The following is a 72,089-nucleotide window of genomic DNA, read 5'->3' on the forward strand; positions in this document are numbered from 1 at the left end:
AGGATCTGGCTGTGTAGAAATGGAATACAAGCAATTATGTATGTCCGTATGGCCTTTAATAAATTCTGGTTTCCCACCTGGGCAATAAATCTGCCAGCAGAAGAGTAGTACAAATTTTGGTGTCACTTACTGAACAACTAAATATTTTAATATAAATTTTGAAAGGTATCAGTAGGCCATAATGGTAGTTGCTCTGAAAGTATCAATAGCACAATTTAGAGCCAGAGGTGGATGATAGTGTGTGTGGATGTGGATAAGTGTGTAGAATCTCTGGATGTGCAGCAAACTATGCATGTACTTTTAAACCACTTAATAAAAGATCAGCTCTAGCTGGTTGCATAATCTAAAATTCTGGAACATTTTTGCTATCCTACGTCTGCAAAAGTTTTTCATTTAGGAACACACACGTTTCTTGTCAATGTTATTTCTACAATCACTTAGTTAGAGCATATTGTTCTCCCAATCTCTTGTTAAAATGTTTCATGTAATTAAACTTTTACAACCAGTTCTGCTCTACGTCTGATACCTGCTATAAATTATAAAGAAAAGCCCCTCTGGCATTTATGAGAATTCAGATGATGAAGACTATAGAGAAAAAGAAAAGAAAAGAAGCAGTGTCACTGAGCCCCAGATAGTTGCTGATTTCCTGTTATCTCCCACACAATTTGATTTAATGAAATAGAATATTTCCTATTATATAAAATAGACTGAAAAAGACTGAAAAGAATCCAAAATAGAACTACTAATATTACAAATTATTATATTGCAAACATTTCATAAGTTGCACACAATTTGAATAACTGTGGTTTTGTCTATATTTCTGAAATTTACTACATGGGAAACAAGGCTAAAATTTGCTAGACCCTGAAAGAAAACAGCAACAACAACCACCAAACAACAGGGGAAAGGAATGGAAATTAAAGTGACACCTGGTTGTATGCGCTTGTGGGATGTACACACACAGATATAAACATCCCCTTCCTGTGTCAAGATATTGCCCGAGTTTCAAAGGGGTGCTTGAGAATACCTCTCTGGTGTGGGGATTTAAAAAACGGATAAGTTTCAGTAAGATCAACTTTGAGAGCAATGTTCTGCTTCCAGGCCCTCCCCAGACCAACTGTGGGATGACTGCAAGATGGCACATCCATTACAGGACTGAGAGCTTTAATCCAATTGGCAGCAATGCTGCAATGAGACTTGGAAATCTCCTCTAACCTCTAACCACAGTTTAGTGTGCAAACTATTGTGTTTGCTCCTGGGAAGTTTCAATCTTGCCAATAAGAGACAGTATTTATACCATTTGGCATATTTATTTTTCAGTTGACCCATTCCTTTTAAATAAATCCTTTTTTAGCATTTATAATCCTTCCAAGAACAAGGGATGATGGACAGACATAAGTAGACATGAGTGGGAAAACAAAAGAAAACAAAACTTTAAATCTCTCCTCTCCCATAACTATTATAATTTTTTCTATTTTCCTTTGTTTCACAGGGCTGTTTGTCATAATGAAGGGCAGCAACAGTCAGTCAGTGTCTGAGAAATCTGGTTGTGCTTAAACATTTGTGAAATTCAGGGAAATGAGTTGTGTAATCTGACATCCAATAAAGATGACCCATAGGCTTCAGTTTCCTTGTGAATGAAGGTGAAAGGGCTCTTCAGCCAACGTCTTTTTTAGGGGAATGCTCAGTAGAACATGTAAACAGGGATTTTTATACCTTTGGTTTCCCTGGGCAGGGCATCATATGCAGATTAGTTCTTTTCAGAACCAAAACTTATTTTATAGTTCACAGGAGACTATTCTATGGCTTATTCTGAGAATTTTTTGCTGTAATTGTGATGGCTGAAAGCTCTTAAGAGAAAATGGATTTACCTTACTTTCTAAGATAAACCCAATTGCTCACAGCTAGATAGGTGTGTATAATGCCATGCTTGTGAGATTCTGATTTCAGGGTTAAAGTAGCTTATCTGATAAGAATCGTTACTGGTGAAGTTACTCAGGTAATACCATTATCTATCAACAGGGATATCAGAGTCTTGCTGCTCCATTGCTACATGTATGTACTCCATCGTACCAGAGAATGAAAACAGATTCTCTGTTTTCCCATTGTGAACAAGCAAGAAACATATTACAGAGTGAACTGATTGCATCCAAACACACATGTGCAGAAACTTTCTAGTATTGTTTGTCAAAAAGTTTATTCTCAAAGAGGCAACATTATTTCAGCCTGGCAGGTCAACATATTTTCCACTTAAAAACAGTCTTATTTTGTGAGAGTTCTTCAACATGCTTTAAATTCACTTTTAAACTGAGAATTCCTTTCAATGGTCTAGGTTTCAGCCTAGGAGGGGGAAACTTTTTGACCCATCATACACAGTGATGTCTGTGAAACTTTGACACTTGACTAAACTCAAAATAAGCAAAACATAGACAATTTAAAGTGAAACCAGAAATATCATGGGAAAACAGGTGAGAAAACCCTGTATTTCTGAAATATAAATTAGCCAGTAGAAAGAAAACTCATAAAATACTTAGCATAGTTGTCTGAAAAATGACACAGATGTAAATTATTTTTTATTAAGAAAACCTTTGTATTATTATCCTTAATTTTCCAGGAGTCATATTTCTACATAAGTTCATACTTCTATGTTGATTTTCAATTTTTGATGCTGTTTTCAGAATTTATAATTTTTTAAATTTATGTTTTTATACATGCTACTTTCCTTACTTATCTATTAAGGTATTTCTATGCTGGGAATTAGATGTGTTTTCAAGTCTTCCTTCAACTGGCTTCTGAATGTGACCTTTATCTTAAAACCTGTTTATTCTATGTATTCCATACTTTTTGTGACTATTTACAATATGCATTGTACATTATTAACTTGACCCAACATACTGTGAAATCAAAGAAAACACTTCCCATTGACCTTGAAACTTGTTGGATTAAGCCTTATGCTCCAAGTAAAGGTAGTTGTAATGAATGACACAAAAATGTAATAAAGAACTCATTTATTGGCTTATTAAGCTTATTAAAATAACCTAGTGTAGATTACTAAGTTTTCATTTACAAATTCAGATTCAAACATATCTACCTGAAGCTCCAGTATACTGATTGCTGTTATATTTAAATATATTTTGGTTGAAACTTGTTAATTCTCTCAGGTGCTCATGTGCTGCTGAATATTTTCCATATTCTCCTGAGGATTCACTTGTTCAGTGTCAAGTTGAAATGTTGCACTTCTTTCCATTTCCTGGAGCCTTTCTCAATGCCTTGCTGAATCAGTATGTGTGTCATTTCCACTTTATTCCTGAGTGCCTGTCTGCTTTTTTGGGGCATTTGGTGAATGGACTGCCAGTCACATGGGCACTTGTATACTAAGCTCTCCTTGACGAACAGCTACATACGGCTTTATGCTCTCAGCTGTTATTTGCTCAAGCCGGCGAAGAAGCTCTGAGATGTACTGCAGGAAAGCAGAGTAATTTTCTATAGTTAGATCAATTACCCTTTTGGCTTCACTGATTAGCTTTTCTTGGGTCTGACTAAGCTGCCCATAGATCTCCCGGAGTTTTTCTTTGAGTTGCTTGTTATGTTCATCGATTTTCCTCTTAGCAGCTGCAGACCAATATCGGATTTTTTCCTGAGCAGCAGATGAGAGTTCCATGATCTTCTGTTTTCCTTTTCCTTCAAAATCAGTTATAAGGCTATAATATTCCTGACTGTAGATTTCCACCAATTCTCTTATTTGGTCTGTCAGGCGGGTAGCAACGCCAGCAAGATCTCCAACATACTGGTTGTGCCAATCCACAAGAAGATCTATGATATTCTTCAGCCATTCCAATACCTTGTCTTCCACCTCATAGTATTTCACTGACAATCCAAGTGTAGTTGGATCAAAGTATTCCTCCCGCAATGACTTTACATAGAGGAGCAGCTGGTGCAGCTTTTCTGAAAGATCCTGGATTGTCTTCTGGCTAAAGTCTTTGAACTGAGAAATGTATTTTTTAATATCTTTTGTCAAGGATCTCAGCTTCTGGGCAAAATCTGAAGCCAATGCGTCTTTGTACAGCTGCTGTGTTTGGACTTTGATGTCTTCAAAAGTTTTGGACTGCAAGCTTCTAATCATTTCTTCTACCTTCTGAAAAACTTGTTGCACTGCTTGTTTCAGTTGCTTCAGTCTTCCTGCAAAGTCAGCTTCCTGAAGAGTAGCAAATGTCTGCCTGATTTTGCCCTGCAAATCTTTCAGCATTTCTTTAATTTGATCAAGTACATTACGGCCTCTAAGAATTGTTTCAGAAGCAGGAAGTCTGACTTCCAGCTCATTGATAGCTGCAATCAAGGCATCAAAGTACTCCTGAAGTTTTGAAAGGCATACATCAGCAGCTTTTGCTACCTTCTCTGTTGTCATGAGGTATATTTCTGCACCACTGTACTTTTCAGACAGCCCAGGGACCTGAAATTTTGTGGTTTTCAGGAATTCAGTGGCTGAGTCAATTACGTGTTTTATTTTCTGGTGGTATTCTTCTATTATGTCAATTAAAACATCCAAAAGTTTTGCTTTTATTCTTTGATAGTCAAACTGTTCAGCCTGATCTGCTGCTCTTCGATAAATCCGTTTAGCTGTGAACTTCAGCTCCTGGTATTTGTCAGAGGCCTCATTGGCGGCTGTGCGAAGCTGAGTGTCTATTTCATCTATTTTATTTGCAGCAAAACTGTATGCTTTCTCAGCATTATTCTGCATTATATTCTTCATCTTTAAGGTGGCAGCACTAATTTCCAGTCCCATATGCTCCTTATGGTACCGATTAACATACCTGTAGACTGCATTTGTCATTTTAGGCACTCTTTCTTTCAGACCCAACAGCAAGTCTTTGGCAGCATCCTCATTCCAGTTGAATTTCATTTGAATCCGGTCAGGTTCCTTGAGGGATATCTCACCTTTTAGTATGTCAATGTCATTCTGGGGAGCAGACTGAAAATACAAAACAGGGTAAGAAAACTCCAAGATTATTTCTGAGTGTTTTTCAACATTCTTATTTTTGCATCTTTAATTTTATCATTTATTAAGGCAAGCACTCTCCAATTTTTTGTCCACTGTCTGTTTGCTGTCTGTTTTCTCTCATCTTGAAAGGTTATTTTGGAAGAAATTATCTTGTACCAAGCTACTTTGAGCTTCTTCAAAGAGCTAGACTAGAACATAACTTAGTCTGGTCTTTAATATTTGGCTGCAAATAAGATTTTTTTCCTTCCTTTGTATTAAATGCCTATCATGTCTCATAAGGCAAGTGAATTACTTGAGAAAATGAGCCTTCTACTCATTTCTGAAATCAATTAAAGTGAATTCAAAAGCATCTTTTTCATATGAAAGTATTAGAGGATTTAATTTTGTAATAATTTAAATAAATGAGACAATTTAGACAATTACTCAGAGTAGTTATAAATCCTCAAATGAACATATATTTACATGTATAGTTTTTCCATTCTTAGAATAAATAGTGAATTATGAGTTGCTTGTGATCCCTAAATTAGTGTATAATTTTGTAAGATAAGATTTTAATTCTGAAATTATTGTAGTATGCCGATAATAAGAGCATGTATTGTAATATATTAATGGATTAAAAAAGACACTTCACAGATGGTCTGACCTCTTCTAGTCACCTCATTCCTATAATGGCCACTTATATAGTCATTCTAAGTAGCCTGATGGCTATCTATTAAACCTGATGAGTAGCTTATCTAAAACTGACTTTGTACATTCTTCACTTTCAGTGGGTGTGCCTTCTTGACCATTGGAGATGGAAAAATAACAGTGTGAAGGATTTGAAAATACCTCTTTACACAGATATTATTTTTAGTACTGGAAAAGCCAGTGTAGGAAATAAAACCTTTAATTACTGATAATATAGATTTTATTTGGTGGTTAATTTATATCTCAACATAAACACACACAAAATTTTAAAGGGAACTTTTCCTCTGACCACACCAGGCATTTTTGCTTTTTATTGCTCACATCAAGCTTACCTGAGTTTGGTAGTAAACTCTGGCAAGGAAAATTTCATCATCCGTTTCCATGACATAAGCAAGGGTCCCGGCTGAGGGTGAGGATATTGAGCCGGATGATTTCCTTTCATTCTCTTGGTAACGCACATGAACATCTGTGAAAGTTGGGCTGATGATGTCTAGTGATAAAGTGTCCTCCAGGGCTCTGCAACCACAGTAAATACACAGTTACGAAGCACTTCAGAGAGCACAAGCATTAAAAGAAAATGTAGGGTTTACTATCCACAATTTTAAGAATTTAGCCTGATACATTCAAAACTTCATGTCACTCAAATTTTCCTGTTTTAGATAAAACAATATGGAGCTCTGGTGTGAATTTTCATTAAATTGGGGCAGTAAAACAAAACCTATAGCTGTACCATTGTCAACTTTCTACAGATTTCTACAAACTAACTGCAATTTTTCCAGCTATACAATATAGGCACTACTGCTTATCTGCATTTGTACTTGCCTTCATTGATTCTGTCCCTTAGATGTATCAACACAACACTTGCAGATCAAAACAGGAAGAGAGCTAAGCTATGCCTGGTGTGGGCATTTGTGAATAAAAATTACTCTGTAGTGGCTTGTGGTGTCAGAGGGATCCACTGGGAAGAAACCCAGCTATGTTGATGGTTAGAGCAGATCTAGAACTGCTCTGATTATAAAATACTGTGTTTATGATTCAGTGGTTTTCTGACATGGGGCTGGTGAGGAAAGCTCTTCTAGAAACCCTGAGAGGGAGCAGCTTTCAAGTTACCTTGAGAGGGAAAAGGCCACAGCAAGTAATGGCAGCATGGATACACAGGTTCTTATTAATTACTGCAGCGCACCCTGGGGCATTAGAGATCAAAGCAACAACACATCATTTGCAATTATTTCTATTATAGACTATATTATTAGAGAAAATCTTTACCCAAATCCTGAAATAGTCAGATTTTCCTTGTAGTTTGCACTCATGTCACGATGTGAAAAGCTGCCGGTTGTCTTCACAATAAACACACCTTCTTTATATTCGTAGTTTGAAACAACTGTGAAAAAGATTCCAAATGTGTGCGTTATCAACAAAAAATACAAAAGACATCCAGTTGTATGTTAGATAACTAACAGATGAATACCCCTCTGTGGGGTATTTCACTGGTATGTCAAATTATGCTTCAAGAAACTGAATGCCCATAATAAAACTTTTAATTACTAATAATATAGTTTTTATTTGGTGGTTAATTTATGTCTAAACATAAACACACATATGTCAAATTATGCTTCAAGAAACTGAATGCCCATAATGTCCCAAATAAAAATACGTGAAAACATTTTTTTGACTGGAGCATTTTAAAATTTGCATTATATCTCAACATGGATATGACACACATATATATAGTCATTAGCCTTCAGGGCAACTGAAGGCTAATGAATTACTCTGACTGTAATTTATGAAAAAATGCCACTGCTGATAAAAGAACTGTTCTCTAATGTCAATGTTAAATAGACAGGAACACCTTCCTATGCAAAGCCCTGGGGATAAAAAAGATCCAAGTAAGCCTAGTCTACAATAATTTTTTCCATCAAAATCATGGCATACAGAATTTTAATGTCTTACCATTCAGGTCATATTCCAGAAATTGCAATGTTGAGCTGCAGGTAGAGTCAATGGAATGTTCAAAAGAGTTCTTCTTATTTGTCAAGTCTGTTCTCCAGGTGACATTGTACAAAGGGGAAACAACTTTGAAAGATCCAGTCAAGGCACCAAATGATGGGATGTAAATTCCAGCAGGCAAGGATATTTTCAGAGGGGCGATCTCAATTTTCTGTTCAGGAATGGTAATTGTAGGCATTTCAAAATCTGCAATTTTACTAGCTACTTCATCTAGATCTACAGAGAAACTGCCAAGTGAAACACTCTTTGGTAAAGTGAATTGAGACATAGTTATTTGGTATTCAGGTATTGTCACCTCAAAAAATGGCATTTTATATTCCTCTAATGTAATATAATTTGCTCCTACATCTACTTTGGGGAATCTTAGCTTTGGAAGTGCAGGTAAATGGACATCAAATGGCATTGTGCTTAGTGTCTGTGGAATTTTTATGTTGCGCAAGTCAATGGTGTATGCTGGGACCTGGAGAGTGGTGAAAGGAAGTTTGAACTCTGGAGTGCTGAGGACAGGGCTTGGAGCCTTTAGGTGTAACTCAGGAATAACGACAGTGAAGCCATCGGTCAGCTTATTCACAGGAATGGGGAAGAAGTAACCATCCTCACTCTTTGTGTACACGAGGGATGCGGAGCCATTCAAGTACTGCTTCCTGTCAGCACTGGTAGTGACATCCAGCTTCAAAATATCCCATAAACTCTTCTCAGAAATGGGACACTTGATGACTTTGAGGAAGTCCATGTATCCTTCCACAGATCCAGAAATAACAAATTTTGCCTCTGATTTTTCATTTGATAACTGCATATCGTGACTGAGAGATAATGAGTGAATTTGGCCTTCACCCTTCCAGCCAGCTTTCTGGTTTGCAGGACTGATTTTCACTACAGCAACCTCATTAACTGATGCCATGCCCAGGTAGGGATTTGGCTGAATGGCTTGAATCTGAAGATCTGCTGATATATCCCAAGGAGCCAGCTCTAAGGTTGCTTTGCACCTCTGAGTTCCCGTTGTTGTGAAGCGAGATGTACATTGTACATAGTTCTTTCCATTGTGCTCCCAGACTGCGTAAATGCGACGGGTAGATGCTTCAGCTGCAAGTAGTTCTTTGATTTCAATGATCCAGAGTCCATCTGCTTTAGAGTGGGCCTCAAACTTGAGGGATGATCGAGCTCCATTAGCATTCAAATATGCATTTGCCTCATGGTCTAAACTTCCAGAAAATGCATTTCCAGTGTAAAATACTCCATCAATATCCCCAGTGGTAGAAGATTCTACTGATATGTAATATGTAAGGCTCTCTAAAGCAAATTTGTGAGCAATTTCTCCTGTAGCACTGGTACCATATTTGGGAATATTAAAACCATACTTTAATTTTATCCCTGAGGAAAGAGTGGGTTTAGATTTCGTATTTCCAGAAAGTTCTTGGCTGAAATTAATTTTTAAAACTGGTGTATCAACTTCTATATTTGTTGTCACGGAAGCTTCCATGATCCTCTTTAAGAGAGTGATAGTGCTATCATGGTTTCCTCCTAGATATTTGTTATTACTCAGGGACAATGCTGTGGCCAGCTTCAACCCCCTTTTTCTTGTCAAACTTGTTGAACCATCCAGCTTAAACTGCAGAGCCTCAATGACAGAAGAGGATGAGACACTGAGATGTCCAACAATATCTGACTGATTGAACAGCCCAGCATTTGCAGTTAAAGTGATTACACTGGATTTAAATGAGAAGTCATAAGTAATGTTACCCATGGCAGGAACTAAGATGTTGTTTCCTGAGCTGTTGATTCTGAACCTAGGAAGCTTTAGAGTGCGTAGATCCTGAGGGATATGAAGGACTGGAAGCTCAAAGGAAGGTACAACTAGTGTGTAAGATGGAACTGAAAAGCCAATTACTGGGACTGTGAATCCTCTTGTGCTTATTTCTTTTGGAAGTGTGAAGCCAAAGGCTGGCATCTCAGCAGTGAAAGGAGAAACTTCAATATTCACAATTGGAATGGTGTATCCTGGAATCTTGAGGGTCCGTGGAATTTTGTTCAGTGATGTTTGTATTTTGTATTTGTCCAGTTTTGTTTTGGCTTCATTATACGACTTTGTCAGAAAATCTAAAGCTGCATTTCTCCCCTTCTCAAAATGCTTGTTGAATAAAAGGATGTTTTTATTAAGTACTTCATGCACTTTCGCTAAAGGAAGCGGGATTGCGTGCATGTCTTTGTTTTTCTCATACTGAACATTCACATTTAAATCAAAGGATTGTCTTGTTGTCTTCAATAATTCCTTCAGGCCTACCTGCTCCCACAGTGAATAATCTTTCAGCTGAGGAGTTTTGATTCCAGTGTAGGGAATCTGAATCTGAGGAATGCTCAGAGGAATGTTTAGGAAGTCCAGGTTGGCATCTCCATTCATTTCGATATGGGCTTCAATTCTGTCATCATTGTTGCCAGCAGACATATTATGGGAATATCTGTACTGATTGAATCTGCCAGTAGCCTGCCAGTTGACCTGCTGAACAGAAGAACTGAGGGCAAACCCATAGTTATTCAGGAAGTCAATTTTGCCAGTCAGTTTCATTGGGAAGCTGATTTTCACATTTCCATCATTGTTTGTTGAAAGACGAATTTCAGAAGGGTTTGCCAAGAAGGAAAGCTCATTGTTTACAACTCCAGTAATCCGTCCATGGAGCCGAGCATTGTGAGAGCCTGTTAATTCTACTTTCATTCCTAGAAGCTCTCCTGTGCCTTTCACATTCAGGAGGCTACGTCCCACACGCTGTGACTCAATTTCAGACTGAATCTGAAGTGCTGCAGACATTAAGGAATGACATTCATATCTCATAGCTTGGTTGACTTTCAGGTACTTATCATTTATCCTGTTGTTGGCAGAAAATGTAATAGTGGGGCCCTCAATCTTGAAAGTGGCATGAGAATCATGAGTGCCTTCATCAGAGAAATTAGGTGAAGCCCATTTCCAGTTTCCTTTACCAGCAGAGGTAAATGATATGTATCCTGCTTCTACCTCTGTTGTCATGTTATTGACCAGATCAGCCTGGCTGGAGAAATCAGCTTGTGGAATATTCAGTCTGTGAGAATAAGCCACTCCACTCTGCATCCAAATTTTTCTTTGCAGTTTGACCATTAAATTATTCTGTAATTCTACAGAATTTTTCTTCGTATGTAAGTTTGCTCTAGTTTCAGCTGCACCTTCTACTGAGGTCCCTAAAAATACCACTTCATTGGTGTGATCAACTTTAAGGAACCTATGGTTGACTTTCATGGCATTTTTAAGGTTCAGCTGCTTCATGTCAGGGGCTAGGAGACGTGAATCTGCAATAACACTAAAAACTAGGAAGTCTAATTTGGATGTTGTCTGAGCTGAAATGGAAGTAACAAATTCTGGACTGTTTGCAGATGTTGTGGTATTACGAAGCTCAGCTTGTGTAGACAGTGTGAAGAATGGAGAGGTGACTCTGAAAGCACCAGACAATTTGCCAAATGTAGGGACAGTCACAGTATGTGGGATATGTGGGAGCTGGAACTCTGGTATCTTCACGTTAGGAATTTGGAGCTCATTTAGATTTAGCTTTGGAATCAATAATTCTGGCATTTGAAACTGAGGCATTTGTATTTCTGGGAAAGAAATGGCAGAAAAGGGCATATCTTTCATCTTCAGATCTTTCAAGTAGACATCAATTGATGGTAACTGAAATTCTGCAGACATGAATTTGTCTATTGTTCTCACAATCAGAAGCTTAATTTCAATTAAGTCAATTGTGATGGAAGGAATTTGAAAGGCATTTAGAATTTTAAATTCTGGGGTAGTAAATTTCATTGGGATTTTCATGTCCTTTAGTGTCTTAATATTAATCTCATAGGAGGGGATACGGAGATCAGTCAGTGGGACAATGAATTCCGGTGTTCGAAATGTTGCTTCCCGAAGGCTTCGGAGACTAACCTCAAAGGCAGGTATAGTGACTATAACTGTCCTGATTTCAGGGACTTTAAATCCAGTTTCAACAAACTGTTTTAAATTTTCAGCCCAATTTTTTAGATCATACTCTTCAGCCAGCACAGTGATTTTTTTGAAAGCTGTGTTCCATTGGTCAGAAATGTATATGACAACAGAACTGTAGATTTGGCTTATCTTCTGCAGACACCACTGGAATTCCTGGGAAATATCCATTTCAGAAATCCTCTCCCGCAGGTCCTCCAGATGTTCATTTACCTTGGCTTTGAGATTAGCAAATGTTGTTGAGTCTATGAGCTCCCTGAGCCAGTTAATTATTGCAGCAAGCTTCGTGTCCTTTAGTTGTTCCATGTATTTTGAAATCACAGATCTAAAATCTCTTATATACTGTTTCAGTGCTTCTGCTTTCTGTGGAAGTTCTAGATTTTTGAGTTCCTCATTTATTTTCTGGGTCACTTCTCGAATTTTTTTATTTGTGTCATCTACAAATTGGTTATAGTCAAAAGCCTTGAGCTTTTTAATAACCATGTCAAGGAACTTGTTGACTTGCTTTATCATCTTTTCATAATCAAAGGTTTGCACTTTCTTGACAGCATCATCAACAAAAGCAACAACTTTATCAAAGCATGACTTCACATCAGTATTTTGCAGGTAGATGGTCAGTTTCTGGACAGTTTCTTTTATTCTGTACGTTTTAAGCAGTTCTATCATTCTGTCAATTAAAAAATATATCTGCTTATCAATTTCATATTTTACAATTAATTTGTGCACATGACCACGGAAAGCGCTGATCTTCTCAGATAATTCATATTCCTCTATCCAATTTAGAATAAAGTCTTTGATTTGTTCAAGAATTTCATTGATTTTTTTGATTGGCAAAGATCGCTTTAATTTTTCTAAACATTCTTTAGCATCAAACGCTTTAATCTCTTGTTTCAAATTTTCCACAATGCTTCTGACATCAATATTCTGAATTTGAATCTTGAGTAGCTCTAGGTTTTCTTGTATTTTAGCTGTAATCTTGTACTCATCATCAAAATTTTTAATCCAAGCCAAAGTGCTGCTTCCGATTTTGTTAAGATCATATTGCTGGAAAAAAACCCGCAATTTTTCAATGATGTTGATTACAGTTGTTCTTACCTGATATTTGTCATTTAGAGCTGTCATTGTTTCAGCTATTTGATCAAGAAGCTGTGCAATAAGTGCTTTAATGTCATACTGCTCATAACAGTCTTTGATGTATTGCTCAACTTTTATCAGGTAGATCTGCAGCTGAGACAGTATTTCTTGAAGATTGTCCATGGCTTTTTCCAGCATAACTTGGAGATCATCAGATGTTATTTTATAGTCCTTTATGAAAGCAACAAAATTATTTTTCATGCTGCTAACTTTGCCTTTGATATCTAATTTGTCCACATAATCGTTGATGTCCTGTGGCAGTTTGTCCAAAGTTGCCTTGTACTTTTTCATGTGTTTTTCTATGTCTATGCTCTTCAGGTAACTTTGAATGGACTGCAGTGTGGATAGAACGGTGCCTCTGAGTTTTTCAAAGTAAACTGGCAAATTTTCCAGGAAGGGTATGTTAATAACATGCATATCTTTATTTTTGTCATACTTCAGAAAGGCAGAGATGCTGAATTCTTGAGGCTCCGATACACTGTCCCTGAGACCCAATGCATCAATTAAATTAACTTCTTCAGATGTTAATGGTAGTATGACTGATGTGTCCATTACAGAGAGATCTGCTAAAGCTCTTCCATTAAGTTCCACGCCAATCTTATCTGCATTATTGTAAGCACTGAAATCTTGTGAATATACATTATTGTTTAGCTGACTTTTCAATTTCCAGGCACTTGATTGCTCTGATGGAGTAAAAAGCATGTGAACTTTGTTGTCAAGCAGCGTAGTGTACCTTCCTCTAGACTTCAGGCTATGGCTGGTAGAGCCTCTGTAATCATGGGAGAAAGTGAAAGCAAGAGGCTCTGCTTTAAACAGGAATTTGCTGTACAAGTCTCCTGTGTGTTCACCCACAGCAACCAGCTTTCCATTAGCATTGGTGTGGACGTCAGCAGTGATGACAAATGGGGCCGCAGTGGAACGCACAACATTGCTGAAACGGAGAGGTCTGGAATCACAGTTTGTGTTCATGGTAACTGAGGAAGAGAGTCCTGCCACATCCAGATGAACTCTGTGACTCACTGCTGCACCTTGAACATTTGCCACAGTGTCTGTTTTCAAGTCTGCAGTTAGACCAGCACATGTAAGGGTGTAGGTATGCCTTATTTCATCAGCTCCATGGGCTCCTCTGACATTGCCACCCAAGTTCATATTCAGAGGCTTGAGAAGGAGTTCTGCCTTGTTGGAAACTTCTGTTTTAGTGTATTTAAGATTATTGCTCAGTTTAGCTGTTAGTGAGCTAGGCTCCAGTTGAAGGTCAAAAACATGTTTGTGGAACTTGTCAAAGCTGAAGCTGTTGTCTAATTTTGAAACAAATGTCAAGGATAAGCCTGGAATATTCAAATCATTTGTGTACTCCAACTTAATCTCTTTGAATGATCCCTGCAAATTATTTGAAAACTTGAGTCCTTCTTTATTAACTCTGAAATTTAAAACATGTTTGTTGTCCATACCCAGAACTGTACTCTGATATTCGCTTCCCAGTGTTATTTCTGTTAGGCTCACTCTTCCACCTACATTGAGTTTTGCATTGTTTTTCCCATAGCGCCCAGAGGAGGACAGTGACATGGAGCCTCCAGCAGTGTCAAGCTTGGCATTCATTTCACTCTGCATTGCCAAGGGACTAAACTGCATGTTGGTGGTTGCACTGCTGGCTAGACCATACCGATTGACATTGAGTGATGACTTAAGTGCAGCTCGATTCTTCTGATCAGTCAGGGAGATATCAGTGTTGAAAACAAGATCCTGCGAATTGAGAGAACCTGCAAACAAGGCAAAATACTGGATTTGCTTGTAAGTGGCTTGGCATTCAGATCGAAGTGCTGCCATCTTCTTTGACAAAATTATTTCAAGTTTATTGACACCTGCAGTATGTCGATACCTCCCGTTGGTTTCAGATGACAATTTCAGCTGGCTGTTTTCACACTTCAGTGAAGCTGTGTTCTTTAAAAGCCCGTTTTGTACATCAGAAACTGAAGAAATGGAAAACGAACCATCACTGTATCTGCCAGACATCTGATTGGTAGCCTGAAGGTAAGAAGAATCCAACTTCAGATTTGATTTTCCTTCTAAAACCCGTCTCTTTTCATTGTATGTGGTAGACAGAGTGTAAATACTCTTTGCAAACACCGAAGCCACTTCCAGCTGTCCTTCCATTTTGACGTTATTTGTATTCATGTTATTTATTTTTTCAGAAACAATGTCACTGGAAAATGAAAGCTGAGGACCCAGAGTACTTGATGCTGTAAGTGATAAGGTGTAGTTTGCAACTGGAACAGGTTCATAACTCTTTCTGCCAGACAGCTTAAAAACTGATGTTAAGACTCTGTGCTTCAGGTGATTTTCATATGCACAGATGAATCCATTTCTGTTATATGATGCTTCTCCAGAACCTGAAAAAGGAAAAAAGAGGCAAAAAGTAAGTGTGTCTATACCTTTTCATCTTTGAGAACTTGTCTGATGCCACCGAACTTCTATGCTACTGATTGAATTGCAATTACTATTATACTATTTTGTTTTAAAGGCCTAGTTCTTTGGTAAATACTGAATATTTCTGTAAAAATAGCTACTATTCTGATATTCAAAGCTAAAGTTTTGAACTACAAATAAATTAAGTTTCTACTCTACTAAATGTAATAATGTGAAATGACATAAAATTATGTCATTATTTAAACTTAAGAATATGGACTCAAGAATAGCCCATATCTAACATTCCTGGATTTTAGTGTTTTCTTTGTCATGCCTCAGTTATGCTGAGGAGTTTAGGAGAAAAGGAAGGCTGTCCTTTTGCAGTTTGAGATCCCAAACTGCAATTTCAGGGGAACTAACTTAAAAATATTAAATTATGGCAATATATAGACATAAAAAAAGAGACAATTTTATATACACATATACACATATTAATGGATTGAGAAATAAATTGTGGGCATACCTACAGATACACTTGCACACCTGATTTTGAAAACAGTTAACTTATCAGCTGCACAAGTGTTTGTAGGATCATGCCTTCAGTTTTAAAGGACAGTTCCTTCAGTAAGGAATATCCAGGAAAATATGGACTCTAAAAGTCTTTACTGCATTAAACTGACTTCATCTTCAGTGCCTGAATAAAAAGACACACATAATATCTTTAAAATCAAAGGGAAAGTGATTCGAGATCACACATCTATCTTTAAATAAGTGCAGGCAAACTAATGTATTGTACCTGATGAAAGGGATATAAAATAACTGAAGTAGGTTTGCAAACATTGCAGTCTTAGCAAACATTCTTACCTTTCACACTGTAGGAAAGCAGCTCAAAGACAGAATCAGCATTTGTGTTATAGGTAGCTTTTACACTGTTCCCTCTCTCTGTGGTGCTGTTAGTCACGGTGTACGCGGCTGTCCAGTTGTAATAGTTGCTGTACACATTAGCAGAGACCTCTAACTTGCCCAGCAAAGGCACACGGAAAGGATAGGATTCTGGAACAGTAAAGGTTGGGATTCTGTATTCCTGAGATGGCACACTTATTCCTATGGATTCCATCAACAGAGGAGGTGTTTTAACAGTCTTTGGCATCCATATCTCATCCGATGATCTTCCCGCAAATGGCAGTGGAATATCAATTACAAAACTGTTTTTATTTAGATTGTATCTGACCCGGCCTTCACTAGAAAATAAAGATAACTCTGTTAGAAACTAAGTTCATAAAGCATATATAGGAGTTTTCATGATTTCCTCCCCTGCCCATGATACTGAGCTTACTTTCATGCTTATATCCATGTCGTGACTTTAGTTTTAGAGAGAAATGTAATGATCAAACATTAATATCAACATTTTCAAGCACTCATTCATCAGAATTTATCAAAAGTACTTTTGGTATCAGGGAATTGTTTCAATGATTTTCCTCTCATTTCATAAACAAAGGGACTTGTATGTAAATTTTTAAAAATCCTCCAAAATCACTGGCACACCTGTGGGATGCTCAGTATCAGAAAAAGGAAATTATTTTTTCTTAAAAAAGTGATATATTCTTATAGAAATGCATGAAATTATATTAGTGTTAGACATGGTAAGAATCTAAAATTGAGAATTTGTATATCTTTCTCATTATAAGCATTTCAAAGGTTTCACCCAAATACTCAGCATTTTTTTTCTTCTAAATAAAAGGAAATAAAAATTTAAGCATGTGACCAGGAACTAGGACTAGAAAATGGATCGCTGGCTTAAAAAGTGTATTTAGGAAAATGCAAAACAGAAGAAAACGTGGCCTTAATTTCTGACTGAACAATAAGCTGGCAAAGATAATTTTCCTGTTTCTCTAACTGATCTTTCAATATTGCAAAATCTTGGATTTTTACACTTAGAGCTACATTCTAGGATGAAAATTAAGCAAACACTTCTGAAATATGTTCCTTTACATCTAAAGATTTAAAAAGCTACCTAAAAGAGCAGTTAAAAACCCAATTATGATTATTAGCATAGATGACAACAACCTAGGAGAAAACCCAGTTTTTTCCTTGCCTGTACTTAGTTTGATGGCAGCAATAGAAATGTATGTCATTAACACACTATCATGTTCGCACAATGAAAGATAATTCATGGAAAAACATCTAAGAGATACAAAATTAAGACACTTCTTTGTTTGTCTTTTGTTGTTTTTTGGAATCCAATCGTAAGCTAGCCTCTGTTGTCCTTTACATTCATTTCAGCATTTCATTTCTATGAAATTTGACAGAAGGGTAATGACATTCATACAAGTCCTGTGAAGCTCTGTTAGGTAGAAGAGATGGGACCAAACTAGTGCAAGCATCCCTATGTGTACAACCTCCCTCTGAGCACATCAGGCGTGGGAGGAGGTCAGGCTGCTCTACTGGTGGAGGTTAACTGGTATGTGATGGGTAATGGGAAGAACTTTCCAACAGGTCTGCACAGGAAAATGTAGTGCTGTGAGGGTTATGGCCAACGTGTCTGCAGGGATGTAGGATACAAATCTATGAGAAACATGGCTTCAGTAGCTCTGTGGTTTAAAGTCTGTTGAATGTTGTATTTTTATTCAGTATACCTTATAATATAATACAATACTTTGGGATCTATTCACATAGTACATGAAGTCAAATCTGTATTAAATATATGCACCAATTCCTCTCTATAATTTAATTTCTTTGACCTTAAAGTTCTTTGTTTATGATTCCAAATTTATGCTAATGTTTACAGCAATTCCATGCTGTTTTATAAAACCAAAGTAAAATAAAATAACACTAAAATGGGAACAAATATCTATTCTCAGTTTCCTGCATCACTATCCCAATTTCATTCCCTACCTTTTCAGGAAAAGTTCTTCAGGAATGGTGATAACAGGCAGGCTAAGTTTCTGAATGTTCAGCTCCTGCAGTGCACTTAGTTTGTCTTGCAGAGTCTGGGCATAAGGGACATCTTTTGATGTCTTTTGCAGCCAGGTATTGGTTGCCTGCAATGAGCAGAATAGTTTATCGAAGTAAATAAAATGTTTTAGGACTTCCCAGTGAAGTTATCTGAAAGTTATTTGAACTACTCAAATACTGGGGTCTAGGTAACTGCTAAAGAGAATTTGTTCTATCAAAGTTGGAAATACACAGCTTATTCAATCTGATGAGTGATTTTATAAGTAGTTCTTATTTTGGCTTTCATGGGGGAGACAAGAATTTCTAAGGGCTATGTACTGTTGCTGTAATATCTACTGCATGTTGAAAACCATACCAGGATAAACTGTGACATGATATGTCGCAGAGTCATATCTGTATGAGCCACTTTCCGATCCAGAAGTTCATTGGCACTCTTCTCTAGGGTTTTTGGGTAGTCTGAAAAGTCAACTGGGAAGGCAGAAGACAGTTTTTTCACAGCAGCACTGGCACCTAAATTCCACTCTATCTCAATTTTCTCAGCATCTAAAAATCATGAATTTAAAAGAAAAGGGTAAAATTAGTAATATTCTTATTTTGAGAGATACTATGAACTAATGTAAAAAGATGCTTAAATTTACATGTTGTGGATCATGCTTTTTCCCCTACCATATCTGAGAAGAACTCTTTTTGAAATTGAGTTTCCATGAATTGTTGCAGCTGAGCTTATCTGAAGATATGCTTTCTTTGGTGAATAGTTAACCAATGCTTCACTTCTAAGTTCGGTTTGCAGGCGAGGAAAAGAAATGGTGCCTCTTAACATTGCCTCTTCCACTCCAGCATATCTGTGAAAGAAAAAATATATGTGACTAAAAATATTTAATTGTATTTTTTCAGGAACAACTTCATCATTTAAATCTACAGCAAAGGCATAATAGGTGTTATAAAAAACTTAGATTGAATCAAACTTGCAAACACTATTCTAATTCAATGAATATTTTCAGCTTCTGCTGCTAATTATTTTGGAAAATCTGGAGTAGACTATTATAATGCTACTGTGCAGTAGTGAGTCTCATTACTCACAGTAATGATTCTGTGTTAATTTCATAGGAATGAAAAGGATGGAAATATGTACCTGTCCTGGTAAAGTTGTAACTGAACCTAATTCTAAATGCCTTACTCAATCTGAGTTCTCTACTCAGGACACAGACTGTGGCCATGAATCACAAAAAAACAAAACACTTGGCAAAATATATTATGCCAGTGGGCTTAATTTTGCTTTATTCATATTTATTTTATAGCTCTGTAACTTTGTTGACTTGAGCAAACTTCTAATGTTATGTTAGTGCAAATGAAAGGGAATTGAGGTCCCTGACATCTGTCCAAAGCTCCCACTGATATCAGAGGCAATTCTACATGAGCAGCAAAGACAAAGACTCCCTGGGGCACCATCAAGATCACAGAATTCCATGGAAGATTGAGGTTTATTAAAGAATGTGATCAGCCCATTTCACTATGGGCTTGTGAGGCAGACAATTTTAGAAACCCTGGCAGGCTGAACATTTTTGTTAGATCCCCTGTAGATGTTCCCGGAAATACTCTCATCGAGAAGCGTGGGAATTTTTACAGGAAGCTCTCAGTTATTTTTGGTTTTGTTTCTTACTGAGTGCCATTAGATTTCTTCATGGGGAGATGTAATAACTTTTTCTGGAGTCAAGTATACCCAGTAAAAGATAATACCTCTCTGAACAAACCTTGCCTTGTTTATATCCTTGGATTATCACACCTGCAATAACAGTAGTACAATGCATTCTTGTAATCATGTGTGTGCAAACATGGAAGAACTACCTCAAGGAACTTGTAATACAAATTATATATACACATATAGTAGGAAAGGTCAATCAATGTATTATATATATGCATTTGATGTATTACAAATAAAATACTTTAAAGTTTTTAAAATGGGGTTTCAATGGCAAGTTTATCTGTCTCTCTATTTAAAAAAATTCTCCAAAACGAGATAAAATTTCCCCACATTCTTCCCCACGATAAAACCTTTTAAAAGGTAGTTGTTAAATTCTAAATGTTTTTCTGAGTTACCTTATCTGGCCAGTAAGAGTAGCTTCTGTAATCTTCTTGTTGTTGACGTCTAAGACAAAAGTGTATGCTTTCTTCCCAGAAATTGATTCATCAGTAATTCTTAGGTTTGTACCAAAGTCAACATCAACATCTGGAATCTGGACATCACTGGTCAAAATCTTTTTGCCTCTGTTGTACCTGAAGGTCAATGTGGCATCATGCTGGTTTGCACCTAGAAAATATAATGTACTTTGGTTATTCACAACTATACAATCTGTTTGGACTTAGAAGCAGAACAAAAAAACATCAGATGAAAATTATATCCCAGTAAAGATCTAACACAGCTTTTGATGAGTCTGGTTAGAAACTGGGTCATCTCTTTTCTTCTCATTTTCTAAACACACCATGGCTGACCCACCAACTCATCAATACTTCTGTTATTTAAATGATCCCACAGATGTTTTTTATGCCTTCATTCCATATTTCATAAAAAACATATTTTTCTCTCGCTTATATAGACCCCCTGAACATGTCTTCCTTGCATCCATTCACCAACATCACACATTAAAATCATTCAAAATAAAAAATCAGCCTCTCATCATGAAAATCTTGCACTGGGATTGCATACATGAAAGGAAATTTGGTTAAATTGTTGGCTTATTTGGCTGTGAAAACGGTATTCTATCTTACACTGTTAAGAATACTATTAAGATTTATTAATAAAAATGTATTTTCTGGTAAATGACAGTTCAAAGCCGAGAAAAACCACACAGGTTTTTGTTTTTTTTTTGACTCTTACCTTCTGCCTGGACAGCAAACTTTACAGTGTCTATCTGGTCATTTCCCTCTCTCTGCAGTTCGTAGTTTGCACTTGCAGAGTATTCTTTTACTTCACCTGTGGACACTAATTCAACCTCAAATCTACAGAAGGAGTAAACAAATGCCTTGTAAATAACTTTTTTTGTCCATGACCACAAACAGAAGAAATCATACAGTTCTTAAGAGCTCTCTTTCAGAGCTGCTGCTGCCAGTAAGTTTGGAAAGACTTTTAAAGGTAAGCTTGATGTGAGAGACTACTGGAGATTAAGAGGAAGGTAGTCAGCACAAAATAAACATGGTTTAAGTTGACATGACTTACCTGGATTCTCCAGTCAAGGGAAAATATGGAACTGCCTCTGTGTCAGTGGAATTAGAGTACAATACTTTGGTGCAGAAATTTAGACCAGGAATGAAAGGCTTGCAAGAAGTTGAAATTACTTGGTTCTCTGTCAGAGCTGGAATCTCTTCAGTTTTGGCTGGAGACACCAAATGCAGTGTATTGCTGGAACAGAAAAGTCAGTCATTTATTCCCAGGACAGCTGCTCAGACATCCTATGAACACAGTTAATTCTGAATAAAACTCTCTTATTAATGTAGGGGCTAACTGAAATAACATCTGGCTTCAAATGATGTAGGTATTATTACTGATAATTATAATTTAGTGTATTGAGACATTTTTTCTCTCTAAAATTAATGTAAGTAGTTAATTTAAATTTAAATATATATTGCTATTATAATAATTTTATGTGAAAGAAAACAAAATAATGGAAATTTTAGGGGTCTTGTATAAAATTTCAAAAATAATCTGTAAGCCATGACTGAAAGTTCTCAGTTATCTGGCATATTTACTTGTCTTACGAAAGAATTACAATGCCTGGGATTTTTCAGAACTGAGTATTTCTCCATACCTGCCCTAGCCTTCCAATTCCACCACAATGAAAACCAAGGAGAGAAGGAAGAACACAGCCTTGAAAGCTCTCATTCAGTTCTCATTACCTGATACTGAGGAGTTTTACTGGAATCTTCGGAGCAGGAATGCTGAATTTCAATTGTCCAGCTTTTATACTAACATGTGCTTCAATTCCAGATTCATGGAATATATTAGAATTCATCTCCACACCACTTCCAGCAAATTCAGGCATGTTTATTCCCAGGTGTGTCACAAACTCAACTGCTACTGAAGGTTTAGCAATGAGATCTGCTTGCATCTATTTAATAAAAACAAAATGGGGTATTTATTTGCCCAATACACTTCTTTCTGGTTATACAAAAAAAACCCATACTTCTCCTGATAATACAGAGGTAAGTTTTATAGAATTGATTTTGCTATTCAAAAAATCTTATTCCTAAATCACATAATCAAATGGCCCATATAAGTGGTAACTGCAATATAGAAAAAACACAGCAAGATGACAATGCCAAGGACCCCCACCTACTTTAAAGTAAAAACACTCATGCTTCAGAAAGATTTTATACATGGAGCTACTTGCATTATTTTTAAATCTGAAGACAAGAGCCAGTTTTCCATCATAAGGAAAAAAAAATGGCAGTTTTCAAAGACAAAGAGCAAACAGGCAAAAAAAATGGATCCAATATTTGAATTTCTCTAAACACAAACCAGCTTATTGTCAAGCTTTTGCATTGGCCATAAAGGAAGAAAGGACAGAATGCAAAATTCTGGAAAAGATTCCAAAGCTAACTAAAGAGCAACAAGTACTAAATTTGAGGATTTATTTTTTATTTTTATTTATATTTTTTAAATGGTAGAAAATTAAAAGTTTAGATGAACTGAAACTACTAAGAAATTCTTACAAAATATTGGCTAGGCTAGAGCAAGGTAGTTAGAACTGTAAAAAGGAATAGAAACATTTCTAATTTTTTAAATTTTAAGTGGATAATTAATTTTGTGTCATCTACATTTTCCTTGCTACAATTTTAAGATGTTTCCTCTCAGGTGAAAAAATATTTTACTTGACTCAATTTTCAATATTTCTTTTAACTGCTAATCAAATTTTTTCACTTTGAATTGGTCACAACAAAATGTTTTGTTAACTTTTTTGGCTTGAACATCAAATTAATATACTGTAGCTTTTGTACCATTGTAATTTGAGTGCAGGGAGAGAGAAAGAAACAGATTCAAATGTTGTATTTTTGAAAGAGTGATTGCAATACTTTTCATTCATAAATTTTGTTATGTCTCATTCACAATTTTTAATATGCATTATTTCTTAATCTAATTTAAATGTCATCAAATCTAAATTAACCAAGACCTCTAATGAGTAAGGGTTTTTTAATACCGAGAACATTTTGCAATCTTTAAAATGCTTCTGGTGTTACAGTTTTATCCATAAATGAAAATGTAGGTTATTAGGAGGAGAAAAAATATAGACAACTATTGTGACTTACGCTTTTTTGTTGAAGCTTTGCAGCTACTCTTGCCCCAGGTGTTGCTATTCCAGACAAGGCAAACTTCAGTTGCAAACCTGCTCCAGTTGGAAGCTCAAACTCATTGTCCATGAATATGTAGTGGACAAATAGATCCCTGTCAACACCTTTTGAGATGGCTTGTGCAATCTGTGAATCAAACAAGGAAATGAACACTAACAAATCCACACTCTGGAATCAGGGAATGCTGTAATTCTATAATTCAAAAGTTAATTTCATATGGAGTAGAGAATCTAATTTCCACAGATTCATTGTTTCAAAAAATATACTAAAGACTGTCAGCAAAATCTGAACTTCAAATGAATACCAGATTTTTTACCATCATTGATACACATGGGATATCTACCTTTACATACACATACAAAGGTGAATCAGTTTACATACCATGTAACATTCTGGTTTCCCCAAAGTAAATGACAAAGCATTATTTTACTTCAATGAAAGAAGGATATTAACAAATAAACCTAAAATGTACTACATCTTTTTTTTTAAATGACAAGGATGAAATTTTTAGTATTAACACATATTTACATAATTAAAAATTTAGTCATCTAACTTAATAGCCAGTACTAAAGTTTTGGGAATTGTTCCAGTACATATCTGGATAATACAATATGATCTGAACTTCCCCTTTTACTTTCCCTTCACCAATCCTCCAGGAGGATTCTTCTTGGTTATTGAGAGTCTTCATAGATTTCTCAGTGTCCTTCAACATAAGCCTGGATATTTTATTTTAAATGATTTAATTTCATGCTGGTATCAAATATTTTTACATAATAATTAAATATAATCTAAATATTAAAAAAAATATGGCTAAAAAAAAAGTTTATGATGCACATTGCTGCATCAGAAACATACCATTTCAGGAACAGTCTGAAGAGTTTTAACAGTCTTTAAAATCAAGCTTCCCAGCAGTTTAAAATCATTGAGTTTGATGTACCCAAGTTCTTCTCCCAGGATCCTTAGAAATGCTCTTCCTTCTGGAGCTTCTTTGCTGCCCAATTCTTTTATGAGTTTTTCAAGGTTAAGTATTATTCCTTTCATGATATCCTGAAAATTCAGTCAGAAAGCAATAAACCAGTTTTATAAGAAGTATGTATGGCCATATAGCTACAACAGGTACTTAGTGAAAGTCAGTTATTCTGCACATGCACTTACAGATTTCTCTCCAGACAAAGACCCCTCCAAATACAACTAAGAAAACATGTTGTTAAAAAAAATTAAGGATTTCTTTTTATCTCATCAGTGAAGAGAAGGAAAATACAGAGTAAAGCAGTAAGTGCTCTAATTACTGTGTACAAATAGGAATGCTGTGCTGCACAGAGAAGGTTTTCAAGCTGTACCTGATCCTGCTTTCCATCCTGTGAGTAACCAAAATAGTCAAAAAGTGCCTTGGAAACCTGTTCTGGCACTTTGCCATCAACCCAGTACAAGGCCTTGGTTGCAGTGTCTGGGAAAAATCCCTTCTCTCCAAACAATGCTTCCAGTGTTGGTTCAAATCCCTTTCCATCCAAGCCAAGCTGAAATGAACAGAAAAGACAATGCATAACTGAGACAGTTGCCCCCTTTTCTTTGGAACTTTATAACAAGCACACTTTCTGGAGAGCAAAAAAATGCATTTAAAGTGTTATTAAAGTGTAATTTTAGTTAAAATTTAAAGTGTATCATAAAGCCCGTGACACTTAAGGGAAGATATGGATCACTGTGCCTTATAATTAATTTTATCTCTGTGGGGAGGTTCAAGAAAAACCTGTGCATAGGTTGTATCTCACTTAAAATCTCCTATGAGTACTTCAGTGTGCCAGTAATGATTCATTAGCACAAAGTCAATTTGTTACAGATGGGTTCATTTTACCCTGAGCCCTTTAATAACTTCAAAAGGGTCGTCCATCCAGTCAGTGGCAAGTGACATCACATAATGGGTGGCTTGCTCTAAAGCCCATTGAGATCAAATCAAAGTCCCCTTACAGTCACAGTGATCTTTAGATTTCCCCCAAGGCTTGTAAAAAAATACATTATGCACAGAAAGTTGTTATAAGAAAACAGAAATGAGAAAGAAAGGTACTAGCAAATGTTTCTGATAATTGTTGTACCTCAAAGACATCACTTGGGTCAAATGCATAGGCATGCAGGGTGGTTTTCAGCATGGTCTCTTTAGGAATATAGCTGTTTGGATCAAATATCACATTTCCTTCTACTTTGGCAGAGATGGGGTCAATTCCAGGTACAGAAACTCTTTTTGAAATCTGATAATTCTGTGAGAATTTTCTGAAATCTTTGGCTGTTGGGAGCTCATTTCCTTTCAGAGCTTCTTCAACTCGGCTTTTTAGACTAGGGAAGAGAATAGCAATTAAAATATGAATAGTATATTTTCCAAAAACTCATTTAGTCTTAGTTAAAGGAATTTTTATGCTGTTTGCAGACATTTATCCAGCTGTGCTGATTGCTAATGGATAACTCTCTGCACCCATTTAACAGTAAACATAAGATTTAAGGGAAAGACTATTATCTAGCACTGTTCTGACAAAGCCAGTTTACTCAGCTGATGTGCTTGTTCAAATAAACAGATAAAACAATCAGAAACTCCACTGCTAAATAACTACTACTGCAACTATGGTCAAAAACCTTTTTCTTCCAATGAGACCAATAATACTCCTAAATTTCACTTACTCTTCGATGCCCAGTTCTTCAGAGTCCAGAATGTTGGCAATGTGAGAGGCAACAAAGCTTTTCACTTGCTCGCTGTTCTCCTTTGTGAGAACTCTCAAAATCTTTGCAAGATCACTTGGGGAAGGATTTTTCATCACTAGGAGATAGGACGCTAGACGCTTGTCTGTGGGTGCATCCAATTCTAGGAATGCCTTGAGAAGTGCTGAACGGTCCTATATAAATAAAGAAAGGTTTACATTGATGAACTGTCACATGGATGATATTGCTAAACCCGTTTGGGAATATATAAGGTGAAATAATCACAGAATATTCTTAATTGGAAGGGACCCATTGAGTCCAAGTCTTTAAGTGACTGCATACCTATTTTTGTACATTATTTCTACAGCCTATCACAACAGTTTCTTTGAAATTATTTTGCTAAACTTTCTTTTGCTAGAAAACATCATAGAAATTATGGCTTTATTAAAACTGATTTTCATAGAATCAGAGGATCACAGAACCATTTGTGTTGGAAGGGATCTTAAAGACCATCTAGTCCCAATTCCTCTGCCATGGGCAGGGACACCTTCCACTGGACCAGGCTGCTCAAAGCCCCCTCTAACCTGGCCTTACACACTTCCAGAGATGGGGCATCCAGAGCTTCTCTGGGCAACCTGTGCTAGGGCCTCACCATCCTCACAGTAAAGAGTTTCTTTCTAATGTCTAATCTAAACCTACTCTCTTTTAATTTGAACCCATTCCCCCTTGTACTGTCACTAAATGATCTTAGAAATATTCTCCATTATACTTCATTTTGTTATACTTTTAATTTTTTCCCTTCTTTTTTTCCCCTTATCTTTTTTTGGTTGGCCTTTTTTTATCTTTTATTTTTTTTTATCTTATACATACAAGTTACATTTTTACTTAAGGATTCTGATTTTTGATTGTTGGGAATTATATGTGCAGACAAACTGTCAACATTTTGAAAAAAAGATCATTCAAATTGGGAAAAGAAAGTGATCAAAATCTCCTGCTGCAGGAAATTTAAAAACATAGTTTAAAACTAAGCAATAATTAAAAAATTTAAATGTATTAAACTGAATCTGGGAACATGAGTTTTAGATTTTTTAAGCCTTGTCTGGAAACAAGAGCATATCTTTAGGAGAAGAAATTTTTTAAGACTGAAACCATCTCACCATACTCAGCAGAAATTCTCTGTATGCTTATTAAACACAATGCAAAAAAAAAATCTACCCAGTATTGTTAACAATGACAACAAATAGCAGTATAAAATAGGGACATGATTTTTTTCTAAGTTAAATACATTTAAGTCTGGGGTAATTCATTAGTTAACAGCTCATTTAAATAAGCAGAATTCCATTTAAGACACTTAAAGGAACGGATCTGAACTTCCCATTTAAACTGAGATTATCAATACAAAGAAACTGCATCTCAAAAGAGCAACATCATCTAAGTCAGGAGATTTCCCAGATATGTGTATGGAAACTTACTAAAGGGGTTCTGAAAACTGGAGACAGCTAAAAGGGAGATAGCAGAGTTGAAACAGTGGGAATAGTTTCGCATATTCAGTAACTCTTGTGAGCAGTCAAGGTGAACTGAGAACAGTTTATCCTGGTTCTTTCGACCAATTTACCTCTTCAGTAATTGTCATTTTCCTGAATGCCTGGATGGCTGCTTTCTGAACTGAAAGTGATGCAGCTTCATTTCTGACACATGTCTTCAGAGAAGATTTCACACTGGGTTTAGCTTTCTCAATTACTGCACCCATGTTTCCAATAGCCTGGCAGTGATGAAAGATGATAAAAGTTTCCTCTCCACCAAGAGAAGTACAGTAATATATGTGATAATATGCGATAATATGCGATAATATGCGATAATATACAATAATATAATATAATATAATATAATATAATATAATATAATATAATATAATATAATATAATATAATATAATATAATATAATATAAATAATACAATGATATAATATAATGAATATAATATATTAAATATAATATTAGCATTATAATAATAGCCTGCATATGGAAAGAAGAAAGAAAAATACCCGCAGTGTCAGGTATGTGAGTTCATCTTCCCCAGAACAATCAGTGCCAAGCAGTGATACCATGAAGTCTGCAACATCTGCTATTTCCTCTGTCACAATCTTCTTCTCATTGTAGAACCTAAAGAAATGGATAAACACATCAGAAACAAAGAGGAAATTGGGAAATGTCTATATTTTATTCCTAAAGAGTAAATAAATGGAAATAAAAATATTCTCCAAAAGTGAACACTCTCAGGGTTTACTCTAAGCACTGTAATTTTGCACAATTGCATGCTATCATTACTTACTTAGTAACAGAATGACTCAAGCCATAAAATGAAGCTCTGCTTGGCTGATACTGGGCCATGTTAAGAATTTCCCGTATTCTTTGTGGAGTTGGAGAAGGCAACAGTCCCAGGGTGTATGTGACCAGGTCTGCCACGAGTGGATTCACGTTTCCAGTTCGCAGGATTTGAAGGATTGCACTGAAGCACTCTGGAGTCCCACACTGGGCCAGGGCCTGGACGGTGATGGAGCTGAAAGGAGAAGAGATGACTTTTATAAATTAATTCCCTGTTTGCAGTTATCACTGCATGTTGACTGTTTGAAACAAACATATGGCAGATTTATTAAGGTGTTTTAATAGAAATGATGTAAGTTTATGTGTGACTGGAAGCAAATTATGCAATTTCTTACCAAAAAGAAGCTTCTTGGTTTTACAAGTTATAACCCAATTAAATTAGAACAAGTAAGTATTAATGATATGATCATTACATGGACATATCCTTTTTTTTCCCTTCACAACAGACTTTTCCACAACTTTAAGTATTATCATCTAATATATTGACCCAGACTGAGGCTCTATTTGCTTTACAGATGGAAGACATAAAGTATATGTGAACTGGCTCAAGCCCAGCTGGGACAAAAGACTAAGGATGTGGAGTGGAGGGCAGGGTCAGACCAAACAATAGCACTCTTCCATGTCTGCTGAAGTCTCATACTCAAAACTGTGTTTGTTGCTCTAAGTCACAGAATTACAGCCATTGTCCTTGAGCAAAGCTGCCTGAAAGATATTTGGCTATAAAAACACATCCAAAGGATTGTCAGGCACACACAGCTGGCTTGATAGTCCCTTCCTTATTTCCCTCATAACACTTATCTTTCTGAAAGCCACTCTTTACTTCTAATACACCTCCAATTTAAAACCACTTGCAGCAAATCATCGACAATAGCATGGTTTTGCCATGGCATTAATGTGTAGTGTTCTTGCACTGTGAACTGCTGAAACCTACCTTGAGGTTTCCATCATCTTTGGAACAAGAGAGCCAAGAGTGCTGTTATGTAAACTTCTCAGCCCAGAAACAAATCTGTAAAAGAGTCTTGCTCTCTGCTGGTTCTCCTGGGAGGCTGTAATTTTCTGCATTTCCTGCAGGGTTTTCAGAACAGCATCACCCTGCCTGGACAGTTTGGTGTCTGTACTTTCCAGTGCAAGTCCCTTCTCTTCCAGTGCACCTAGAAATTGGAAAAAAATGCATTCTTTATGTCTCTACCAGGGAGATATGTTAATTTTTATCTTGTGATACATTCAGTATAAATAAAAAAGTTTGTACATTATTTTATATGATAACTATTGAAGCTTAACAGCTGAATGGCTTACAGAAAGAATGGCACAGAATTTAATATAGTTGTCCCAAAAGTTGAATATTTGCATTCATTCTTTTATATTTTCATGAAGATTATTCTTTAACACCTCTCATATTAGCACAGTTTGCTTTTCCAACTTTTAATAAATATATGTTATAAGAAATATTTTATGACTGGGATTAACAACTGCAGGTCAGAAAAGTAGGCTTCAGAACAAAATATATAGTAATAATGGATGGTTTACATTTGGCACTGAAGCCAAAAGATGCATAAGAAATTACAGGTAACTGAAAAGGGTTCATTAAACTAATGTCCAATAAGATTAAAACTACTTTTCAAGCAAATTAAACATTTTTAATTATGAAGACTAATTTTAAAATTAAAATGAAAACACAAAGATTATTTAAAATTAATAGTGCTTATAAACTTATCAGCTTTTCCTATTGCATACTCAAACTTTTCCTTACTAAGTTGATAAAATTTCATTTAAAATGATGAATTTATTTGGTCTCCTCATTTTTAATTAGTTCACTATAAAAAATTCACAAAAAGAAATTCCTATTTTGTCTGTGTATTTTTAATATTGAGAACTGCAGCTATACCTCCATCAAAGTTTTTGCTAGTGATCTTTGGGGTATCTTCAAGCTTCAGAGTCTGGTTCACCTCTGTCATGACACCATAGCGATTTCTAGGAAAGAAAGAAAAATTCAGTGCTTTAGTTGAGCCCAAATGCCTTTACAAGGTTTTGACAGGCCTCCTGTCTTGTTAAAAACAAAATGTCTATTTAGGGATGAAGTCAGGGCAGATTGTGATACATCACCATTTAAAATGGATGTTTGTAAATAAAGGGTAATGACAAATAGTGAGCAACCCACTTGTATGAGGAAGGCAGAAACAGATGTTTTTCACTGCAGACAGCATCTCTTATGTGCCTTTTCTTTGCATCAATATTGTAATGACAAAACTGAGTGCTCTTCAGAAGGGTAGATAACGGGCTGTTCTGTAAAATAAATAGTTTGGCAGTCAGCTTACTGAGTAGAATAGGAAACAATCATAGTTTTAAAGGCTGACAGTTTCATTGCAAGATTAACAGTTACAATTGGAAATGAAGGTGCATAACTGGAATCGTTCTTAGACAAAGACAAAATTGTGCCAGTAACAATCTTTGGACTTAAGTCTCTTCTCAGGCAAAAATCCCACTGAAATGTTCCCACAGGCCTTATTGAGGTGTTTGGGTTAGTAGTTACTTCATGATTGATCCCCTGCTGCCTATAACAAAGGCTCCTTCATAAAACCAATTTGTAATTTTTGGAATAGCTCAGTCCCCTTGCAACAACTGTGATGTTCTCTTTACATTACTCCTCTTTAATTTCAGTCTCGTGACAAGAATTCTACAAAAAGCTATAGAAGTGGCAGAAATTATAAAATGCATTTTCAGCATTATAGGAAAGTTTTTTGGTTTTTTTTTTTTAGTTAAAACACCAAAAGCACAGATGCCATCATATCAGAAAGAAATCTGACACTATCCGTGCAAGCAAGTGCATCTGGTCATTGTGGATTAACAGGTAGACTGAACATTTTGTCAAATCATTTATTTCAGGGCATCTAGAGCTCTTTCCTCTTGGACCTCACATACACTTTAGAGTTTTGGAGGACTGCATGTTTTAGATAAAACTGGAATTTTGAAAATCTTGACCCACAAAACTAAAAATTTGGCTATGCTCTGATAGGTTATTGAATAACCAATAGTACTAACTCCATATATGAAAAGCTGTCCTTTAAAATAGAGAAGAACATGAAAGAAGGTTAATTACACTCTTGCTCTTCTGTTTTTCTTTATTGACAGGCAACAATACTGCAATCTGATCTAAGGGAAGGGTGCAGGAAAATCACATTTTTAAAAAATAAATATAAAACGTAGTCATGGCAGTAGTTGTTTATAATTTTAAGTGTTGTTGTGAAAAATGTTACATTATATAATTTTTAATGGCATACTTACTAGTCCTTTTACAATGGCAATAGGGCTGACATGATCTCTGATGGGACTGAAGTTGTCGCAGCCTTTCAGGTACCTGGTAATTGAAATATCCTCTGCAACATTCCCTTTTCTGGATTTGAATTCAACTTCACTGTCACACTTTCCATACACAGTATCCTGAAAAGAAGTAAGAAGTCAGTGCCTTTGCTCATGCTGTCAGACACTTTCTGATCTAATTGAAAGGCACCCTTTCTGATCTGAATGTCCAGGCCTTTTGAAAATGATATTCAGGAATAACTCTGTCTAGGTGAGTTTTTTCCATTGGTTAGCACAATGAAGTGAATTCTTTCAAAATACCTACCATTGGAATTGTTTTTATGTTTTCCACTGTTTCTGTTGGCACAAGGAGAGCTGAGATGATACCTCTCTTGAGATTCAGTACATTCAGAGACTCATCCTTCTCTGGATACAGCTTGACTTTTGTTCCATCCTGAATGCTGAATTTTAGCTCATTCCTGCCCCCCAGAAAAACAACATTAGTATGAAATCATATTAAAGCCACACAGAACATGTTATCAATAACCTAAAGCATCATGTTTATCTTGGTCTAGCATTATTTACTACTCACTGCTGTTACTAACAGAAAGTTTTACTATGAAAACAGCAAAATTCTAACCAAGGACATTTTGATTTCACCAGATTACGTCATCTAAGGGCAAGCAAATACCAAGAGCAATGTCTGAAAGTTGGAATTGCATAATTTCCGAGAGGAGATAAATAAATTTTTAGAATGAGGTAATTATTAACTATTGCAATAGGCTACAAAATGATGGGAAGGATTCTCTACTAGTCAGAGTCTTTAAATAAAACTTTAATTGTTTTCTGTTAAACATATTTTAACTGTCTCAAGTTGGTTTGAGATCTCTAGCTTGTGAGACAAGATGACTACTGAGGCACTGAAAGAAACGTGAAGGAGCATGAATAAAATATGCACTGACAAGCACTAGAGACTAGCTGGGTGGAGGGAGTAGAAGAAATTAGTTACAAATCAGATAAGTAAGGAAAAGATTAGCTACACAGGCTGTCAGAGATTGGGATTGGAAATCTGGACTTCAGTCTCAAATACCTTTCTATTGCACAGTCTGTTAGCAAAGGAAAATTATCTCAAACCAGCTGAGTGCAGCCATTTGAGAATGTGCTTACAAGAAGGAATGATAATTACACTAGCAAGAATCTTTTGGGGCACTACCCTGATGTAGACGACAGAAATTAAGAAACCGTTCCAGGTGAAAATCTTGTATGTAAAATTCCCTTCCCTACTGGTAATTGAGATCTATGTTAATCCTAAAGTGTATCAGGGAGAGTTTTCCTGTGGAACCAGCTTATAAATCTACCATGTTATCATGAAATGTGTTCCATGCCTGGAAAAACATAATCAGGGTGGCCTGTTTACAGTGCAGCCTGTCCCGTGTTAAGGTCCCAAGTACTGAAGATAATTGATATTGCTTACTTGGACATGGCACTTGCAAAGTCCTCAGAGTTCTTGGACTTTTTCAGAATAGTCCTTCCCTCAGTGTCAACGCCAAATGTCTCCCTCAGGGAGCAATGCATTGTCCTCAGGATGAAGCGGCACAGCTGGGGTACCTCCAGTTCAACCTGAAAACACAAATATTATATGTTATTCTTTTTAGCATTATCACATTTCCAGGATCACCCTGATACTGCTTTGAAAATTCCTTGGGTCTTGTAAAGTGTCAGGATTACCCTGCCACCAGCAGTTGGGAAAGACTCCAGTGCTCTAAATAGCTTAAGGTAACTCCACAGAGGAGATAAGAGGGAAATTGCTTGGTGAATGGCATGGATCATACTAAATGAGCAACTTAGATTCTGAGAATTTTGAGTATTAGAACTGTATGAAAACTTGAGTCATTACACTGATCAATGTACTTAGACTCTATCAGAACAGTATGTGCTAAATAAAAAATATTTTTCCAGTTATTCCATTTCAGGAAAAACCATCAAATCATGATGAGAAAGTTTTGGGCAAGATAAGGTGCCGCTGCGTAGTTAAATGGCCTATGGGACCTTTTACTCCTACAAGTCTGGTATTGTCTTGAGTTACCATCAGCAGGCTCTCATGTGATCTTCATGGAATCAGTGAGTTATTTTATTTCAACTTCAGAATGTTTGATGGACATTGGTAGACTGAGCCTGGGAGCTAAGGAGAACTGAAGCACCAGGTCATGCCCCTTTCTCATGTAAAAGTACAGTCAGGCTGGGATTGAAATGCAGGGGCACAGAGGTATGAAAGACTTCTGCCATCCTCAGTGCCCTCTGTCTAGAACAGGGAAGGCTTAGTCTTCATGATTCCCAGTATGTGCCCTTCAAAAGGGTGATCTTGTTTGGAAAATCATTGAAGGATGCTCCCCAGCTGCCAGCTCCCATGTTGTTAATTACAAAGTCCCCAACTGGGTGTATTTATTCCTCTTTGCCTACCTTGCACGTGATCTTTGAGCCGCTTCGAGAATCTGCTGTTCCTGTGATCCCACTTGATGACTCTGCTTCATACGAGTAAACATATTTTCTGAGGGGTTTAAATCTGGTTGCATCCTCTGCAATTGGGAAAATTAGAGTGTTTATGACCTGGGTAGGATATACAAATGTAATCCTTACAGTGCACGCTTAGTGTTGTGTCACTAAAATGAATGCCAGAAAAAGGAAGCCTGAAGTCCCACACCCCTGTAAAAACTTCTTTTACAGGAATATCTTTCAGACAGAGAAGTGATGCCTTCATGTCAGTTGGGTACTTTCTGAAGTATAGGACAAAACTTGTGGGAGCAGCATAAGTTTTGGGGTCCACTGCTCAGATGGGATCTGACAGTGTGACCCCACCTGTCCTTCAAATCACACCCAAAAAGCAAATGAGAAAAACAGGAGAAAACTTGAAGTGTGAAATTGTTTTAAAAACTACCCTATGGCTTCTAAATTGAGCCAATCAAATTGCAATTTTCAAATTGGTAATAAAAAGATTCCTTTCAGCTCAGATTTTTCCATCATAATGCAAATGCAAAGAGCTGCTTTACTAGTCACATGACTGAGACTGAAAGAAAAAAACCCACAGAAATAGACAGAACACCAAAACTACCATTCCTTAATACAATTTCACCCAAATTTATGGAGGATCTTTCTGCCACAGACTCTCTGAAATACGATTTACTCTAATTCACTTATTAGATCAGAAAATGTTACTAGGGTAGATTATTTTTAATGGATATAAGCTTTAGTTACATGAAGAACATCCAGAACAGGGGAAAAGCACTAAATTATGACTAAGACTAGTGCAGGAGGGAGCATTTCCAGAGGTGTTTCTCTTTCTATCAAAGGAAGCTACAAAACCTAATAGGCTTCCTCAAAATAATTATTTTCACCTGTATTTAACCTGTCCCTGTTGCCCTCAGACCCAATCATCCAAAATTTTAAACCCTGCAAGCAGAAATGAACGTGATCATTCCTCTATCTATCTATCTATCTATCTATCTATCTATCTATCTATCTATCTATCTATCTAAAGAAAAAAAATAAGACTCCATGTCAAATACAGGTATATAAGATATGCCTTTGGTGTCTGGAATGAGTAACATAAGCCAAACAATATCCTCAATCACAATTTGCTTCCACTAAAACTACAGGCATTGTTTTAAACTGAAGATGATGATCAGGCACTTGAAGTGTCTGTGTTGGGGCACTAGTGATCAATCTGAAGCAGAAATTACTGTTCCTTTGGTTTAGACTGAGCAACTCACTGGAACTGATTCTGTTGTGATCCTGAATGAAAGGCAATTTCCTAAATTGCTCCTCTGTGGTTATTTGTGACTGCCTGACCATATACAGTCCTGATCTACTTTTATAGAAAAACCAAAGATAGGTAATCCCAGTGTAAACCCAAATTCCCACCATCAAATCTGTATGACTTTGCCTGCCCATCCCTGCAGGAATGTTGCTTATTCTTCTTTTATCAAATCTTTGTCATGTCAGAAGCCAATGGCAATTTTAATATTGCCCTTTATGTCACACCATTTCATACACAGGGACGACAACAAATTAGTACTATAAATCTCTTATTTCCTCACTGCACTATCACTTTTATAAGCTTTACATACTTTAATAATGTTTTATCTGAGATTATATTCATGTAATTGCTGAACAGAATTATTGCAATAATAGCTAACTGTCATACAGTAATCAGCACCTTTAAAAAAATTTGAAAACTTAATTAAATTATCTATTTAACCCTAAAATTAGCTGCTATTAAAAGATTCATCACTAACCCTGTCACTTTTGGTTATCCTGGTCTATAACTGTATTCATAAAAAACTTGAAACACCAGTATCTACATTGCTAAAGTAAAAAATATTGCTTCATATTCTGCTTTTAAACAGAAATTGATGAAAAAGGAATAGAGAAATTATAAGCTTAAAAATACAAATAACAAATAGTAATTGTATCAAAAAATAAACAAGAAATTGGCAATGAAGCCCAGCAGCCTCTGAGGTGGTTCAAGCATCTGAAGTAAACAAAACTTCCTGGAGATGGTGCTAAAGCACCCAAGAAAGGAAAAAAACCCAGACCCTGAAGACTAAGAACAAACCAACCCGTTCAGTACTTTGACCCTGTGGTGGAACATTATGTATCTAACCGAGCAGTCAGGGCCAGCCAGAGTTCATTACAAAGATAGCACCTAAAGTCAGCATTTCCTGACTCTTGGCTTGTTTAGAGAAATTGCTGTCCTTGCTGACAGAGTTGATGATTTATTCCACAGGTATTTAGTTAGATACCTAAGTGCAATTCTGTGGGCTTAGCAGCAGCTGTGAAGGGTAAATAAAATGTGAGATTCAGCCCACGCTGAAGTTTAGTGTATGTAACCTCACTGTTAAAGCTTCACATTTGGTGAAGGGATTTGGATCAGGGATTTCTAGATTAAGGAATTTGCATCTGACAATTAAGAAATAAATAAAAAACCCCAACTAAACAACAAACCCACAAACCCAATGGAAAGTAGTTTCTTAATGAGAACTTTAAGAAAGTTCAGAAACTCAACCTCAGCTTGTCCAATCTTAGGAAAGTTTTAAAATTATTTGAACCCAGCCAAATGGATAATTGAATACCTACAATAAATGGCAAGCAGGACTTAAGAATATTACCATGACTTTCATTTAAGTTCAGAATAAAAGATTAGGATAACTCAAACTTTGAAAGATGCGTTCAGTTAAAATAGTGACATAAGATAACAAAAGGAAATGCAAGTAATCACTTACTTGAACATCCTGGATTTCCATTTTCAGGTGATTCTTCTTCTGTAAAAAACCACAAACATCATTAAAAGTTGGAAAAGCTGTTTACAAAAAAAGTTTGTAAAACAAGAGAGATGAAATACACCATATAACATTTTGCTTTTAAATTTTTGTCTATTTGACCAAACAAAAATGCTGCAAAATGGATGAATGGCTATACTCTAGTTTTTGTATGTTTAAGGACAACTTTGAAGATTAATACTAAAATTCTCTGCCAATAAATCTTTTCTGAATATTTAGAGTTCATTCCTTGAAGGAAAAGAGCTCTGGTTGGAAGCCTATTCAAGAAGAATAATTTGCTCCAATCAGTCTTAGATATGTTTCATATGACTCTATTTAAATTAAATAAAATAAAATTAAAATAAATTAAATTAAACATAATCTACTATTTATTTTTTTTGCCTTTATTGGATGCTATGTCTTTCTTTGGGATATCACACATGAATATTTACGCATAGCACTTTTCACCATGTTCTCTGCACACTTTTCAAGTTTTCATTCTAGAAATTCTAGGTAGACAACTGTACAGAAATAGACTGTCACAGCAACAATAGCAACAGAAATACTACTATTTCTATTAAAATAAAATTAATAATATTATTAATAACAATTAGAAAAAAGGTTTATGTTATAGCAACACATTTTTGCAATGTCAGTCAGGAACAGAATATTAGTTCAACAAAGATGATGAATTAGTCCTTCATATAAAACCGGACCTCTAGACTCACTTTTCTCCTTAAGCTTCCTGAAACCTTAGATAAGGCTACCGAGATGTATTCTAAAAAGACACTTTTTGGGAAGCAAGAATAGCTCACAATGCATAGCATCATATTGATTTCAGTTGTCATTTCTGATCTTAGGAAAAAAACCCACTACTTCTTTTACTGATGACTGTGCCCCTTTAAAATTGCATTTAAATTGCATGCCAAATACAATTTCCTTTACTGCTCTCTCTTCATGTTTGCTGCAAAATAGGTTGGTAACAGCTGGGCCAAGTGTGCATTGTATCTCCAAGCTACAGTAGCTCCATGAGGGTTTAGAAAGATAATACTACAGAAAAACAGTGAATGCCTTACAAGTTGCAAAATACATTAAATCTGTTCAAAATCCATCAGGCAATATTCATGACTTTTCTGCATTGGGATCCTCCTATGACTGCCCATTCCTATGAAGGGAAGAAATTTATCTTTGCCACACTGAACCTTTCTAATTCTATAAACCATGGTCCTTTTGATTTATTTTTTTTTAATATTGTTGTTTTAATGGGCTCGTAAATAAAGCAGTAAAGATCATGGACATAAAAGAGAGTACTTACGTGTGAGAACACCACTGCTGAGCAGCAGGGAGAGCAGCAAGAGCTGCACAGGGCCCATGGTGAGCCCTAGTCCCTCTTGCCGCCCTTTCTTTTCCTCTTTTTTCTTCTGTCTTCAAGTCTTCCCTGCTGCCTCAGAGGGAGAGTGAGCCTTCTGACTTGGACCTCCATTTATATAGTCTGTAGCAAGCAGCTGAGTCAAACAGTTTAGAAAGCTCAGAGCAAATTGCCAAAGGTCCAAAGGTGAGAGTCCCAGATCCTCACTGCGCTCCACACCATGCCCTGCTTTGGTTACTGATAGTCACAGAAATCTTTAGGTTGGAAAATACCTCTAAGATCATTGAGCTAACCTCCAGTAAACTGGGGACTCTCCAGTTAGTCAGGACTGCTCATAAATGATTGACAATGCCTCAGCAAGCATTCCTGCTGGCTCCCCATCCTTCCTCCTCTGAGAATCGAAAACTATCATTTTGTGAACTCTGTGATTTTATGACGAATCCAAACACCCCTAAAATACTATCCAAGTGCCTCTTCTTCCTTGCCTGCCCCTTCTGAAGAGTTTAGAGCCTTCCACTATTTAGATCCAGTAATTCAAGTCATCCCACCATATTCCCATGATGGCCACTATATCACTGATTCTCTCTTGCACAACGGCTTCCAGCTCCTCCGGTTTCATATCCATGTTGTGTCGCACTTGAGTTGTGCTTCTGGTCCTGCCACCTTTGGAGGGGAGAAGCTCGAATTCCTATGTGATTGTTCTCAGGTGCATCCACTGTCTGTAACACATCAACTCTTGTGTCTTTGCTGCCACAAAAGCAGGTCCCCACGCCTCACCTCTGCTGAGACGGCAGATCAAAAGACTGCGGTAGGACACGGTCCCTCAAACACTGGCATGCTGCCCCAGGCTTATCTGAAGGCAGAAGACTGAGCTGGAGATAAGTCACTCTTCCAGTTCACTGGTGTTTTCCTTAAGCAGAGTTTTAAGAGCAAAATCCCCCAGCAAGAGACTCTAACAATGTATTCATATAAATGTACCACATCTACATAAGAGTGATTACAATGCATAAATTAGAGATAGAAGAAATTATCACTGCATCACACTTTAGTATAGATGCTGAGAGGCTCAAGAATAAGAGTACTTGAGCAAATGAGAATATTGTGCAACTACTGGCAGGAGATCAAAAGGTTTTTTTTTCTTTGGAACAAAATTTGTCATATGCCTTTTAAAAAATATTTTATTTTGACTTGAAATATTCAGGTAAAACAGGTCATGTCTATGTTGAAAGCAAGCTCTGTATAATGCTTTTGTTTCCGTATTTTTAGGTTAAATTTTTGCTTGCTAATAATAGCAAAGAGATGAAAACAATGATAAATTTTATCTGAATGAAGACAATAAACCTATAAATAAGATAAACTTGGTTAAATGCAAACAGCTCCCCCATTTTAGGGTTACGTGTATTGGCAAAAAAGACAGGGTTTATGTCATGAGAAATTCTAGTAGTTTGAATTCTTTCTCTACTCATATTTATCAAAGCTAACTGCAGTAAAAAAATTGACTATGGAAATATTTAAGAACATTTTGTTCAGTAAATTTAATTTTCATATATCTGATCAAATGGAAATGTTTTGACATTCACATATTTAAATATTTTTCCTTTGCTTGTTGAGTCAAAAATCAAATTTTGGCTTAGCTAAGCAGTAATTTCTATAACCCTTCAATGTTACTATTTTACCATACATCATGGTAGTTATCTTTAAAGTCTCATATTTCTTCATACCCTTTCTCTCTTGGACTTAGTAGCTGGATTACATTTCCCAGGGTGCACTGAGATCATGTAACATCAGCTCAGCCAAATGGTAACCATTGATGTATGATGGCCTGTGTTTTCCAATAAGGGAGGCATCTTTCTCATATCAGGTTTTTGCCTGATGACATTAACAAAAGTGTGCTGTTTTACAGGCATTTCTTGCAAAAATTTCTTTCATGAATTCATTGGTGTTGGAGACACTAGGAAGACACTTTGTTTTTACCATTCTGGTTTCTCTCCTTGGCTTCTACCAATCAAAGATACAATAAATCAGTAACACATTTTTATTTTTTACTTCTAAAAGCAACATTTTTTGTTTACTTTTGTGTTCACAGCACCCCCAATATGTGCTGTGATATGTAAAAATTACTTTTTCTTATAGTATGATTGTACCAAAGAGACTGCACAAATATAGCATTTTGTTCATAGCATTTAATTCATTTCTGCATGCAAACTTAAGGGCTTTGACTATTTCCTAAAATCTTTTTACTTGTTCACTGTAGCACTGAAGATAAATAGACCTCTGGAGTGCCCAGCATTCAGAGTTAGCTATTTCCCACATGTTTTGCATGTGTCTCCTCACTGCCTTCACTGCCCACGGTTTTTCGGGCTGAAATTGAACCTGACTGTATTAATATCATCTTGCATGGCTATAAAAAGGTTACAAAAGTTATGACTCAGCCCATAAGCATGCAGGTAACAAGTGCACCAATCGCTGTGACAGTTTTATACTGCTGTATTACCTAGTGTCCTTGATTTGGCTGAAGTAGAGTTAATTTTCTTCCTTAGTAGCTGGTGCAGTGCCATGGTTTGGATTTAGCATGAGAATAATGTTAACAGCTCACTGAAGTTTTTCTTGCTGCTTAGTGTTTACCCAAGGTCGAGATTTTTCAGTTTCCCACACCCTGTCAGAGAGGAGGTGCACAAGAACCTGTGGGGCAGCAGAGCCAGGACAGCTGTCCCAAACTGGCCACAGGGATATTCCAAACCAAGGAACGTCACGCCTGGTGCATAAACTGGGGGGAGTTGGTTGGGAGCTGCCAATCACCACTCAGGGATGGGCTGGGCATTGGTCAGGGTCTGGGGAGAAACTGGGCTGAGCATCACTTGTTTCCCTTGGGTTTTATCTCTCTCCTATTAATTGCAATTCTTCTGGGTCACAAAGCCCATTGCTTTTGCCTTCATCAGACATTCTGCACGCGGATTGAATCAATGGTCTTAGGAAATGCAGGAAGTAGGACAATATTTCTGATATGCCAAATTAATTTTATACAGAGAGATAATTTGTGTGTGTGTATATTATGGATGTGAAAAATCTCTGACATGCTGTGGAAGCCTTAGCAATTTTGTTATTATTAAATATATAGAATTGAACAAAAAATCCATTTTATATTCAAACTTTAACTGAGCCTATTAAACTGATTTGGGTTTAAAGTTTTGTTCCTAAACCACATTGTGCATTTACACTTTATTTTTTGAAAACTCTTAGTTGTAGTTCTCCTGACATTTATGATCTAGATTTTTTTCTTAAAGGAACAATTTATTTTGTGAAACTCTGTCTTCAGACTTCACCTTTTTCTGCTATTGCGCAGAGAAATCTGCATCAAATCACACATCTGAATTCACTCCTTTCTTCTATTAAATCTTCTAGTGAGGAGCTACTTTTGTCATGTCTGTTTTGGAAATGGCAACAATAGTTTTCTTAATATTGATATAATTAGAGAAATTCCATTAACTTTATTATGTATTCTATAGCATATATATAAAATATATTTTGTATATATTATGTAAGTGCATATGTTATAGATATGCCATGATATATTATAGAGTGTAGTTTTTTCATTTGCTTGGTGATACCAAGGGTTTCTTTGTCTTTTTGGAGACTGGTCAGGTGCATTGACAGTACTTCTAGGAGAGGTTTTCGCATAGTCTTAAGATAAGACTTCCTTAATTAACTCACTGAAACACTTGATTATGTTTTGCACCTCATTTTCATTCAATGACTTTTGCAAGGCAACAAAACAGTTTATAGAAGCAGTTATGGTTAGTAATAAGGTACTTAGATTCCTTATATTCCTTCCTACTTATATTCCAAACTATCATTTTGTCTTTCCTTCTGTCCCTCCCTCTTTTTCTTTTTTCTTCATTCTTTCTTCTCTTCTCTTCTAAGAAACGTACCCACTATGTGGCATTCACATTTTTATCTTACTCAGGTCAAGGCCCAGCACTTCTGTTATTTGGGAAACATTGGTCTTAGCCGTCTACTGTGTTTCCCAGTTCACAGTGTCATCTGTTTAGATCTTAGCATGTCCCTCATCAGAGAAAAATGGTTGTATTTTCTGATGAAACACCTATGGTACTAACTATAACCCAGTGGCAACTGGGGGAAACTGTGTCTCCCAAAGGAGGTGTTGGAGGTGCATAAACATACCCTCTGTTTGTCTAAGAAATGCTGCCAGAAGCCTGCTGAGGCATCAAGAGTAGAAAAATATTTGGCAAAAGCCATCTCCTCCAGAATTTCTCTCCTTGTAGGTAGTGGAAAATGTTTCCTTTTTACATATTTATTTAGTTCTTTTGAGTATATTCTTGGGCAAAGGGTCTGACTTCTTTTAGAACTAACAAGAAAATGTACTGAATCCTTTGAACCTTTTATTCATACTCTCATTTCAAAGCAATAAACCTACTCAGTTCCTTCATTTTGTTTTGTCATTAGGCAAAGAAATTTGCTTTTCAAAACTGTGGTAGGTTGGATGTCTAAATTCAGTTTTGAATTTTGCCAAGACATTCCTACACAAATGTTGTAAACCTCTGATTTATTCTCTCTCATCAAGGTGACATCATGAAGTACTTGATGTATTTCTAAACCAGTATTTTTTCCCCATTTCTTTCTTATTTGTCCATACTTTCCATTCAAATACTTTCTTTTTATCTGACCACTGGAAGACTGATCATATATTGTCTCTTTTACCATTAATAATACTCTTTCTGGTTCAGATGTTCAGTGCATCTGCAAAAAAAAGGCAAGAATAATAAATGACCCATTTACTCCCAGAATGACAATCTGGGGATTTCCTGTAGTAAAATTACATGCTGCTGTTCTAGTAACTTCCATTGAACCAGTGGCATTTTGTCATCTTTTCTGACCAGTTGTAATGTGCCTGCCCTGCCAAAATATTGTATTCATGACATAAGTGGTTCAGTGAGCCATGGTTTTTGAAAACTCCAACTTGAAACTCTGTGCAACTTTTTGCTTCATGTCTCCCATGGTTTCAACTCTCCATCATTTTCATAGTGCTGGAGCTCATGCTGTCTCCACAGGCTTTCATGTACACAGGATGCCATCCCTGCCTGCAAAATTCCAACCGCTTTCCCAAAATTAATTCACGCCACCACTGTGCTTTCTATGACGCTTATCCTCATCTCTGCATCTGGCCACTTCTCAGAGCCTCAATTTTTTTTCCAGACTTACAAGCTGAATTCATCAAAACAGAAACAACTTCTTTCTTTAGGCTTTAGTATTTTTTTAAAAAAAATTATTATTGTTATTTCTTTTCAAATATTTATCTGTCACGTGTCAATTTTCTACCGAATACCATGTTCCTTCTGTATTTTCTACAGAATACCATGTTATTCAAATAGTAAAATACTGAGCCTTCTGCACTTGAATGAAATGGAAGCTTTGAATGTAAGAATTATCATTCATGGTAATAGTCCCTTGCAGTTTTTCTTTTTGCTGGCTTCTGCTGCTCACAAGTACACTGAGGAGTAATGTTTAAATATTTTCCAGTTGTTTCGGAAGCTCATTTTTTCCATCACTCTGAGCAGTTCATTTTTCTTTTTGCTTTTGAGAGCTGTTCAATAATCATTCAAAGTGAAAAATTCTGACAGGTCGGTTTCATTCTCTCTGAGCCGATCCATCAGTTTGATCCATCAGATTCATATTGCGCAACACAGGTTTCTACACAATATTATATGGAATTATACTAGATCATCCCTCTTTTTAGGGCACTATTCTCCTTGAAGAGGGGAAAAAAAATCCATTTTCATACTAGCAATAGGGAATAAAACCACAGACAGACTAACTTTTCTTAGAGAGCATAGGAAGCCCTCAATATCAGCTTTCTCCTAATGTTAGATAATTAATGATGCAGAAGAAGCCCCCTGTGACACACCAGGTGCTCAAAGGCCACAAGGAAGTCTCTGTGGACTGAGCTCACATGTGACAGCTAAGGAAATAGGTTTACCCAGTGTTTCATCTGAGGAGGAGAAAGAGGTATCTGTAGATAATTTTTCCCTTTACCTAAGGTGCAGATGCTATACAAGGAATAATAAAAAAAAAATGAGTCAGTGTTTCTGCATGATGTTACCAGGAACGAAAACGAAACACATGAAGGCACAAGAGTGACGACAGTAGACATGGCTGTCAGGTGGGGCTGAACTTTAATCTCTGTATTGACCAGGTTATAATTCTCATTCCTGGATGATGAACTGCACCTGTTGGGATGGAGGCTCTGAAAAGTTAAAAAAAAGGGGGACGTGTTCAGCATCTGATTGGTACTGACATCAAAGCTTTTTCACTTTCTGGTCACCTTTGAAAATGTAATCTTAATTAACAGTGGGCTCAGTTCCCTTCCCTGGGTAAAAATATTTTCAAAATTAGAAATATTATTATAGTGATTGTGATTTTAAATTCTAGGACAGGTCAAGAGTCACAGAGATTTGAGAAAAAGCCCTGCCTTTTATCTCTAAACACAAATTGTATCATTGAAATATCTTCATCTAACCCATACTTCTGAGTATTCTGCTGATTAAACAGCAAAAATCTACTGATGATATCCAAAATTTTTCATTTTTAGAAGGCATCTGAGAAGAAAGGACTTTTTACCTGCTGTTTGAGTTCCTTTCTTAACTCCATATACCAGCCTAGATTAACATACAACTAACAGGAATGAAAACAATATTTTGAATATTTTTAATATATTTAATACTAAGGTAATATAATTATTGCATGAAATAATTGTATCCTTACTTGTATGGGACAATATATTGTGGTGCATAAAAATACTACATAATTCCCTATCAAAGGAACAAGTCATCTAAAATATGCTGTCAAATCTAAAACTTTTGCAGTATATTTTAATGTAACTTTGTAAGTAAAGCATTTGCTGTACTTATTTATTTATTTTATTTTATTTTACTTCTTTGATTCTGTGTTTCTGTGATTTTGATATTATCAGTTTGGAATTAAAAATAAAAAAAATTATCAGTCTTCTAACTAGGATGAGACCTTTTTTGTTGTTGTATTGCCAAAGAAGGAAATGTAAAGCCATATTAGTAAGAGTTATATGTTTGTAAATGAACTTCAGTTTTGATGAATCATAATTTTGATGGAATATAAATCAGCATGAGAGAGGTGTATTTATTCAGAATACTAACTTGCCTCTGTTATTTCACACAGCAAATGGGAGCTCTACTATAAACATCTTACATGTGGAATGGTTATTTCCTCACTTGTCTACAGACACACACTTCCATACACTAATTAATACAGACTTCTGACAAAATCAGAGGGTTCCAAATCTGAAGATTTGGTTAAAATTTATTTCAAATATTACTACTTTTTTGTCTCAGTAAAATCTGTTATTTTTTTAATTCCCCCACACAGTCAGAAAGAATGGTGCTGAAAATAAGCATGTTACCCTTTGCTGGCCCTGCCTACGCATTTGATGATGTCCCAGGAGCTAGGCTGACATCGTAACAGGATTCCAATTTTAAGTATCAAATTATGTGGTTATAGTCTCACATTGGGCACAGAATTCCTTCTGTATAGAGCTTCTGTTTTGGGGTCTGAGGGTTTGAAAATCAGTCCATGACATCTGTGGAAAACATGTCTCTCAGAATAATAATGAGTTGCAGACAGCTGACATTTAAGCTAAAACTCTATTCAAAGATTTCAGTGAAGATGGAGCATTTTTTCTTATGTTTTTGCATGACTGTCCAATTGTCTCTGCTATCAACAATATAGTGAACCATTATGCTGATCACTCAAATGAAACCAAACCTCATTTAACACTAAAATAAGGTATAAACTGTGAAGATGGGTTATAGTTTATCTTTCAATAGTAGCTGGAGCTCAGAAAAGGAAAAAAAAAAAAAAAGGAACATCCTGTTGTTTAATTAGTATTTAGTTCAGATGTTATTTAGTAACAGAAAGAAAACTTTAAGAAGTTAATTTTTTTAAAGTTCTTTGCAAACATTCTTAATCAAGGTAAATAAAACATTTAACTATTTATTTAGTTGGCAAGAGTGAAGATTTCTAAATTAGACTTTTTGACATACACTTCCAACATATCAGCATTCCAATTATGGCACATTTAATTAAAAAAGAAAGGGTTTCTTAGATACATGTAACACTAAGAGTCACTTTATTTGCAAGAATAAATTGGTTTACAATGATGGATTTATGTTAATCTACCTGATATGAGGACTGGGCTCTATTCTGAAGCTGACTCTGTTCTCTGATGTTGAACTCTGATGTTCTCAGCAGCTATTTCTCTGTTCTGTGCTCCACATTTTCTTTTCTATTCCTTGACCTTTCACCGTCCTCCCCCTTGTATCCAGTATCTCTGCCTAGTTTTATTCTGCCACAATTGCATCTAAAGAATTTTATTTTCTAATGTTCTTTCATTTCTTCTTCCTATTTTTGGTTTCAGCACATTACCCACACTGCACACAATCTCATTGTTATCTTTACTTCCTTGTAGCCAGCATTTTGCTAAGTCTTGCTTTAGTGCTATACTGCTGAAATCTCCTAATTTCCTTGTTCACTAAGCCCTTGTAATCTCCGGAATTTCTCTGCTAGGACAACCTAGCAGATTCTTATCATACACCACTTCAGCTTCTTAAAATGCCCACTTTTGTAGGATTAAACCATGCATTGCCTCAGAGTGCTTCACTGTGGGGCTTCCCCAAATATCCCTCTGCCCATTTCCTAAGCTCACGGTACACCATTTGTGCCTTGTTTCCTAGTGTAGAGTCACCTTCAGGCCTATAATATTCAGATGTTAAATTCAGGTAAAATGAATTCCACTGTAGCAGTAAGGATTTGGTGGGCAGAGAACGTGCACATAGTTGTGAGCAATTCAGGATTGTGGTCAATGCATAGAGGTGGGCAAAAAAGAAAATAAGTAAAATAATGAAGGAAGAGAATGGAGAACAGTGTTAAAATATTTTATCAGTACTGTAGTAATGCAAGCAATGATATGTTCTCAACAGCAACAATAAAAATAATAGAAAGCAAACAGAGCTATTATTCAGCTCCAGTGGTCCTAGTTCAATGAACATGTAATGGAAGCTAAGAAGGATCAGAGAAACACAGGTCAGAACCACACCATCTCTTATCTGAGGGACTGAAGAAGCTCTAATTGTGTGCTTTGAAGGGGAGATAAGAAGAATTAAGATAAAGGCAAACAAAACAATTAGAAATACAGAGAAAGAGAAAAAGCACTGATGGTCTACTCTTCTTGCAGTACTAGAAGACATTTGGAGGGTGTCTGTGTGTGAAATCCTTTCCTGACAGTGCCAGCCAAATGTATCTTTAGCTCCTTGGCTATCAAGGACACTTTTATGCTGGCTGGAAATAACATATAGATTTTACAGGAGATTTGCAGCCATCTCAGCTAGCAATTGAAGCTCAAACAAGAAAATCCACTGTGGATGAAAGTATACTAGGTGCACAGGCCTTGAATCTTGCATTCAATGAACTTGAAAGTTGCCAATAAATCTGAATGTAAAACCTAATCTAACTAAACCAAACCAAAGAATAAATATGACACACAGGTTGCTTCTGAGATCTCTGGTTTTAATATATTTATTAATGTACCTCCTGGTTTTGCTTATCTCCTGGAAATCCTATTCTGGTTGGACTGTGAAGTAGTATTTTACAAAGACATAAAAGAAAACTTCTTTCTTGACTGAGCTGGTGATCTGAATACAACTTAAAGATACTGAAGCAGGCAGATACAACAATTCAAGAATACAGGAAGGATGTAATTTATGTATTAACAAACTTGAACACCTTAATTTCGTATCCTAGAGGATGTTGTCTGGTTTCCAGCTCTCACATCAAAAGTTTAAAAACCACTTGTTGATAAAATATCTGCGATTATTGAGGAACAAAAGGAAGCTGAGATAGCATTAGTACTCATCTGATTAAACATACAGATGTCCACAGAGTATAATGCAAATGTAAACATTTAGCTTACCTGCAGACACCTATATCACAGGTAACAGTTTTGAAATGGTCCAAATTGTCATGCCTAAGCATGTGAACTAAGAATTTCCCTTCAGAGCAAGACAATTATGTAGCTCCTTCTGATAGTTTCCAGCATATCTTTCTGAATCAGCTTAGATTGCTGGGGAAAGAGTGTAGCTGTTTCTGTAAGTCTACTTTATATTCTATAAAAATCCATCTTTCAATGTAAATACTAATTCATAAGGCTTGATTCTAGTGGGGCTGGAAAATAAATTTAAAAGATTAAACTATGTCCTCACACAGAATTTTCTCATAGCAGGCTTACATAGATAGACATTTGTTTTTCTGTACCTCAAGTGGAATAATACCTGATGCACCCAAAAGTGTAGAATGTAGATTGAAGGAGAACATGTAGGGTAGAATGAAGTTACTTGTTGATGGATGGCAGAGTTTAAAGGAGGTAAATATGGGAATGTAAAACTTCTCCAATTCTTTAAAATGGAGGTTGTGCTTAAAACTTCAAGTTAGCATTTTTATTATTCAGTTTCATGGGATTAATATCAAGCCTAATGCTGAATTTCAGTTAGCTGAGATTCATGTTGGGAAAGTGCTTGAAATTTTCCCACAACTTTATGCTTTGGTAAAAAATTATTCTAAAGTGAAGTTACATATGGGCTTACCAGGTATTAGCTCAACCAGTGCTGGAAATTTTCAGCCTTTAATCACTGCTGATGGACATCCAACTCAGCCAAAGCACAGAAGCAGGATTATATTGAAACACCAAATGGTCAGCAGTCAAATAAATCAATAAATCAGTAACAAACAGGTTACTTTGGATGGCATTTTCCCCCTATTTCTTTAAATTTAGGGTCCATAGAGAGAAGGTGATGATGGTTAGGAGAGAGTAGGTCCAAAAGCTCGAATGTGTGTTATCTTTGGATGACTACCTGGATGAAGCTACATATTTGAAAAAGTACAATGTAAGAGGAAAAATGTCTGAGGAGTGGAAAGATGGTGTTCAATCAGGGATGGAACATAGAATTTAGGAGAGTGAATGTGATGCTCAAATATTCACACACCTAAAGATGCCCAGAAATGCAGATAGAAACTCGCATGAAGAGAAATTCAGACAGCCCTTGCTACAGAAAGACTTCTTTGAAAACCAGATTTGTTGTAGTGGAGAACGTGAAAGACACAAACAGAAAGTGTCTGGCAAAAACCAGAAATTAAACTAGTTACAGCAGAAAAGGGAAGAGGACAGTTGGGTTTGTTTGTACTTAAAAATTGAGCTCACACATAAAATGGGCCAAGGATAATTTTCTGGGTCAGAGTCAAAGGGTCATAGCACAGTGCATGTCCATCAAGTTAAATCCTCTCATTGACATGAGGTGTTCACATGCAAAATGTGTACAGGAATGATTCCTGACAGAAGAGAAGCCTGAAATAGTGCCTGGGCACTAAACCACTAAACCAGGCTATTGACTCTGCTATTTAGCTGTGAGAAAAAGTAAGGCTCAATTGCCATTGTTTTGTTTAGTTTCCTAGCGTAGGTGTAGCCTGGGAGAGTAGAGTCCAAGGAGACATGAAGATAATATACAGAGAACTGCAGTGGAATGCCATGACCTAAGGACCAAAGAAAAGCAGGGAGGACAAATGATGGAATTCATCTCAAATCCAGGAGAGGTCAGCTCTAAAACCCTGGGAAGCACCTTACCTAGAACTAGTCAATAAGCCATCAAATCATCATATTTTGCCATCAAATCATCATATTTTGTCATCAAAGTGTAGGCAATGAACAAAAGTATGCAATGCTACACAAAAGTAAGAATGTGAGATACAAATCTGAGGAAACCTGGAAAACTTTCTATTAATTTTTAGGTAAGGAAGTAGAAAGCAATGATTCTGCTGGTTTCATACTAAAGTAGGTCTATTTAGTTTAGTCTAGGGACAACAGTCAAGGAAGTGTTATTTCCAGCGATTCTTCTAGTGCAATTCTCCTAGTGCAGAGACTTTTAATTTCAAAGGAGGAGAATAAAGACTTGAAAAGGGAAGGAAAATAGGTAGAGTATTGATTATTAATTCCTAGGTAATAGAGAAGTGTTCAGCCAACAATGAGCATTTATGAAAAGAGAATAATGTTGTTAGGGGAAAAAAAAATCAAGATTAAGAGACTGATCTGCAGCACACAGAAGCAGAATGTAATTTCTTTAACGCAATACTACTCCAGAATTTCCATATTAAACAAGAGGACAAAACTTGAAATGAAGAACTCTCAACCTAACTGAATAACTCATGTTGAAAATGTCAGAAAATACTATTAAAATAAACTGAATATAAACAATGACTAAGAAAAGGAGCAGCAAAAAATTCTGTCTTGTAAGGTTGGAGGAGTTGTGTCAAAAGTCCAGAGGGAATATACGAATGCTGCAAGAAAAAAACAGACAGCAAAGGAAGGATAGGAAGAAAGTAGTTGACAGAAAGCTACTGTTAAGTTTGGTCTGAAAATTAAATTGGCATCAAACTCAATTCCCTATCAAAGCTTGGGGCACACACAGTAGCAGAACTGCTGTGATGTTTTCTGGTACTTCACAATGACACTGCCATCAGCAATGGGGAACAACCCAGCACAAACAGCAGACCTAAAACTGAGACTGAATCCTATCACATCTCTCTGTGAGAGAGAGAACTTGGCTATAGTCAACATGGAAGAGATCAGAAAGTGGCCCAGGAAGGAACTAAATTTACTTAAGTATTCGAATATTAGGAATAGCATCAGTTTCTGTAGTACAAAAGGAAAGGTCATTCATTTAGGAACAGACAGGAGGAACTGAAAGCATTGTACTGGTACTATTATGCACTAGGATATAACAGTAATTACTGTTTATTTTCCCAGGTACTGCTGAGATTTCCTGTAGAACACTCTAAGCACTTGCTCTTTATATTCAGCAAACATGAATTCAAGCTAGATGGGAATGGAAGGACTATGCAAATCAATATGGCAGAAAAAGTCTTTTTTCAAGAAGAGAGAAAGCAGCCTGATACTTCTCTCCTGGAAAAGTCTAAGAGGTCTTTACTGATCCTTGTAAATCCACAGAAAGAGAGAAGATCCATGTAAGCTTAAGGATGGTGTTTCTACAGGGACAAAATAAAGCAGACAATGTTACATCAAGGCTGAAGACTGGAAATTATGCATTAGTCAATGAGCCTTTGCAGAAAAACAGTGGCAATTGAGGAACCAAACCTAATCATTTTTAGAGCCTAGTTTAAGACATTTATGACCAGCATAAGAAAACACAGTTGCTTGTGTTTTCACACAGGAAATAGTACTATGAACCTAAGGATTTTGATTGTCCTTTCCATTTTTTTTTTTTTCTTCAGAAATGCTGCAGAACTTATCTAAGCAGAAATAATTAAGAGAATGGTGAAAGTATTTTACATTCTCTGCTTGTTAGACTAAAACTATAAAGTTTTTACAGAAAAACTTTTCTGTTTGCGTACATTTACACCTATGGTTAAACATTACCCTGAAAGGTGAAGCCACTCATTGCAAAATCAGGTGGTATTTTTCCTCAAACACTAATGGATTTTCAGAAGAACAAAAAGACAAAAAAATACTACTAACAACCTACACCAAAGATTTCAGGAATGCTTCTAAAATAAAAACTGTGTATGCCTATGGCTGACAAACATGCAGAAAACCACACATTAATAAAGTTTTATGACATTGAAATACTTGGGTCCAGAATTGAACTTTTTATGTTTCATTATTAGAAGCATGATTATATCAGGGAATGCACAACCAAGAGGAAGACAAAAAGAAATATTTTCAAAGGCACCAAGAAATGTTTATCAAAGGAAATCAGGTGCCTAAGGTTATTATACCTTTACATATAGATTCCATAATTTCTGCAATTACTGGTGTACATAGGACTACCAGTTATATAAAAAAAATGCACACAATCATAGCAATACATCTAGGACTTCTGTCAGACCAACTGTTCTACAACTGGATATGTTTTTTCCTTTCCCTTAAAATCTTTATTCAAATTTTGCCTTGACTAAAGAAATTGGTTTCATCATGCCTCCAATGAAGAGAAGTACTTTTATAACGCAAAACAATATTGAAACAGACCTGTTCTCCTACAATGACTGAAACGTAGAAAACAACAGTTTTCTATAAGGTATCTAGTTTAATATGACAATGTTATTCTTCTAAACTATCTGATAAACCAAATCAGTCAGACTGTTCCCAGGAATTCTGCCTATATGAAACACTGTGTTTATTAAACATTTCATATTATTAATTAATGTAGAGGAATAATGTTTAAAATTATTTCCTCTGTACTATTTAATAAGGTCTGGAGCAAGTGGTGGACAGGATTTAAAGAGATTCATTCCCATGGACGATCCCAGTTCGCTTCAGCAGGAAGGTTTAGCCACCTCTACTGACAGCTGCACCTTGCCAGGTCCCATTTTGCCCTTTGCTGTCTTTTCTTCCAAAATGCTCATAATTTTTTTTTTTTCCCTTCAGAGGTGATTTTTATTAAGAAATTTTATTAAGAAAAACAACTTTCTAGATCACTGCTTATTAGAATATACTTGACAATCCATACCATTTTGTGGCAAGAAAAGAATTAAAAGGAAGAGAAGTCATTCCAATGAGTTATTCAATGACAGTGGAATTCACAAAACTCTCTGAGAACTTTAATTTATCTTTCTGGTTATAATTTGGGAAATTTGATGGCAGTGCAAAGAGCCTAATAAAATACTAAATGTTGCAAATGAATGTTGACACTTTACTGGTAGAAAGTAGTGACTATTCTCACATTGGCAGGGTTGTGTGTGTTTATTACTCTATTGTGCTGTTATTACTCATGATTAGTCCTATTAATATTGTAAAGATTTATTTTCCATTGGAATAGAGCTGGATACTTATATAAACCAAGAAATGATATTCAGGTTATGTGGAGGGAAAACAGGTACATTGTGCTTCATTAGCAGAGGCATAAATTCAACTGTGAAAAATCCATTATGTCATGAACACAGTTAAAAGAAAGACATTCTTAAGTTATATATCTGATATAGATATAGAAAAGCTCATAAAAGGTAATGATGGAAAGGATTTTGAAAAATTATAATATTTAAAATGAAGCTGCTAACTGCACTAAATATGAGTGTATAGCTAACGAATTAAAATAAGCACCACAGAGATTTTTTTCAGAATCAAGTAGCCTCCATAAAATTTTACAAAGTTGATAGAATGAAAATCAGTTTCCAATACTTAATACAGACTTGGTAACTTAACTTTTAAAAAATAATCAAGATTTAAAAAAAAAAACACATTTTAAAAAACTTTTGTCCTTCTTTGGCCAAAAGTTTAATAACTTACTGATGTTTGGTGATACATTTAAATTTTTTTGGGGTGCCTATTAAAAGGCACTAGTGAGATGATTTTTGTTCACTAATTTATTTGCAAAACTGTTGAATAAATGAGTTTTCAGAGTACTTTGCCTCAATGGTGGAATTTCCTCAAGTATATGAAATTGCTTAAAGGTGGTAACTCCATTACCATTGGACAAGGTCATTTCATTGCATGTGAAATGTGTGTCATGTGTTGACTGGGAATTCATGTGAAACCCTGGAGAGAGGCACAGGCTTAGAACAGTTGCTTCTTGGCCAGAGCAGCAGCTGCTTCCATGGAATATCTCTGAGAAAGCAGTCTCATCAAAAATGCTTTGTCTTTGAATCTGCATTCAATTTAGCTCAATGTATTCCTGTAGCTACAGACATTAAAGAAATACATAACATCAAGTATGGCAGCATCAGTAAATCTGTTAAGCTTTTAATTCCCTAGTGTCTTGCTACCATCCAAGTATCAATTCTGGCTTTTAACAGTAAAATAGAGGGAGGGGCAGTCTTAGCTTGTTGTAAGCTTTGGCAGCTGGGTGACTGACTGGCAGCAAAGGCACTCTGAGCTCTGCCCTGAGCTGGCTCTGCTGGAGAACAGAACCACGATTACTGAGTTCAAGATCACCTCCATGCTCTGCAGCCCTTGCTGCACAGATATATGCCAAGCTGAGCTCAGTCTGAGGAAGGGCTCAAGGAGCAAAGTACATGGGATAAAATGAAGAAAGATCAAAGTAAAGACAGCACAAACTTGTTAACCTAACAGATAACAAAGGCATTAAAAAAGAAGAAACCAAATATAAAATTCATTGTAAAAAATTACAGAGTTCATGTGTGATGCTCCCCAGTCAACATAAATTACAACTGAGATGAAGTCAGCATTTGCTTATGTTTGATATCTGCAGTATAAAAATGAGCACTGCTTAACTCTATGTCACAAGAACATGTAAGAATTTCAAGTGCAGTCTTAGTATGATATATTTCATATGATTATACAAGCTGGTAAAAATAGTTTTCCTAAACTAAAAATCATGTAGCAATGAGTGCAAAGACATATTTTTACTGAGTAGCTGCCTGCCTTGGAAATGCTTTCATTATAGGATGGTGGTGGAAATGATTAGACAAAAGGTGTTTACTTCACAGGCTTATCAGACCACTGTTAAGGGTTGTTGCTGCAACCCCTGGTTAGGGTCACCAGTTCTCCTAAGATAGGATTGAAAAAATCTGAAAAAACAGCTTATGTAAAAGATTGCACCCTCTGTCCCCCTCTCTCTCTCTAAGGCATGAAATATCTTTTCTGTGGTCCTTACAGGCAGGAAGATTGATTTCAAGACTCCTCTTTGATAAGAGACATTGAAAATTAACATGCAAATTCAACTACTGTATAGGTGAATTTTCTCATTTGCATCAAGTTAATCAGCAGATGTACTCCTTTGAAGCAGAGAGAAGATGAACAGACCATTACCCTCAGCCTCAGTTAACTCCATACAGGACTGATGTCCCCAGACGACATATAATTTGGGTTCTTTTTTGTATAAAATTAATAGTAGGATGCTCAATAACATGTGTATCATGAGTATCATTTATGTCAAACACAGACATAAATGCCAGCTAATTTGTAGAGATAGCTATACAATGGAAAACATATTAATTGAAATCCTCATATTTTCTCATATTTTTAAACTGCAATTTTAAAACTTTCTGACATTTTCATATGCACTCTGTTAACTCCAGTTGTTTTTTTTCACTTTCTCTTGGAAAAAGGTATAGTAAGGACTGTGGAAAAGGAATCCAGTTCTCACTTACTTAAACATTAGAAAATAGCTCATAATCACGATAAAGTCCTGTGCCATTAGATATATAGCACCACTCTGCCACTTTTTCTTTATTAATTATTTCCTTTTGAATAGCAATCAGTGAATCCAGATGTTTGAACGTGAGAGATCTTAGCTGTGGCATCTGGATCCTTCACAGATTCCAAAAGTAAGTCTGCTATTGGCATTTAAACTGAATCACACTCCATGCAAGTATTTATAGTGCCTTTGGCTTGCTGTGTTATTGTGCATTTATTAATAAGCCGGTGTGCTTACATTTTGACTTGGGAATACTCTGTGCACTTTGGAAGAAATCCTATCCCCATTGAAGTCAATGGGAGTTTTGCCATCAACTACAAGAGAGCCAGGATTTCATCCTTGGAGTTTTTGTTCACAGAAAGCAATAGAGCTCGCCTTAGGAAGGGCCTTCAAGAACCTTACAGGCCTGTAAGATTTCATTACTTATCCATTAAAAAAATATGCTAAGGGAAGAGATTAAGCTAAAAAATCCCAGTTGCTCTGTCTTAGTATTATCAGCACAGTCATAGATCTCTGACTTGGACAAGGGTTGGCATAGAACATGCTCAGATTGAGACTCAAACCAAATAGGTGACAGCAGGTAAAGGCTACTGAAATACAGTTTTTGGCCAAAAGTTACAGTCAGGGTCTATTGGGATTACAGCTTTCCTAGAATCCTCTGGCTAAAAGCAGCTATGTGCCATGTTGCCATGGACCCTCCCAGTGGTGGCTTTGCATTTCTGCTCCCTTTACAAAACAATGCAGAAGCCACAAATATTTAAAGATGCATCACCAAAAAAAAGCAAAAACACAAAATGAAACCAAACCAAACAAAAAAAAAAAAAAAACGCACCCAAAACCCAAAAGCAAAACACTGAACTCATGGTTTTTAAACTGGGGTTCACCATGTGTTTCATTTAAATACTTTCTAAACACAGAAAACTTTTCCTAGAAAACCCTCTATAGATTTAAGAAGAATTTTCCATACTAATAGACAGCAAAGTGTTTTGAGACTGGAGTTCCTTTTCTTGATTTTTAAACTATTGTTTTCCATGAAAAGGGAATGAAAAGTGCTGGGAAAACTTCTGTGTGTTTTTCAGTGTCCTGGTTATTTTGCCAAAGAAATCTAGGGCAAATTTATTTTAGTTAAACATTTATTTGGTGAACACTGTTTCTACAAAGCTTATTTTGCTATCCTCACCATTAACCATTTGTTTCTATGAATGCCAGTGAGTACCACACTATTCTATCTACAAAACGATGTAAAGGAAGTATTGTCTGTTAAACATAAATTGCAGAACTAGTTTTCATAGTTCAAAATCTTGGGGTTTGCAGCTTAATATAGATTAGGTCATGAACCAGTCCCACCGCTCTATAGTGAATCATAAAACATATACATCCCTATTACCTTAAAGAAAAGAAATAATATGCAATATACATGTCTGCAAGTTGTTTTTTTTTTCACATGACTGAATGCTTATCCATGAGGAATAGAATGAAGGCTTAGTTGAAAAGCCAAGTTACCAGAGTAATTCTCCTTGTGCTTACTCCCAGCTTGTAGAAAATGCAACTCAGTGTCAGGTTAAGTTCACATCTCCATAGGGTTAAGCATATATATGTCAACATCAAGATCAGCTTAGCCAACATGAAATAACTTCTGAAGCCAGAATACAGTGAGTTTTTATCTGAGTTAAAAGCAGAACACTAATATTTAGTATTTTTATTTTAAAAAATACAGTATTTTGGTCAGGGATTTCTTAAGTGGGCCACAATTTGATTACAATCTTTATGCTCTATCTGCACTTTGTATCTATTATTCCTAAAAGCTGCATAAGCGATAAAAAATGGTCAACACATTCCTACCAGGAAAAAAAAAACACTATACGAGGGCATAGCAAACACTAAGGAAAAAAGAATTTCTTATTAATCTTACAAAATTTTGGAACTGAACCTTGGCTTCACCACACATTGACAAGGAGGCACAGGCTTATGTGGTGCTTAACACAAAAGTAGAAAAAACCCTGTGAGATCAACTGATTCTATTCAGCCTCCTGTTCTTGGACACTGATCTGGCAAACCTTTTGAGATTCAATTATAGACATTAGAAAGATGTACTTTTTTCCTGGGCATTTATCATTCTACTCCTCCACCTGCAAGTGCTGCATAGCCAAAGGAGTGACCATGCGGACCAGAACTGCCTGTGCTGAGGACTCAGTAGTCATAGCAGGCACGTTTTGCAGACTTCAGAACAGTTTTGGTCTGGTCCCACAGACAATGCAAGGATTGGAGATCTTAAGATGCACTACTGCTTTAATCTCATTTCAAAGGAATCCAGTTTGTGCACTCCAAGACAGCTCTGATGTGAATCAAAGTAGAGTAACGGGGAGGTTTTCTTTAGGAACACGTCCTGCTCCAGGTTAAGAAGTGAATGTAGTTGATCTTCAGATCATCTGAAGTGATTTATTCCTTTTTAGAGTACCTACCTGCATCACAACCCACTTCTCATTCTCCTGTCTCTTCCTCATAATTTAGATAGCCAGAATAACAGCCAAAAGAAGTATAAGAAGTGTCTTGTCCTTTTACCCCTGAAACACTGCCAGCTGTCACTGGGGAAGTTTAGCTATTCATGATTTGGCTATTTTGTTTCTTCTTCTTTTATTTTTTTCTTTTTTTTTTCCCCCTCCTATTTGTTTAGGTTTCTTCTTTTTAATTTCTTTGCTTCTATTTTGTGTAGAAAGTTTGCTTCTATTTTGTTTAGGAAAGTAAAAGGGCTACAGTGTCTTTTCCATTAAAGAACAAGTAAGATTAAGTATCACTTCTCAGGAAGTGGTATTTTAAGCTAAGGTTAATTCAAAGAATCAGTATGCTATCACTATTATTACCACCTCCTTAGAAATTGAAAAGATGGTGTTAGCCTTCTTTTGTCAATGCTACTTTTGTAAGAAACAAATCTTAGCCTGGTGTTCTTTGCTTGCTCAACTGCTTATCCAGGTAAGAATTTTGACACAGCATGCAATACTGGGCTATGTTACACAGACCTACTATCACAGTAAAAATAAAAATAAAATTTTATTTAGATTAGTTTTCTAAATTATTGAGTTAAGAGGAGCGGTGACTGGTTTGCATTACATTTTTGCCTATCAGCTAAGGGGCTGAGCAGTCACCTGGAAGCTGAGAAAATACATGTTCAGATAGAACTGATGGACTGAGGAGAGTCTGGAAATCCTAACTTCCATTTCCTGGACAGTTGGTTTAACTCTCTAGACTGTTATACACAAGTCTGATGCTTCCTCCAGCTGTACTCTTGGATGAAACTGTCTGTGACTGCTGTATTTGTGCTGAAATAAACGCTGTCCATGTGTGTTAGAGGTGCCGGGAGACCACTGGTTGAAATGACCTCCCAGAGAAGCTGAGGTTGAAATGCCTTGTTTGTAAATCATAAACAGCCTGAAGGGAGAAGCCAGGACAGTGATGCTTCAGGGAACATAAAGCATTTTGGCACCAAATTAAGTTTTCACTAAAATAATAAGCACTCACGAAACAGTAGGTGCCCAGATAAGATTTACATAAACAACCCTAATGAGCTCAGCTCCTTAAAATCCTAACTGCATTCAGTATTATGTACCCAAAGGTGTTTTTTTATCTTGGCCTTTGAAAGCAAATGGATAAAATTCAGGCTTTGGGCTAATCCAATGCACTTCCATGAACAGTATTCTACACTATCTCCCTATAAAACATGAAAATTAAAAATAATCAGATAAGTTTGAACACTGGAAATTAACAATGTGAATACTTCTGAAATTTACATCTGGAATTATTTTATTTATTTTTTTTATTTTATTTTTTTAAGAATAGTGATTTGCTAATAGCTTGAACTGTTTTTCTAATCTAAAACAATGAAACCCAAAGAAAAGAGAATGATGGCTACAGTCAGCTTACAAAAGCATTTAAGAATCTTGTGATACATAAAGACACCTGATGGAAGCACCAGTTTCTGTTTTCCATTTATGTCACTACTTCAAGAAATCCCACTCATGTCACTTATCCTATGCTGCCTGGATGCCTAAAGGAATTCTCTTCCCAGGGCAGTTCTCTTTAAAATTCCAGCTCTTAAAATTATAAAATTAGGTCTGTTTACTTGATTGAAAAATGCAAAGGTGACATTTATTGAAATATCACATAAATTTTCTTTGTTCTTCCCAGAAAAAAAAAATAAAAAATTAGAAGTTCAAGTGAAAGCAAATACAATATAATTTGAATTACTTATCTGGTTTTAGTTTTCCAAAAAGTGTATCAGTCCAGCATTACAGTTGGCACATATTAAGTGTTTTTTCTAGGCAAAAGGTACTTTTTTTGTTTATTTACATGTGACTTTGGTGTCTGAGTAAAATTCAAACATTGCTATAAAGCTGCTATTAATTAACAGCACTGAAAGACAAAATTGTTTTTCCTGTATTAATTTTTTACTCAAAAAATTAGACCATACATTTTCTGTAGAGCAGGGTTTCCTTCTGCATTGAAGTGTAATTTTACATGACTAACTTCAAGTAATTTCTTTGTTTTTCCGTCACTATCTCCATGAGCTCAGTGCCACGCAGCAGACACATTTATTGTGCCGTGCAAAGGTTGCAGTCAACAGAGATTTGCTATGTGCAAAGTTCAGGTATCTGGCATCTTAGCAATTAAAACTAAGGGGTATTTCTTGCTGCTTCTTTATAATCCAAATGATTTCAGGTAGAACAGCTTCTTTATAACTTCTCTGATAAGGGCTGGGGTAAACAGGAGGTACAGGCAGTCACTGGTTTCAGGCTCGAGCTCGTTCACTCATGGACAGCAGTTTTAACCTACATGTGCAATCCTGATAAATGGCAGTAGAGTCAGCACTGTTGATAAGGCTCCTGCTCCCTGTACAAATACTTCACAGGCCTTGCAGTTGAGAAAAAACACTAGGCTATTTGTCAAAGGTATTTGCAGCTAAAAACCTACTACACTGCCCTTGCATCTACAGTGTCTGCTCTGCCTAGGCACCTCCACATCCATATAACAGAGAGGAGGTATCAGGAGTTAGTGCTGGGAATGTTTTCAATAAAACTGAATCTGAACCATTATATCTAGGGCAATTCCATTGTCTATCATGACCTAGACATCACAAGTACTCATTTCACTTCATTCTCCACTGGATGATAAAAGAGGGAATGATGAACTCTAGCCAGAAAAGTGAGATAAGCAAGTTAGCAAGTATACCCTCATCAACAGGTGTTTAAATGCACTCCTGACTAAATACAGAAAAGAACTCACTTACTTTCCACTCCCAGATAATGGTCTTAGTGTTACCAGGAACCAGTACAAATTTATTAAACCCTCGTTATTATTATGCCCATTTTTCAGTTGTCAGAGCTGCCACTGTGAAGGTTGCTAATTAAGTGCAAGACCATCATACTGCATAGATAACTGCTACTGAAATCTTTCTACTTCCAAAGAATAGGTTCCCTTTAATTTCTTATGACAGTTGGTGACACTGTGGTGGCTCTGCCCAGTACTGTTTCATGGCTTAGATACATGATGATGTATAAGACCGTGAAAGACCTGACTGGATTTCAGTTTTGTTTTTTCCCCAGTACCAGTTTCGTAGCATTACACATGGGCAGGTTCAGTGCATGCTCATTCTTTCATCTCAGGTGGGAAGGAAATAAACAGAAAAAGAGAGTAACAACACCCTGGCTCCACCCTTCCAAAAAGACAGGCAACTGGAAAGGGCCAAAAGAAAATGATCTCCTCTTCCAGAATCCATTCCTATGGCAGGCAGTTATTTATCATGACTACATGGATCTGGCAGCTCCAGAACATTTAATGTTCTGAACATTAAATGTAATGAACATTAAAAAGAACATTTAATCCCTGAAGGATTTAGGATTTTAATAGGTACACTATAAATACACTACACTGGATATTTTGGTTAAAAAGCACCGACATGAATGATAAAGCTGTTAGTAATATTGGAGTTACTGCTATTTAAGGTTAGAAGGTATTTCCAAGTCACACCCTGTGTTCTGAAATGTTTTAAAATGGTTTCAGAATATAGAAATATTTCTGTGACGTTACAGGGATTGAAAAGCATCCAATTGAGACAGCCAAAGAATGTTTTCAAAAGCTGCATCTTTTGAATTTTGACTACCCAAAATACATTTTTTTTTACATTTGATATCCCCTTAGATGAAATGTTATGTAACCTTGCACCATAAACTTTAATTTTCCTTTATATTTTTGAGGGATTCTGTGCTACTTATGTAGCTGAATTTTAGTTTTCTTATTTTCTTACACAGAAAGTAAATTAGTTTAATAATTATGGATTTATTATGTATCTTTTGTCTTGATTTGTGGCAGTAACAATCCTATAATCCAAATTTTGTACAGGAAAGTTTCAAAATTTTGGGGGGTAAGCATTGAAAGGTTGATCCCCTTTACTGGTTTGATCACAGAACTGTACAGGAAATTAGGCTGGCAGAGAAATCAGGTTTCTATCTGGTCCAACCATTTCTCACAACACAGCTGAATTTAAAGTCTGATCAGGCTCCTTAGGGCCACATCCAGATGACTTTTGAACAATCTCTAAGGCTGGAGATTTCACAATCTCTCTGGGAAACTTGGGCCACCATTTGATCATGCTGAACTTTCTTTTCTGCACGTAACTGGAATTTCCCTTTTTGCACTTTATCTCCCTCAGTCTTTCACTGTTCACCCCTGGAAAGTGTGCAGCTCCATTTTCTCAAAGATGTTTCCATAAGGTAGTTGGAGGCTGCAACAAGACCACTATGTAGTTCTCTTTTCCTAAGGCTGGACAAAACCAGCTGTCCCACATCACACATCACAGGCTCCACAGTCCCAACCCTGTTATCAGCTTTCCTCCAGACTCTCTTCAGTTTGTCAGTTCCTCTCTTCTACTTCAGAGCCTCAGGACACTCTATCACAGACGTAGTTTTAAGAATACTCCATGAAAAGGAATAACTTCTCTAGACCTGATGTTGTGATTAAATTCAGGTTTTTTTCACTAGTCTGACTCCTGGAATTAATCTAGGCCAGGAAATCTAGTATTTGTTGAATAAATTGCATGAACAAAGAATGATCACATATATTAAGGTCAGGTTCCTGATATCAATGTGTAAATTTTTTAGGGCAACATATATGTTTTTAGCTCCATAATACCAAATTGTGACAAACCAGAAGTATTGTATTGCAATTAATAGAAATTCCTTAGTAGCTAGAGACCAGTGCTCTGTGTAAGCAAAGAGAAAAAATATCATCAAATTAATGTAAGGCAAAAGATAATACCTATATGTCTGAAGCAGAAATAAAGAAAGATGTAAGTTAGTGGTTAGAAAGGCCCAGGAAGGTAATGAATGCAATTAACAGAACTACGTAGTAATAATGTACAACCATTATCAATATAGCAATCTTCAAGATAAATTCAGGATTTTAAATTTCTAGATATGCACAATTTCTAGTTAGCAAAGAGTTACAGAATGTTTACCACACTCAAGGGACAGTCTCCCAAGTTTTAAGGTGCTGTTGTGCAGATTGCACTATCTTCATTTGTTCTGCTTTACCATTGGATCAGTTATACTGTTTACCTTCCGTGATTTACTTCCTGAAATTACCATGACTTATTTTATTGATTCCAAGGAAAGGTTATGTGAGAAGTCACATGTATTAGCATCATTTCTCTTTAGCCTATTTTCTGCAGTCCTGTTGGTGAAGTTTGTCTGCAAAAGTTTGGGGTTTTTTTCCTTGAAAATTACCAATACATCTTTGCTATTCAGTTGTTTGCAAGGGCCCTTTTCTCAAGCCACTGTTTTATTAGTTTTTAGAATACTCTTGAGATGTGGTCTCAGTCCATCTGGGTAAACATCTGGACTAAGTAGCATAGCTCAGAACCATCTCCTATGAGGGAAGGATAAAATTATCAAATATGTACTTCACAAGCAGTTATGAATTTCTTATACAGTAAGACCTTGCTAGAGCAGGCACACTTAAAGGATGCCCATTATCAAGTCTTCCTCAATTCTGAAGTAGCTGGAAAAAAAACTGGATCTGCCCACCTCAAAATTGCTTTTAGTTTGATAGAAAATGACAGGTGCTGTTTTACATGGTGCTAAGTATCACTTGCTTTTAGTTGTATAGGATTTTTTTTTATTTAGGGTGAAATAAAGGTTTTGAGACACAATTTCAACTCAGTTCAAGAAGGTGGAAGTCTTGTGAGATGAACTTCTCTTAAGGGAACCACTGGTATCACAGTGCTGCCTTACCCCTTATTTAGCAAGTCAGATTTCCAATTCAACTCCAAGTATAATTCCAGTTTTTTACTATGTATTAGAACTGTAAATAAAAATGAATTTATCAGAACTAGGCTGTCTCAAGCTCTGTGAATTCAATAGCATCTATGTGAATGTTATTTTAGGGCAAATAATGTGATAAATAAATGTTAAGTTTGATGTGGCACTATTAAAGAGACCAAACATTAGTCTGTTTAATAAAAACTGGAAAAAAGGTATCATAAAGACAAGTGGGCATTTAAGGTGCAAAAAAGGCAGGATTTATTTGCTTAAGGGAGAAATATAGAAAGTCTCAAAATATGGAAACCTCAAAACCCATTCAGTTGTGAAGTTTCATGTAACTTCAAAACCTGTGTCAATGTATTACGTACATTATGGTCATTTTGGACCAAAAAATTCTGTGTCTCACTCTAAGCATCAAAGCCAAGAAGAAAGACAGATCAGGACAGAGTTCTGAAAGAGTGTCAGAAGTTCAGAGCTATTAATTACTATTCATTGAAAATTTAAAACTGGAAAAAAATCCTAATAATGATATTTTTATTTTATGTAGCAGAAAATATCCCCAGTCTGTTGAAGCTCCTAGAAAGTTCTAGATCTCAAAGAAAAATTATGTATATACTTGTGTTTAATTTTCAGCTTTAATAAATGAATCTATTTAATAAATTAATTGCTCCTAAATTGCTCCAATTTATGTTTTGTTTTCTTTTTTTGGGGGGCGGGGGGGAGAGGGGTGGTGAAGTCACCAAAATGCTAAGAATATTAAGAAAAACATAAATCTTTGAAACAATATTCCATACTGAAACAATTGGGTTCCAACCATTTCCTTCCTTTTTTTTTTTTCCCCACCCCACATTTTTTGAATACTAAAAGAACCTGGTACATAGATTGACTTTCAGTCTTGCTGTTTTTGAGAATTCACAGCATCTTTTCTCTGTGTCTGTTGACACTGCAACTGAATGTGTGACTGCAGGGGAGAATGGTCAAAGGAAGCAGGAAATACACTATTTGAAGATGATGTCAGAGTAAGAGAGGAACTAAAGCATGTGCTTCAGGTCCCCTATGCAGTTGCACAATTCGTGGTGAAGTCTGCAGTCACCTCTTTCCTGTTTACCCATGGTAGCCAGTTCAAAGCTACTGTCCTCATAAACTTGCTTATATTCAATGCATATTTATATTCTGATTTCTATTTTGCTGGATATGTGCTCCCAGGGGCATGTAGTTATTTAATAATGCTATGTTTTGTCAATTTCTTATTTTTCTGCCTTTTAGGACATGACTATTCTTGCTACAAAAGATTCCTGATGAGACCTTTTGGAGATATTGCACATTGTGCAATTCTTGAAGTGGAGGAGGGTGGAGATGGACAGACATGGAGAATGATAAGAATTAGGCAAAGCAAACACTTCAGGGCTCAGATCAACAGATAATGCTAATTTTCAGACCACACTGACCTGTTCAGCTGAAAGATCACCCTGACACAGAGCATATGAAAGAAAATGATTCACTTCCATGAACTGCTAGGACCATTTGAATAAATGTGATCCTCAAGCTCCTCCTACCTTTTCCAGTTCCATTATCCCACGGAACAAGGAAAATTGCAAGCAGGATGAGTAATTTCCATTTTCAATAACTCTCCTTTTACATTAGGGAAGTGACAATGTAGTTTGTCCAATGAAATATCTAGAAAAACCACTCTGTGCCATTTCCAGATGAAATGAAGGCAGATTCTTAAAGTTTCATAATAGCATTATTTGAGAAATAAGATATTCAAAATTATTTTACTGATTAAGATATACACATGAGTAAGATTTTCATTAAATATAAAATATTTATAATCTGTGGTCTTAAAGTACCCATAACAGCATTATAATTGAGAACATTCATTCTCAAAAAAAGAAAATGACACAGCAGGCCTCAACAATAATTTGATGTAGTGAGACCTGAAAATCTCCACTTGTAATAAATGCAGACCTGCTTTTCCTACACAGATTAAGTATCATTACTTTGTTGCAAATTTACTAATGCATTGACTAACAGAACAATATAATGTAGCTTCTATTAACTGGAATCTCTTAATAAAGCTGAAAATATATTGCAAACAAACATAGGATGGGACAACTTCTCACAAATGTCACCAAAAATCCAGACAGAAGAGGTATACTAAAATTATAACTATTATTATATTTTCTCTCTGATGGAGGTAGATTTTATAATGGTGCTATAAAAGTGTGATTTTCCTTTAATTGATAAGTAATTGAAATTAATTTGACTTTATTTGCTGTGTTTTAAACAAAATTTAATTTCATTGTTCCATACATGCACATGTCAAGTAAGGTAAAGATATTTTATTTCACACCAAAAAAACCCCATTTGTATCTGAACATTTCAAGAAAAACAGCAGAAGGAAAAAAACCCCTTCAAACCAAATAAATTTCATATGAAGCTTGTCAAGTAAGAATTGAGTAACAGGTAAGATATCTGGTGATGTCTGGTGAAAGCAACGGACCAGATTTGATAGATCAGGAGATTCCTTTCCATGCCATGCCCTTATTTTCGGAAGCATTCATTATCAGTTGTGTACCTTCTTCATATAGGAAGAATGAGAAACCCTCAAGAGAGTATAAATGTAGTTTGTAGATGAAGTTTCTTTTATTGAGCTCATATTTGCCTCTATATGCCATGGATAGAGCAGTAGCAATCTTATCAGATCATCATCATTTACTACTTAAGCCCATACTGGCTATCTTAAACACTGGTCTCAGCACGAGAAGGATTTCAGACTGCTACGTTCAGCAGCATGTGGGAATTAGAGAGTAGCTTCATTTTGTGCACACAGGGGTTGTACATGACCTGGGGATAACTGCACCTGGGAGTTGCACTCATTTTGAAGATGAGAGGCTGCCTCAGTACTTGGAATCTGCTCTTAACCTATAAGTAAAATATTTTGTTAACAACGGCCAGTAATTCCTTATGACTTCTTAGTTTAGAAGATTCCCAGTTGCTGTATAAAGAAATCTATACAGAAAAAAAAAAAATAAAGAAAAAAAAGTATTGTTGTAAGAATTAATACGGAAATCCATGGGGTAATATTTGGAACCACATTTGTTCAGCCTTTTTTAGGTAACCCTCACTGCACATCTATGTAGAGCATAAGGGGACTTGGTTTTGCACTGAGGCAGTTGAGCTGGTACCAGAAACTTACTGTGTACAAGGTCTGAATGTGTTTTACATGGCTTAGAATGCAAGGAAAAGTGAAGTATTTGAAGCAGAAATCTCCACCTGCCCAGAAATACCACTTTACATGACAGAGAAGGGAAAACTTAAGAGTAGACTGAATGCCGGGAAAAGAGCTTAGCACAAAACCTGGATCGGGAGGTGCAACTTACGTAATCTTTTGGATGTGGCCAAGCCCTGGGTCAAGCGGGAGTGAGTTTCCAAAGAAAAAATCATGCTACTGAATACATTCTCTTTCGACTCTGGTACTATCATCTTCGGAGTGTTGATTCTACAAACAAATTCACAGCTGCAAATTTCAATGAAATGCTGACAGGCACATGGATGCCCTTGTGTAAGTCTGCCTGTGCAAGCAGACACCCAAAGTGAAAACATGTTTGCTCTGGGGACTTGAGAATCAAAATCAATCTGCAGCAAAAACAATGAAGAGACAGACAGACACTGAAAATTGGTCTGCTTTTTACTATCCATGCAGTATTAGTAACACATGTAATACTTTTTTTGTTTAAATATGGAGTGAAATCCTTGCCCTAGTAAATTTGGTGGGAGTTTTGCCATGGACTTCAATGAGGACAAAATTTTCTCCCAGGGCTGGTGTGATTTTCAGCCAGTCTTTTTCTCTTTAATGCATGTGATGACAAAATCCTCTACTTCCATTCCAAGGATGGATCAGCACCCTGCAGCAATTAAAATTGCTGTAGTATATCATACTTATCCAGTATATTGTCTGAAGGACCATAGTGGAGAAACATTTTTTACTTTTTGCACTATAAATAACTAACATTTACCAGAAAAAAAACCCAAATCCAAACAGATTTAAGATATTTTAACTTAAAATCTACTTCTAAACAAATCTCTAAATGGATGAAAATATGTATGCAGGTATCTCAGTACACAGTACAGTTCCTCTGCCTATCTGAAGGTAGGATTTGATCATTCATTAAAAAGAGAGGTAGTGCTAAAGTCCACACACATACACATTTGAACATCTCACATGCTAATATGAAAGAGCAGATTGTGCTGGAATCATGAAAAGCAAGTGCATGCTGTCATGAACATTGCTGACATTTGCTGGGAAAGGGGAATCTCAATCTATTCCATTCCTATCAGTCAATGCCAGTGCCAGCAAGAGATGCTAAGAGGCTGGAGAGGGATCACAGGTCGGCAGAAGAGCAGCTGAAGAGCAGCACAAAGGAATTCCTGCCACTCCATCCAGTAAATCTGTCTCACCAGGGTCTCATTTTAAAGGCCTCTATGAAAATGCATATAAAAATGCAAGGACAGGAGAAGTAAATAAACAGGAGGAGTTAAGAGATGTACACACAACTGCATGATCTCACTGGCATCATGGAGACATGGTGGGATGGGTCCTGGGACTGGAGAGTTGGAATGGAAGGACAGGCTCTTCAGGAAGGAGACAGGCAGGGGACGTGAGGAGGGACTGTCACCCTCTCTGCCAGTGACCAGCTGGAGTGCATAGAGCTCAGCCATGAGCCTCAGATGAGGAGCCATCCAATAACTCAGGGGTCAGGATTAAAGGGAAGGCAGGGACAGGTGACATTATAGTGGGGGTTTGCTACAGCCACCTGAGCAGGAAGAGTGAGTGGATGGGGTACTCTACAGACAGGAGCAGCTTCACATTCACAAACCTTGGTCCTCACAGAGGACTTTGACCACCCCAATATCTGTTGGAAGGACAACCTGCAGGGCTTAAGCAATTCAGGGGGTTCCTGAAATTCATTGATGACAACTTCCTTCTGCATGTGACAGAGAAGCCAAGGAGAGGTGCTGTTCTGGACTACATTCTCACCAACAAGGAGCAACTGGTGGGGAATGTGAAGCTCAAAGGAAGCTGGGCTGCAGTGACCAAGAAATGGTGGAATTAGAGTCTCTGAGGACAGCGAAGAGGGTGCTCAGCAAACTCAGTACCCTGGATTTCAGGAGAGCAGACTTTGGCCTCTTCAGGGAAATGATCCACTCTCATGAGACCCCACCTGGAGTCCTGCATTCAGTTCTGAGACCCTCAACGTAAGAAGGCTGTGGAACTGTTGGAGTACAGAGGAGGCCACAAAGATGATCACACGGGTGGAGCACTCTGCCATGGAGACAGACTGGAGAGTTGAGGTTATTGAGTTTGGAGAAGAAAAAGCATTGGAGAAACCTTATTGTGGTCTTCCCTATTGTATAGTTTAACAGGACCTATGAGAATGAGGAAGACAAACTTTTCAGCAGGTTTTTTTGTGACAGAACAAGGGTTAACAACTTTGAACTGAAAGACAGAAGGTTTAGATTAGATATAAGGAAGAAACTCATTACTGTGAGGGTGATGAGGCACTGGAACAGGTTGCCCAGATAAGCTGTGGATGCCCTACCCCTGTAAACAATCAAGGTCATAATGGACAGGGCCCTGAGCAACCTGATCTAGATGAAGCTGTCCTTGTTCATTGCAGGGGGGTTGGACTAGCTGACCTCTAAAGGTCCCTTCCAACCCAACCCCTCCTCTGATTCTGTGATCTTTAAGGTCCTTTCCAACACAAACCATTTCATGATTTTATTGTCTGCACTATGATTTCAGATTTCATACAAATGGCCAATGATATATATCAGAAAAGAGTTTTAGAGAACTCATTCTGTTTGTAAACAGAGACAAGATGTAAAATATTTAACAAGCTGGATATAATGATTAACATTGCAGTCTAACATTGTAAGGCTCTAGAGAAAAAGCTAATACTGGACTAGCTTAAACCATGGTTCTAAATCTAAAAGATTCTGACCCCTGATATAGTAGGAAATGGAGATGTTCAACATTCCTAAACAGAAAGGCCTTTTACAGATTATAGACGTGCATGGTGAGATGGAAAAAACTTAAGATACCAGAGCCTTTTTCTTTTCTGACTTACGCTTTTATGTTTAAATGAAAACTGTGCATAGAGATTCCAGGTAAGACTACATTCCTTAAACATTATGTGCCAGTGCACACATACATAGACAGAGTTCTGAGCAAAAGTATATTATTTTCTTTAGAGAGAGCGTACATTTGATTTTTACTTCAATGTCTAAAATTCATAAATAGATTTAATAAGATTTTAAGGGAGTATGAATTAAGACCATTCACGTGTTGTAAGATCCACATAATCTAAAACGAGTACCTGCAGAATGTTCATTGAAGTCTGCAAGAGGCTGTGGCTTTTTCTTTACATATAGCTTGTAGGTTTGGATCCAGAAGTTAATTAACTGATATGATCCATAGAAAGGTATAATGTTAAAAACCTGTTAGATTTTTCAGTTTGTGTCTTCAGAGACAACTAGATGGTTTAGCAGGTTTTGTTTCCATCTCTCAGCTCCTAGTAAACAACCAAGCTTTTTGATCTATAGATATTCACAAATATAGTACTTGCTATACAAAATGGACTTAAAAAATTGAAATTACTATAGTTCTAATCTGAAGATGGTTATGACTTTTCCTGTATGATCATTCTATAGCTTTATTAGCCCTACTCCTGCACTGCCATGCTGGAGAAATGGGAATTTACCCATGGAGTGCCTGAGTCTAAGCTTTCCTCTGAGGTGCTTTTACATTAGTTTTAGTTTAGAACAGGAGGTGAATCACCCTACCATTCCTACTTACCCTGCTTTGGTCAGCACTGCCACTCTGAGCAGACATATTCTTTGGAATGAAACTATCTCAAATGCTAGCAGACATCCAGGCCATGCAACTACACTAGAGCTAGTCTTAAATAATCCTCCCTCCCTTCAAACCCGTTGACTTGGATATTGGGTCACCAGCATCACTCATTTAACTGCAGATCTGCTCTGACTGTGCCACAGGAACTCCAAACATGTAGTGGAGTCTCTTATCCTGCACAGCCAACAGGTACCAGGGTAAAATTGTAGTGCAGGATTTTCTTAAGCACAACCCTGCACTATGGGCCTAAATGATGTTTTAGACGGCAGAATGATGTGGACTTACCCCACAGCCCCATCCATACAAACTGCACAGAAGAGAAACAATCTCACTACTAATATGGGTCTGTATCTGCACAGCAGTACTGATGTGGTATGATCTGTATGGCAAAATATATTTTGTCTATCTTGACAAAAATCTCTCAATATCTGTCTATATTTTGATATATTTTGGAAGGCCCATACTAACAGAAATTCTACCTTTTACTTTGTCCTACTATTTAACAACTCTCACTTTCATCTGTAAAATGGACACATCTGATGTAAAGGGCAAACCTCTCTGCTCTGACACCTGTTGTCAGTGAAATGTGCAATGTCTGTATTTAGAAGGAACAATAAGTACTCAAAGGTGTCCCTGCCCAGGACAGGAAGGTGAAACTTGATGATCTCCAAGTTCCCTTTCAACCCAAACCATTCTATGATTCAATAGTCTGCTACTGGAAGTATTTTGTAAAAGTTGTTTCTACCCTCTGCTTTCTGATATGTAAGCTTCTGAATTACTGACAAATTTCATATAGGTGATGATATTAACACAGTTTAAAAGATGTGGAGGTGGTAAAATTGACCTGTGATTTAGTAAACTATCTGAAATAAAATTTTGACTGTGTTGTATTGAGAAAATAGGTGCTGTAAATATATTGAAAATATTTCAGGAGTTACTTTAAGCTACCTGGAAACACTGAAAGTGGCTTCAGACTGCGTGATAAATGTGATGACCCTTCTGGTGAAACTCTCCAG

At 36.4% G+C, this 72,089-nt stretch overlaps 1 protein-coding gene across 1 annotated transcript; it reads right to left on the reverse strand.

Annotated features, from left to right (window-relative positions):
• Window positions 1-2,991: 2,991 nt before the first annotated feature.
• On the reverse strand, window positions 2,992-38,651 carry APOB (apolipoprotein B). Its single transcript, XM_014251425.2, is given in 31 exon segments — window positions 2,992-3,225; window positions 3,228-3,358; window positions 3,360-4,969; window positions 6,019-6,202; window positions 6,953-7,067; window positions 7,637-15,217; window positions 16,098-16,474; window positions 18,129-18,274; window positions 18,544-18,731; window positions 18,855-19,030; window positions 20,286-20,496; window positions 21,064-21,185; window positions 21,403-21,585; window positions 22,080-22,291; window positions 23,490-23,657; window positions 24,387-24,578; window positions 24,872-25,048; window positions 25,622-25,859; window positions 26,199-26,410; window positions 27,832-27,978; window positions 28,261-28,378; window positions 28,548-28,775; window positions 29,532-29,751; window positions 30,486-30,571; window positions 30,759-30,883; window positions 31,883-32,038; window positions 32,223-32,376; window positions 33,372-33,517; window positions 34,358-34,473; window positions 37,177-37,215; window positions 38,528-38,651. Coding segments are annotated over 31 exon segments (13,884 nt in total). The 5' UTR covers window positions 38,586-38,651; the 3' UTR covers window positions 2,992-3,157.
• Between the last annotated feature and the right edge of the window lie 33,438 nt (window positions 38,652-72,089).

The sequence above is a fragment of the Pseudopodoces humilis genome, chromosome 3 (genome assembly GCF_049639895.1).
Source record: "Pseudopodoces humilis isolate 2021_Gansu_Grassland_sample_001 chromosome 3, ASM4963989v1, whole genome shotgun sequence".
NCBI classification, from domain to species: domain Eukaryota; kingdom Metazoa; phylum Chordata; class Aves; order Passeriformes; family Paridae; genus Pseudopodoces; species Pseudopodoces humilis.